The sequence below is a fragment of the Pseudorasbora parva genome, chromosome 2 (assembly GCF_024679245.1).
Source record: "Pseudorasbora parva isolate DD20220531a chromosome 2, ASM2467924v1, whole genome shotgun sequence".
Classification (NCBI taxonomy): Eukaryota; Metazoa; Chordata; class Actinopteri; order Cypriniformes; family Gobionidae; genus Pseudorasbora; species Pseudorasbora parva.
In genome coordinates this window covers 16,051,187-16,123,275 of record NC_090173.1, presented here as the reverse complement: position 1 = coordinate 16,123,275, position 72,089 = coordinate 16,051,187, and the positions used below count along the sequence as shown (strand labels likewise).

At 37.5% G+C, this 72,089-nt stretch overlaps 2 protein-coding genes and 2 gene segments (V, D, J or C); 2 read left to right on the top strand and 2 right to left on the bottom strand.

The window, feature by feature from the left end:
* The first annotated feature begins 34,278 nt into the window (after positions 1-34,278).
* rasd4 (rasd family member 4) lies at positions 34,279-35,271 on the top strand. The gene has a single exon (XM_067428791.1). The coding sequence runs from the start codon at positions 34,441-34,443 to the stop codon at positions 35,065-35,067; it is 627 nt and encodes a 208-aa protein (XP_067284892.1). The 5' UTR covers positions 34,279-34,440; the 3' UTR covers positions 35,068-35,271.
* Positions 35,272-39,403: 4,132 nt separating this feature from the next.
* prpsap1 (phosphoribosyl pyrophosphate synthetase-associated protein 1) lies at positions 39,404-60,693 on the bottom strand. Of its 2 annotated transcripts, XM_067457233.1 has the most exons (12): positions 60,407-60,693; positions 59,864-59,916; positions 56,810-56,876; positions 56,304-56,476; positions 56,024-56,139; positions 55,861-55,916; positions 53,766-53,911; positions 50,138-50,176; positions 43,938-44,008; positions 43,698-43,844; positions 42,747-42,935; positions 39,404-39,788 (listed from the first exon to the last, which is right to left on the bottom strand). In XM_067457233.1, exons 1-11 carry the CDS (start codon positions 60,487-60,489, stop codon positions 42,777-42,779), a joined length of 1,110 nt encoding a protein of 369 aa, XP_067313334.1. In that variant the 5' UTR covers positions 60,490-60,693; the 3' UTR covers positions 39,404-39,788; positions 42,747-42,776. The 2 variants fall into 2 exon arrangements, with proteins under 2 accessions (XP_067313334.1, XP_067313345.1); XM_067457244.1 differs by lacking the exon at positions 50,138-50,176.
* A 6,485-nt stretch (positions 60,694-67,178) lies between these two features.
* LOC137048763 (immunoglobulin kappa variable 1-39-like) lies at positions 67,179-67,638 on the bottom strand. The segment is given in 2 exon segments: positions 67,179-67,486; positions 67,590-67,638. Coding segments are annotated over 2 exon segments (357 nt in total).
* Positions 67,639-68,052: 414 nt separating this feature from the next.
* On the top strand, positions 68,053-69,895 carry LOC137048756 (Ig lambda chain C region-like). The segment is given in 3 exon segments: positions 68,053-68,057; positions 68,129-68,163; positions 69,461-69,895. Coding segments are annotated over 3 exon segments (357 nt in total).
* The last annotated feature ends 2,194 nt before the right edge of the window (positions 69,896-72,089 follow it).

The following is a 72,089-nucleotide window of genomic DNA, read 5'->3' as shown; positions in this document are numbered from 1 at the left end:
CAAACACTACTGTCTTAGTGTGTCTCAGTTGTTTAAAAAAAAATATGTTGTAATATTTTTTGAAAGATATCTTTGTATTTTCGGTCTTAATGCATTACAATACTCTTACTATAAAAATTAGCCGAAGTCAAGTTTCAAGAGCTGAACTAAATGAAACACTGATCACCATAATGGTGACTTCAAATAAAACATTCGGCCCACTTTACATTAAGTAATTATGAATTGCCTATGTACTAACATTTGAATTAATAATTTGATACAATGCATGTCTTGTGTACATACATGTTTTTACATTGTACTTACATTTAAAAAAAATACCTGCAAGTCATTACGTCTGTAATTAATTTCTGCAGTTACATTTGTACTTACACAGTTGGCACTTCCCTTACACCTCACCCTACCCTTAAACTTACACACATCACCACACCTTTCCCTATCTCTACCCGTATCTCACCTCAATATCAACAAAGGTGTTTTGCAATACAATTTGAACACAGTAAGTACATTGTACTTATTTTTTTGCCACCTAATATTAAGTGGAGCCAAACATTCGATAACACCTCCACATCTAAGCGTCTGTTAATCGTAATGAGAACTTCTGTATACTTATAAAAGTAATACGGTTTAGCATTTAGACTGAACCCATATAGTCATTCAGTAGTGTTCTTAAAGTGATAGTGAAATAAAAATTACCCCATGATTTAATCACCCTCAAGCCACCCTAGTTGTATATGACATTCTTCTTTCAAATGAATACAATCCAGGTTATATTAATAATGCCCTGATCATTCCAAGCATTATAATGGCAGTGAATGGCAGCCCAAATTTTGAAGCCCAAAAAAGTGCATTCATCTATTATAAAAGTGCTCTACACAGGTTCGGGGGGTTAATAAAGGTCTTCTGAAGCAAAGCAATGCGGGTTTGTGTAAGAAAAATATCCATATTGAACATGTTTAAAGTAAAATATCCAGCGAACTGAGTGGAACTGAGTCGCTTTCAAATATCAGTTAGGAGAGATGTATTAACTGTTTAGCTTTGAGACTTAATTGTTTCTCCTTGTTTCTGTATTTTGTTTTTTGAGTGACTGAGGTGGCCACATGCACTGATTTGTTCAGTTTTTAAACATTCTGTTAATAAAATTATATATATTTTTATGCTTTTGTCCATATATATTTTATAGTATTTTTTTGTTTAATGTTTGACTGGCTATCAACAGACCAAGGTCAATTTAAAATTGAACATTGGTCTGGGAGTCTGCTCTGTATTTCTACTGCACAAGAGGCGGGATCAACTGGCATTATTCAAATAACTGTACGCAATTGGATAGTCCTTCAACCAATCAGACCACAAGAGGCGTGATCAACCCGCAATGACCCATCGCTCTATCCGTCATCTTGTTAAACTCGCCCATAGCGTGCCAGGTGGATAAGCCAGTCTGTGATCGGTTCCCGCAAAAGTGTAACAGAAGCAGTAGAAATGAATGTATGGGTTTCCAGACCGATTTGCAGGGTAAAATCAAATTGCCGGCAGATCAGGGTGGGTTTACCAGTAAAGGTTAATGTTAGCCTAGAAATCTAGAAGCACCCTAGCGGCAGCAAATCTAATCTGCCGCGAGTGTCGTCTAGCAACTCTCAATACACTTCTGAGCTGTAAAAACCAAACTCTGGTCGGGCCAATCACATCGTGTATAGAGTCGGTGGGCGGGGCTTAACATAATGACGGCTGAGTTGCGTGCTACTTGAAAATAAAGAAGCTGGCAAACGGCGGTCTTTCGAATCGGCTTTGACCGTGACTCTGGAAGACTTGAAGTTAAGATTTTCTTAGAGAAAAGAACGGCACTGAAATCATTCTTAAGAAGGGAAGATGTGTTCAGAGTTTTGCCGACCAGATACGGCGAAAGTTTAATCTATCAACTAGCTCCGCTTCACCTTCTTCGTTGCTCTGGTTGGTTGTAGCTCTATACAATTGCGTGTAGAGGGAGTTAGAAGGACAACCGTTTATCCCGTCTCTAGGATTGAGCCCTGTCAATGGTGAGTTCCCAGACCAGTCTGGCTTGTCAGGCTAGTTTAATAGCTTCTGGATTATACCATTCTTTGTGTCGGACAAACCAATTTGACCCTTGTTTCTCAAAGTGAAAAGCTATTTTTTGTCAAACTGAATAAGTGCAGCACAGTAGTTCATATGATGTTATTGTAGAGTATTGTACCTATTGACAAATCATGATTTTGCATGACTTGTCTTACTGCTACTGCACTTTTCTAACACCATGGCCATACAGAGATCAAGGATGCCTTCTTTCCCCACTTCACAAGCCACCACAACATGTTTCATCTGAAATCCCATAAGCACTCAAACACCTTCATATAAGCTTCCTATGATTTTCACTAGTTTGTTCATGTATACAAAACATTCCTACTTATATAAGTTACATGCAGTTTTACAAAAGCCCCACTAGGAGGCAGACTCACACTTCACTAAATTTAACTCTGCCATTGTGCCTGTCAACTGGTTTTGCACCAGGATGCAGACTTTACATTGAATTTCAAATGATGAACCAACACAGTAACACAAATATGATTAATGTTTACAACAAAATATGAGAGGGTTTCTCCTCCTAAAACCAATGAAAGTTCATTGATGATTATTTGTTCATTTCAATAGGACTTTTAGGACTGTCATTTAACAAATAATCTTGTTTCTGAAATTGTGTTCTTGATTCTGCCCCATAGTTTTGCATATTTTAAGGAAAAACTTGCTTGAATTTGATTTTCCATAAAGCAAGAACAAATATCATATGTATAAGCACGTCTATTTTCTCCATGTACTTTAGGCAGCTCTGTTGTGTTCACCTTCCGAAGTGTGGTAACAATTTTGATGGTGTAATCTTTCTGCTTTATATTAAAGGTGCACTGTGTAGGATTTTTGCAGTAAAATATCCAAAAACCACTAGGCTAGTGTTATATATTTTGTTCAGTGTAGTTTAGGGTTGCCACCTTCAATACAGAAAAATAAGGTACGTCTGCTGCAGCGCTGGCCACACCCCTTGGGGCCACAATGACCACAGTCCCGATGGTGTGCCAGTGCAGTGGTCGTATATCATAACTTAAAACATGTTTTCATAATTTGTATATATATTAAGATTGATACCAATGGACATTATAATAGGATATCTGCTATTGAAATCAGTTTGAACAGATGCACTCAGTATAATACACAGCTATGACAATAAAAAACAAACTCAGCTGCTGTAACCTAGAGGGGAGTAGGATAAGAAATTGCTAATTAACTCGAGTAATTTTATAGTGTTGTGAACAAAGATTTTGACTAAAATATTTATCATTGTTTGCAGTAACACCATCCAAACAGTGAAACCACACCTAAATAACTGTAAATGATATAATATCTACAATCATTTCTTATTTTAATAAAACACTTAACAACATTTTTATTTTTGGTAAGTTAAGTAAATATATATATATGTATTATTCCGTTTTTATATAGTCTATTAATTCTATAGTATTGGATGATGCAATTATTTAAATTTGTTAAGCATAACAAATAGTTGTTTATTTTATTCCTAAAAAGTCCTATTTTGAATTAATATATTAATCTTAATCTATATATTAATCTTATTAAAGTAATGCTCATGTGACTGTACAACTTAACCTTAATAAACAAATCATACCATAACATCATTAATGTAGCCTACATTAATAACATTATTTCTTAATAGGCAGCATATGAAATCTAACGTTATATCAATCAAAAAATTATTTTGATATAGGGTATTTGGACCTGCCTCCGCAATCGTTTCAAATGGATTCTGCCCATATAGAAAAGAACCGGCGAGGCGGGGTCCCCTCCTCTTCTGACTCTGATTAGCCGTGATTCACGGCCCGTGAACCTGAAACAAACCAATCAAACAAACCAACGACGGCAGAGACCCAATTAGGGGCTTCTAATGTCTGTCTTCACACAATGCGGGTGGACCTATGTAAAATACGGGAAAAATCACGTCCCGTATTGCTTTGATACGGGACGCGTCGTTTTTCCTGAACATACAGGACGATTCCGTATTTCACGGGACGGATGGCAACCCTAGTGTAGTTTTTCCAATATTCCAAATGTTTCCAACTGTTTGTAAATTGCTATTTTAACCAATGAGCCGGGACGTCTGAGGGAGTCGCCTGTCAATGGCGTCATATCTGCGTTACTCTCGGTTTCCGGTTTTATTCAGCAGAAGCGCTTTACTCTTAGCAGTGTGAACAAGTGTCCCAGCAGACGCTGAGCGAACGCACAGAGTAACGTCATAACATCATTATAAACACACTGAAATGTGTTTAATATGATAAGCAGAGCTGCGTTACCTCATACTCATGACCAGAAAAACGGAAATAGCGCAGATGACTGTGTCTCGTCATAATAAATGTCCCGCTGCTCGCAAGGCGTGTTTGCATAACAATCGCTCAAGTGGCCTTGCTCAGCTCCTCAACACTCGGTCCTGCTCTGCTTCACACTACAGTAACAGTACAGTAATAATCACATTCATAAACATGAGTCCTATCCCGATTCTTCTCCACCGGCTGTGAGGTGAAGACCACATGTCCCAAGATTCTGAGCTCAAATTTGGCGTCATCAAACTACGCCTCTGTTTTAAATAGGCGCCCTCTAGTGGACGGAAAAACGACAGTGCAGCTTTGAGTCAAAACTAAAATTGAATTTTTCACTGTAGGAGGAAGGATCTTTTCTTTTGTTTTTTGTATCGCAGAAGACTCTCAGGGACCTTTTTATCTGGCCTGGAGCTCATGTCATGGATAGAAGACTTGTAAGAAGAAAAGGTCAGTCAGAGTAAGTCTGCACCTAGAGCTACATTAAACAGATATAAAGATTACACTGTATGTACAGTAAACTAAGTATCTTTGTATTGCATTTTATCTTTGTATTGCATTTTGTTGTGATTGATCTACTCTGCTCTGATTGGTCAGATCGATCTACTCTGCACTGATTGGTCAAATTACCCAGTTTGTTGTGATTGCTCTACTCTGCTCTGATTGGTCAAATTACCCAGTCTGTTGTGATTGCGCTACTCTGCTCTGATTGGACAGTTGGCTCAGTCTGTTGTGATTGGTCTACTCTGCTCTGATCAGATGGTCCACAGTTGGTGTGCTGGAGACCATACAGCCATTGCCATATCTGTATCTCTGCTCCAGATCCTCCTCAGCGCTTGTATGCACAGTAATATGAACAGTAACGATGGCGACCTAACCCTAACCCTAACCCTAACCCTAACCCTAACCCAGCCCTCATCCCGTTTAGCCCTTTAACATTCACAAACACACTACAGGTAAGTTAATATTCGAAAAAGCATAGAGGCAAATTAAATACAAATTAAATAATAAATCGACCAATTAAACAATACAAAATACTAGCATCTCTTGTAAATGTATCTTCCTTTTGGAATATTTTGATATTTTTACTGAACATTACTGATCTTAAGTTGAGTCAAATATATCCTTATTCATTAAACAAGTAAAATATGTCAATAATGTGAAAATATGTACACTCTAAAAAATGTTGGGTTGTTTTAACCCAATGTTGGGTCAATTATGGACTAACCCAGCGATTGGGTTGTTTTAACCCTGTGGTTGGGTTAAATATTTGCATAAGACAACCCAATCGCTGGGTTAGTCCATATTTGACCCAACATTGGGTTGTTTTTTACCCAGAATTTTTTAGAGTGTATTGTATAAAAAAGTGACTATTGCCTTGTTTGTCAGTAGGTGAGAGGTTTAGCTCCTCTTTAGCGGGTTTCATTGATTGGTGCTCTCAACGCACAGTCACACACCTGAGCTTCTGCCGGCAGAGCCAGGTTGCCATGGTGAACGCAGGTTTATAATGCTTCTCGCTCCTAAGGAAACATTTCTGAATGCCTGCAACACAACAACAGCTGATTAGCTCCATATTTTATTCTCTCCGAATGCACTCAAATTAGCCAAAGATGGGTTTGAAAAACAGCACAGAAATCTAGCATGGATTGTTCTCTATGAAATGCTATTTAACCAGAACAACCAACACTGTCTCATGAATATTAAAAAAATATCTTACAATTGTACACACCTTTGTACAATGTTAAGGGGGTGGACCTTGATGATGAAAGTTTATCTACACTCGCAGATCTTACAAATTTATATTAAATTATGTTTCTACAGCCAGGGACAAGGAGAAACCTGAGAAAAAAGGCTGATGGGCTTCTCACTCCTTCTCTTCAATAGCTTTTATTCCATCCAGGGGACAACGAGTAACTCACACATATGTTTTAGTCCAGATGTGGTCTTCTTATAGCAGTCCACTTGTGTTGTATACGTGATAACATATTATTTCAGCATCGCATAACAAAATGCATATAAATGCCTTGCCAGTTAAAAGCAGAGTAAAAAAAAAAATGCAGTCTGCCCAAAGGCTTTGCCTCTGTCATTCAATTCCAAGAAATACAGAGTCTCTCTGCAATGCAGATAGTGTTTGATAGTTGAAATGCTAAGAGCTGCATCCATAATGTCTTAGGATATTTGAGAGGTACCATTTACATTTGGTAGTTTAAGGAAATCAGATTAATTTCAGCATAAGAAAACATGGCCATTAAAGCTTGTGAGTTACCATGATATCATTTTCCCGTCCTCTAAAACCATAAGCAGTACTACGCAAGGTAAAAGAAACAAAGACAGCCCACATTATATTTAAATCAAGGTTACTTGCAGTGGGTTTGGTGTGGAGAAATATTGGCTGCAGAGAGGAGGAAGGCATCAAAATGCGAGAAACACTCAAAATCTAAACAGATCAATGTTGTAACTCGGTTACAGCAGCCAGAAAAAAAATAGTTTTAATGTCAAGGGTCAAGAGCCCAACTAAAGCAAACACTGATCACCATAATGGTGACCTAAGGATGACTCTTACCTTTGGTGACTCTGCTTTATATTATATAAAAAATACAACCCGATCTCACGGCAATTCGTACTAATTTTACGAGGTGGCTAATTTGTACGAATTGATACGACCTCACTCGTACGAATTCATACGATTTTTGCTAATTCGTACATATTTTACGAGTTACCAAATTCGTATGAATTCATACGAATGACCTACCCCTGACCCCGCCCCTAAACCTACCCATCACGTGGGTTTAGACAAATCGTACAAATTCGTACGAGTGAGGTCGTACAAATTTGTACGACTTAGACACCTTTTATTCACTCGTATGAATTAGTACGAATTGGTCGTGAGATAGCGTTGAAAAAATACTAGGGCCGGGACTTTAACACGTTAATTAAGATTAATTAATTGCGGGACTTTAACGCGTTAATTAATTACGCAAAAAAATAAATAACAATTTTAACCACACTTATTTTTGCACCGCGGAACGTTTTTCAATGAATGAGTTTCGACGGACCGATTATACTGGAACACCAACTAGCGCTCACGAGTCACGACAACAACAAACCATAGTGAACATGAACGAAGAAGCTGATGAGAGCGATTTGCTTGGCCCCGTGGATGGGAAACTTGTTTTAAAAAACGAAAGGATGGAAGCATCGACAAGAGCATGGTTGTGTGCAAGCTATACAACAAGGAATTTGCGTATCACCGCAGCACATCGAGACTCAAATATCACAAATATGCTTTTGCTACACTTAATGGCAAACATTGCACTGGTCTTGCTGGACTGAAATAAATAAACAATATTTTGTTGATTAAGCTTATGTATTCAGTCATTATTCAATGGTATACTAAAAATCCATGTGAAAAATTACTTCTCATTGTTCTCAGGTCAATATTTAAATGCAATTAAAATGCGATTAATTTTGATTAATTAATTACAAAGCCTCTATTTAATTAGATTAATTTTTTTAATCGAGTCCCGGCCCTAAAAAAAAACCATTAGCGTGTCTTCCCTAATTATCAATAATCATTCAGTTAATCACTTAATTATCTCATTAACTTTAACACCGCTTCAGAGTTATTTAAACACTCTTGATTGTGGACTCAAACTCTGAGGAGAGTTCATTTTACACGGTTTTGCTGTGTAGGCTGCATATATTTGATCAAATACTAAGTAAAACAGAAATATTGTAAAATATTCTTTACATTTTTAAATAACTGCTTAGTAATACATTTAAAATTGAATGTATTACTATGATCAAGGCTGATTTGTCGGCATCAATAGAGACAACATATGAAAACCAAACTGGAGGTTTGATTCTGGCAATTCGTGGAAAGAGAGTATGATTGCATTCAGAAAGGCTGTAAAAACTAAGGCTGTAATAGATTCTCTTCTTAATATTATTAATTCATCCTTGACATTAGGATATGTAGCGAAAACTTTTAAGTTGGCCATTATAAAACCACTTAATAAAAAACACAACTTGATCCTAACGAATTAGTCAATTGCAGGCCAATCTCAAAACTACCCTTTCTGTCAAAAATACTAGAAAAGGCGGTGTCCTCACAGTTATGTTCCTTTTTAGAAATAAATGGTATCTGTGAGGATTTCCAGTCAGGATTTAGACCATATCATAGTACTGAGACTGCTTTCATCAGAGTTACAAATTATTTCATCTGATCGTGGTTGTATCTCTATTAGTGTTACTCGATCTTAGCGCTGCATTCGATGCTATCGATCACAATATTCTATTGAATAGAATCAAAAATAATGTTGGCATTAGTGGAATTGAATTGGCATGGTTTAAATTATACTTATATGACCATTATCAGTTTGTAGCAATAAATGAAGAGATGTCACACCGATCTCAATTGAAGTATGGAGTACCGCAAGGCTCAGTGTTAGGACCATTGCTTTTTACCCTGTATATGCTACCAACGGGAGATATCATTATGAAGAATGGTGTTTATTTTTATTCTGACGAAACTAAGCTCTAATTATTGGACAAAAACTCCACAAGTAGTAACCTGTCTAACACTTGATGACTGCTCTGTGAATCTCTCGACTCGGAACCTGGGTGTGCTCATTGACACCGATATTTCATCTGAAAGCCACATTTCTAGCATCAATAAAACTGCATTCTACCATGTTAAAAATCTAAATTATGGCTCATGATTACAATGACAAATTCTGAACAGTTAATTATCATGCGTTCATGAGCTCAAGATTAGATTATTGTAATGCTCTACTGGGTGCTCTATTGTAATACTCTAATTGCTCTACTCTAATTGACTAAAAATGCATTTCTTTATTATGACATACACATAGAACATTATCAATTTATTGTATGAAAATCAATTACCTGATTGTTGGCTGCATTAACTAGGTCATCCGGAACCGGGAACACTTCCCATAACACCTGATGTACTCGTTTACATCATAAGAAGAGTGGCATCTATGCTAATGTTAGTCTCTCTGTTTATCACGAGCTTTACTGCAGTCGGCCGGATCCAGGCCGTGTCCGGATCGAATGGTGGACCTGCGTCTGGACATGACCAACGCAAGTGTCTGCAGGGACCTTGTCAATGAGTCTCCCCTCTGGAATTGTCTCATCAACACGCCATCCTCAATGAACCATCTCCGGCATGATGACCCCGATCCTTCGAATAGTCCTATTTAATAATTGTTTAATGGACATGTCATCCTCAAATACCCGGCTGCGGCGTGATGCTTAACATATTTGTGGAAACTTTGATATTTTTTTTGGTCAGCATTCTTTTAAAAGAATAAAAGTATAACTTTCTTTATAAAAAAAGATATGTACACAGACAAACCTTAGATATCGGGATAATATTTAACCCACTATGGTCTTTTGGGGATTCAATTACCTGTATTTACATTAAAATCCAAGGTGTGTAAACAGAAAGCTGTTTAACCAATTGCATAAGGTGGCAAATGTCAACACCTGCAATGGCGCTGAAAATCCTTCTTTGACGGTCTGTCCTCTCGTTGTAGGGGATTGTGTAATCATTAAAACCATCTCTAATTATTCCTGAGGAAACATCCCATCCGTCCTCTCTGTAAGAGCCCAGATGAATAGCGTCGTGAGAAGTTCAGTGGGTTAGCCCTGTATAATTCACAACACATTTAGCGGGAACAATGCAAGATGCACTGATTGAACATGCGTGAGACTAGAAGTGTTTGGGCCGGAGAAATTAAACAAAAGCCCCTGTCTAATAATCTTGGAGACCACAAGAATGGACATGTGCTCAACATGTAATGGGCTTGTCTTGGTATATATTTTGAAATATTGTTTTGTAACAAGCACTCAGTAGAGAGAGCATTGCATTATTCTTTTGATATAAAGATCTTTCTCCTAATCTAAGCTCTGATCTTTTATTGAAGATCACGAATCTTACTTGGAATATAAAGCACTGTAGAAAATCTAACATATGCACTCCTAATAATTGTCAGGAGTCTGATTTCCCCCATTCTTCTAAATTGCATTATTGAGTCATGACCCTGTAAAATCACACTCAGCAAATTAATTCACTTGTACTTATAGCAGAACGTGTAATAAAGCTCTTAAAAACACCATATAGGAGATTTGGTGATATTGATCTTCTGGCCGTTTTTGATTTAACACTTTGCGGTAGACAAACCAATAATTAAAAAATGTATATTTACAAGACAAGAGAATTAACATGAGTTATATCTACAGTATCAATAGTATGATTCAATTAAGCTCAAAGGTCACAGCAAGTAACATGGACGACAGTAAATATCCACGCCAAGCAAAATGTGCCAAAAATATGAGATTTCTAATATTAAAATGCAGGATGATTTTTCCATCCAAGCTTCTACATCAGCAAAAAGTATAAATTGTACCTGTGCTTTTTGTACCAAATTAGTGGCCTGTGGAGGACACGCTGACCTCTAAATCAGTCACAATAATGTGCTGTTTCTCCAGACCTTTCTAATCCGGTTATGTCCACTTTCCTTCCATTTATAGAAGCGTCAACCATCACTACAATACCTCCCAAATGCAATACAGCAATTACCCGTGCGATGGATCGTGGGGGCTGAGGTAACCCTTTGTGATGGATATCACTGTCCTTCTGTTCTGGGAACATGGAAACTCTATACAAAAGAGTTTAAATCTTTCAGCTGTGCCAGGTTTATTTGCACATTTATAGACATTCAGATCCATGTTCTCCGGCATGATCAGACAAAGATGCAAAAAGTTTCTTGCACTTCAAAGGAAGCAAATAAATAAATAAATCTGACGACATAAATAGTTTAGAAACTTCAATGTTCTCCATAATGTAGTTTTTCACTGTTTTATTTATGTATATATTTATTTTCAAAATTCTAAAATATATTTTTTATTTAAGTGAAAATGTTACACATTTTCAATGTTTAAAAATTATGTTATGACGTTACTCTGTGCGTTCGCTCAGCGGCTGCGGTGACACCGAGGCTGCATTAACCGAGGTTAATGGAAGAAGGAAACCGAGGGTAACGCAGATATGACGCAATTGACAGGCGACTCCCTCAGACGTCCCGGCTCCTTGGTAAAATGTTCTCGCAATTTACAAATAGTTGGAATATTGTAAGAGCGCAACTGAACAAAATATGTAACACCATATGTTTTGTTGGCCATGTGTTTTTTAGATATTTTAAATAAAATACTACATAGTAGTATGTAGTTAAACAATGTTTTTTTTCACCTGTTTTTGGTGGCTTCAAATTTGTCTTGATATTTATTTATTTATTTATTTTACATATAAGAGGTCTATGTATGAAAAAAATCTTAACATTTCAAAACGTACCACTTTCAAGACCTAGAAAGGCAGTAAAAACATTGTTAAAATAGTCCATGTTACTCCAGTGGTTCAAACTTAATTTTATAAAGAGACGAACATATTTTTTACGTGCAAAAATCAAACAAAAAATAACTTTAAGGCCCTTTCACACTGGACGCGTAACAAAAAGGCGAAGCGAAAAAGCGAACATTTCACCATCCACATCAGCTGCTACACGAATTTGCGATGTCTGTGACGTTTCAGAGCTCCAACATTCCATAACATTTGCGGCGACAGGTGAGAAAACACAGACGCTTCCTCATTCAGTGAAGACGGGCTATTACAATTTATTCTAGTCTGTTGCTGCGTTCCAGTTCGTTTTTATCACGCCCTTCACTCGCAAACTTCCCTCCGTCTCCTTCACTCAGATGTGTGCCATTGCTTTCGCTGCAGAAGTGCCCACTACTGGCGGAAACTTTGCAATGGACTGAACTGGAACACCACTTGGAATCCACTATGGAGTGTATTTATTTTTATTTTTTTCCTTTACGAAATTGTTTAATGCAGCATACTATATGTATATGGATGTGTTTGGGTTGTTTTAAATGTTTTTAAAAATATCATAGAGTTGTTTGTGGTGGGGTAAATTAAACGCGATGTGGTGACGTCACAATCGCGTTGCATTGTGGTATATGAAGCTGCCTGAAGTGTACATATGAAGTAGACTCGCTCACTCGGTCAAAATCGAGGGAGGAAGGGTCTGTCCATATAAACTTCCCTTGTCCAATTCACGAAGTGGAATGCACTTCGTGGAACGTGTCAGACTCTTGCTGAATTACACTCACCTAAAGGATTATTAGGAACACCTGTTCAATTTCTCATTAATGCAATTATCCAATCAACCAATCACATGGCAGTTGCTTTAATGCATTTAGGGATGTGGTCCTGGTCAAGACAATCTCCTGAACTCCAAACTGAATGTCAGGACGGTCTGAGAATTTTACAATCTGTTTAGTTACTGGTATTTTCACACACAACCAGGAGTTATATCTAGGGTTTACAAAGAATGGTGTTAAAAGGGAAAAAGATCCAGTATGCGGCAGTCCTGTGGGTGAAAATGCTAGGTTAGAGGAGAATAGGCCGACTGATTCAAGCTGAATCAGCACACACAACCCACACAACCTTTTTGAGTCAGAATTTGGCATAAACAGAATGAGAACATGGATCCATCATGCCTTGTTACCACTGTGCAGGCTGGTGGTGGTGGTGTAATGGTGTGGGGGATGTTTTCTTGGCACACTTTAGGCCCCTTAGTGCCAATTGGGCATTGTTTAAATTCCACGCCCTTCCTGAGCATTGTCTCTGGCCATGTCCATCCCTTTATGACCACCATGTACCCATCCTCTGATGGCTACTTCCAGCAGGAAAATGCACCATGTCACAAAGCTCGAATCATTTCAAATTGGTTTCTTGAAAATGACAATGAGTTCACTGTACTAAAATGGCCCCCACAGCTGTTCATGTGAGCACCATGATGCATGCGCATGAGTCGTTCTGCCATTGAAATAAGTGCTGCAACAAGAGACTGTAAAAGAGATACTTGTCCTAGAATGGCATTATTTTGTTTCAGAGAATTTCTCCATTGTCCTGTTTGATCAAACAATCGATGAGAACTGATTACTCTGTCTGCCTGAAATAGACCCGAGATCTAGATTTGGCACTCGGTTATTAAATATTAATTCTTCTAGAACAAAGCTTTGTCTTTGTTTGCTTCCCATATTTCCTCTTCATTCTATCAAGACGAGGCAGCAAATATTGTCTGTCTGGTGAACAGGTTTACTTTTCCCTCATATATTGAACGGCACACATCGGATACACTTCAACTGACAAGGCCACTCTCCGCCTTACTATGTTCATTTAGCGCTTTCATGCGGCTCTTAAACTTAGTCGTGTGACCCTCTCTTGGTTTAGTGGTTAACGTCACCGCTCGCATTGTAGGCCATTAATACGCCACATTAAACCTGCAAACACATCAAGACCACATGGCCGCTCAAACCCAAACACAGAGTCCTTATGGTTGACTACGCAGTGTTGACAGTGGACAAATCTTAGACATTCAGTCATTCAAGGGAAGGACTTGTCATGATGTTATTAAATCACACTGTATGTAGGTGAGTTTATCGTGTTTAGTAGTGAGGGCATGCTATATGGAGGTTTATGGGGAGTAATGAAATCTTACTGACCTGTATTATGTATTCTCAATGGACACACGGACATTTACTATTAAAGTTTGATAGCAGTGGTCACTCTGCCAAGAGCCATGCTTTTATTTACAACAGCGAGACCATGAGAACTGTTCTTTTGAAATACATTAAACATCGAAATGTTATATGCTTTCATGAGTTTCCTGCCCTAAAATACCCCTTGGCCTCCCTTCCCTGTATTAAAATAAAATGGCAAGATGAAAAGTCAGTCCTTTCGCACCAATCCTGCTGAATATAAAAGAATAGAAGAGTTCTCACCACTATAACGATAACAGAGGAATGATATTTGTTGTAATCACTTTTGAAATGTTATGAACAATAAAAACATTGACAGCCAGTCAGAATCTATCCTGCTCTAAAAGGTTCGAGCAATTAAAGCGACAGATGACAAAACTGAATAAACAGACCGGCCCTGGTACTTTGGGCCTGAGGACGGGAAATGTTTTCTTGAACATCCTGTGAAATGATATAAAACATCACAATAATAATGAAAAACGTCCTCACTTTTTTCCTCATAATGACCCTTTGATTCCATTCTGTGTGTTTACCGTCGTGTTGTTACTTATGTTTGCCTTACACTGCGATATAAATATATCCCACGGGGTCACCATAGAGAGGGAACTAAACAAAGTCATTAAGACAGATAGAGGCCAAATGTGGCAATTCACTGGAACTGGATCATTGCACTCACCTCTAACCCAAATCAAAGAAAGAACACATCATAATCCATAGGCCTGGGTTAGATAATACTATTCCTGTCAAAAAGACAAGTGCTTTGTCTCAGGAGTGAGAGGTAAACTAAGCCACAGTAAGTGTGGAAATGTGTGTGAAATGGAATGGAAGCCTTCTTTAAAATCCATTACAGTCAACATGAAATCAAAATACACCGTTTTCTTAAAGGGGTCATATGACAGCCCTAAAGTAGGGCCGGGACTTTAACGCGTTAATTAAGATTAATTACGCAAAAAAATAAATAACATAATTTTAACCACACTTATTTTTGCACCCCGGAACGTTTTTCAATGAATGAGTTTCGACGGACCGATTATACTGGAACACCAGCTAGCGTTCACGAGTCACGACAACAACAAACCACAGTGAACATGAACGAAGAAGCTGATGAGAGCACTTTGCTTGACCCCGTGGATGGGAAATTTTGTTTTTCGAAATTTTGAAAGGATGGAAGCATCGACAAGAGCATGGTTGTGTGCAAGCTATACAACAAGGAATTTGCATATCACCGCAGCACATCGAGACTCAAATATCACAAATATGCTTTTGCTACACTTAATGGCAAACATTGCGCTGGTCTGCTGGACTGAAATAAATAAACAATATTTTGTTGATTAAGCTTATGTAATAAGTCATTATTCAATGGTATAGTAAAAATCCATGTGAAAAATTACTTCTCACTGGTCTCAGGTCAAATATTTATATGCAATTTAAATGCGATTAATTTCGATTAATTCATTACAAAGCTTCTAATTAATTAGATTAAAAAAATTAATCGAGTCCCGGCCCTACTCTAAAGAACATTATTTTGTGTATTTGGTTTAATGCAATGTGTTTACATGGTTTTGGGTTTACGCCTGTTGCGATTGGTCAATACAATCGACTGCGTCGACGCTGATAATTAGTCGACGTCAATATTTTTACTCGACCGGGTAAGTTGGGTAGGATGTGAAATTTTATTAGTACCGGTACTTAAAAAATCTTATAAGAGCAGTATTTCTTAATTTGCGTATATATATATATATATATATATATATATATATATATATATATATATATATATATATATATATATATATATATATATAGACGCAAATTAAGAAATACTGCTCTTATAAGATTTATATATATATATATATATATATATATATATATATATATATATATATATATATATATATATGAGAGAGAGAGAGAATCAGTATATAGTTAATTTACAGAGTGACTTTCTTTTTTTTTTAAGACTAATTGATTATAAAAATAGTCGTTAGTGGCATCCCTATTTAGGTTCAAAAAAGTATTTTTTTTACACATACCGTGCATTATTGTTGGTCATCTATGCACAGCCTTTCTGAAACGCGCCGATTTTTACAAAACTCATCGTTCTGAAAACCGCATTGTGCTCTGATTGACCAGAGATCCAGTGCCCTGTGATTGGCTCAAAAACCTTAAGCGTCACACCCATTACCATATTTGGAACATCAGCTCCCAAAGAAATATTGCAACACGATCTCATGGTCATGCGTATAAATAGTACGATTTTGTAATCTCGTAGAATGTATACGCCAAAATGAGTTTTGGCGTGCGTATGGTACGCGGTTTTTCGCGTGCATATGAGACGCACTTTATGGCGTGCATATGACACGCGCTTGGGTAGGTTTAGGGTGGTGGGGTGGGGGGTTCGTATGTATAATACGACTGGACCAGAATGTATCAGACTGGTAAGTTTGCATTTGTGATCGTAGAAATGACAAACAAGCGCTACTCTATACTGCTCAGCTTGCATTTGAATAGTCAGTAGCAAATTCTTAAAAAATCTGTGAGTCAAAAGCGCCAGACTGTACTCGCAAAGAAGGAATTGCCCCTGTGTTTAGAATCAGGCTTTGAGACCTATTTTGGAAAGCCAAACAAAGTTTTTTGGCCTTCGCAATTCTGCCTTCTTTCTTTGCTTATATGTATTTGGGCGGTGTTAAGAAACTCTGCTCCCATAGACTGAGTTGTTGGGGGTGTGTTTGAACAAAGAGTTTTAGGAGAGCATAGCTGAGCTTTAACTTTTACAAAGAATATCTCTTTGGGTTTGAGACTTTGTAACTCTGTAGATCTTATACATGTACAAACAGCAACATGACATACTCAAGCGAAAGGAAAACAAGACATCGCATCCTATGAGCCTTAATGCCTGATGTTATTGTTTGATTCATCAGTGCATGTTATCCAAAGAAAACATACGTTTATCTAAGTAATCTTTCTTCAAACTCTACTAACTTGCTGCACCTCTGATAAAACATTTATTTTCTTTATTTGAGACATCACCAGGTCTTTTCTGCCACAGAATAAGATATAAAAAAAGATAGCTATTTCTAAAAAAAAAAAATCCCAATTCCGAGTTTATATCTTGCAATTAGTCAGATATACACTCAAAATTGCAAAATATTTGTGAGATAAAACCGCGGAATTACCTTCATTTATTTATACATTTTTACAGAAACAAGCTTTCGTACTTCCAGATCTGTCTCTCAAACAACTTGCCATCATTCTGCGACGAATACCTAATTTATATATATTTTTAAATATTAATTTTTTTAAAAGCTATCCTGCTCACTGAATATCTGTTTCGTAAAAATGTCCGAATATAGCAGAAGGACGCAAACACTGTTTCATGCAGACTTGTCCTGTTTTCAGTTTGTATTATAGGCATCTGAATGAGTATAGTTTGCAGTAAAACATATACTGTAATCAATATAGAGCAAGTATTTACTTACATAAGCATGCTTTATAGCATGATGACACATCCTTAGTCTTTGAAAGGTGATACTGTAGGAGAAAGCATATTTAAAAGAAACCCTGTACGAAATGATTCAACCACCCCTGAAACACAATCTTCTAAAGTTGCATAACTTTTTCATGATATTCACATAATAGGCTGCATAATATTTACTAGATTAGTCTGCACATATGAGAAGACATCTCCTGTTTGACCTCCAGAAGCAAAGGTTGCTCTGAAATATCCAGCACAAACAACACGGAGAAGGCTGTAAACTTCAAGAGTCAAAACCAACATTGCAGCCGCTATCTCTGTTGCCAAGGGGAGTGTGATAGCATCTCATGGATATTCATGCGGAGAAGAAGGAGATAACACTGACAGATTTACAGTGCAACCAGTGTTGTACACTCATTTGAGTTGAGAGCAAAATCCATCCAAGGGGTTGGTTGCTATTCCTGTAGCATTCATCTGTGCTAATCCATACATCTACAGGCTATGTTCTCAAACCTTGGCATATCTGCAGTGCTAATAGCAGTCCTGCTGTCTCTGAGCCTTTCGTGATTACAGACAAGCTGACGAGTCCAGGTTTGTGATGATCCCCGAAATCCGATTTAAGCCCCAAAACAAAACTGGAAACTGGTACTTTCAAACTCATGTTTGATTCATGAATTGAGATTCTCCCAGAATATCAAGTGACTGCGGCTACGTCCACGCTAATCTTGAAAACCGCTTTTTCTCTACATTTTGTTCTTCGGTCCATACTGAGATGGCTTTTTTGTCCAGCGTTTTATTTTTGTAAATAAATGTGGCGGGTCTCCGAGGGCAGGGTTGAAGGTCTGATCCATGGTGATTCGTTACCAAAGTGAATTCCAACCATAAAATATTGTGTGAGTAAGCATAATGCAACTCTTGTGCTAATCTCAGCACATGACGAACCAATGAATCAATCCAAGAATGCCACAACAATTGCTCATTTACATTTATGCATTTGGCAGACGCTTTTATCAAAAGCGACTTACATTGCATTTTTTAAGGTAAATGTTTGTCCGTTCTTGCTCTCCCTGGGCATCGAACCCATGACCTTGGTGTTGCTAGCGCCATGCTCTACTGTTCGAGCTACAGGAAAGCTAAATGATCAATTCCTCCGAGAAGTCCCTGATGGGTAATCCAATACTATGCAAGTTAGAAGATTTTGAAAGGTCTCTAACGAGGTCTGTGAATGAATTAAATGCCACCGGGTGAACTTTCTAGGCTGCAAAAGCCAGGCATTATTTTCTAGAGGTTAATTCAAATATGCAGATTGTTGGTGTTTGTTTTCATCGATTGACCATGTTTAATCATGGTTGTTCGGTCATGAAATGTTTGAGCAATCTGGGATGACTTCGCCATATCAATGAGGTAAGCACTAGGGCCGTCACTTAAATTCACATTGAAATTCACCTTTACTTATTTATTTTTTATTGCAATAGAGACAAAATAGGAAAATATTGTCTGGAAAAAAAAAACTACAGTATTGTTCAAAATAATAGCAGTACAATGTGACTAACCAGAATAATCAAGGTTTTTCGTATATTTTTTTATTGCTACGTGGCAAACAAGTTACCAGTAGGTTCAGTTTGAGACCCAGCATTCATGATATGCACGCTCTTAAGGCTGTGCAATTGGGCAATTAGTTGAAAGGGGTGTGTTCAAAAAAATAGCAGTGTGGCATTCAATCACTGAGGTCATCAATTTTGTGAAGAAACAGGTGTGAATCAGGTGGCCTCTATTTAAGGATGAAGCCAACACTTGTTGAACATGCATTTGAAAGCTGAGGAAAATGGGTCGTTCAAGACATTGTTCAGAAGAACAGCGTACTTTGATTAAAAAGTTGATTAGAGAGGGGAAAACCTATAAAGAGGTGCAAAAAATGATAGGCTGTTCAGCTAAAATGATCTCCAATGCTTTAAAATGGAGAGCAAAACCAGAGAGACGTGGAAGAAAACGGAAGACAACCATCAAAATGGATAGAAGAATAACCAGAATGGCAAAGGCTCAGCCAATGATCACCTCCAGGATGATCAAAGACAGTCTGGAGTTACCTGTAAGTACTGTGACAGTTAGAAGACGTCTGTGTGAAGCTAATCTATTTTCAAGAATGCCCCGCAAAGTCCCTCTGTTTAAAAAAAGGCATGTGCAGAAGAGGTTACAATTTGCCAAAGAACACATCAACTGGTCTAAAGAGAAATGGAGGAACATTTTGTGGACTGATGAGAGTAAAACTGTTCTTTTTGGGTCCAAGGGCCACAGGCAGTTTGTGAGACTACCCCCAAACTCTGAAATCAAGCCACAGTACACAGTGAAGACAGTGAAGCATGGAGGTGCAAGCATCATGATATGGGCATGTTTCTCCTACTATGGTGTTGGGCCTATTTATCGCATACCAGGGATCATGGATCAGTTTGCATATGTTAAAATACTTGAAGAGGTCATGTTGCCCTATGCTGAAGAGGACATGCCCTTGAAACGGTTGTTTCAACAAGACAATGACCCAAAACACACTAGTAAACGGGCAAAGTCTTGGTTCCAAACCAACAAAATTAATGTTATGGAGTGGCCAGCCCAATCTCCAGACCTTAATCCAATTGAGAACTTGTGGGGTGATATCAAAAATGCTGTTTCTGAAGCAAAACCAAGAAATGTGAATGAATTGTGGAATGTTGTTAAAGAATCATGGAGTGGAATAACAGCTGAGAGGTGCCACAAGTTGGTTGACTCCATGCCACACAGATGTCAAGCAGTTTTAAAAAACTGTGGTCATACAACTAAATATTAGTTTAGTGATTCACAGGATTGCTAAATCCCAGAAAAAAAAAATGTTTGTACAAAATAGTTTTGAGTTTGTACAGTCAAAGGTAGACACTGCTATTTTTTTGAACACACCCCTTTCAACTAATTGCCCAATTGCACAGCCTTAAGAGCGTGCATATCATGAATGCTGGGTCTTGTTTGTTTTCTGACAATCTACTGAACCTACTGGTAACTTGTTTGCCACGTAGCAATAAAAAATATACTAAAAACCTTGATTATTCTGGTTAGTCACATTGTACTGATATTATTTTGAACAATACTGTATATGGTTGAAATTGAACAGTTTATTGAACCGTTGGACAAAATATTTATTAATATTTACTTTTTGTTGACTAGAATATTTGATGTATCAAGCTTTGGAGAATATGCAGCTCATACTTGAAGAGGAATTTTTTGTGTCTTCTTATTTTTACAAAAAAATTGATCACAATAAAGGGATAGATCACCCCAAAATGAAAATAAGCCGATGATTTACTTACTCCCAAGCTATCCTAGGTGTGACTTTCTTCTTTCAGATGAATACAATCGGAGTTATATTAAAAATAAATCCTGGCGAATCCAAGCTTTATAATGGGAGTGAATGGCAGCCCAAAATTTGATGATCATGGAGATGAAATCTTACATTACTCTCAATATGGTGAACTGTAAAAAAAAAAAATGTTTAAAACATAAGTTACCTGGTTGCCTTAAATTTTTGACTTCATTTAAATAAAATGAAATAAAAATTAGTACAATGAACATTTTTGAACACATTCAAATATTATTCAAATATTTTGTAAGCATATTGGGTAATTGTGTTTTATTTGTGATGGCACAGTGAAACATGCCATATTGTGCTAATTTCATGATTTATCACACTTTTATGTGGTTCAGATACAATAATATTTTGAGTTTTATATTTACTAAACCAATTTTCTTAATTTTTTTCAACTAAAATTTTTCATTTCAATAAACTCAACATTTTAAGGCAACCAGGTTACTTACTTTATGTTAAGCCAACAAAACATTTTTACAGTGTGCTCAATATGGTGGAACTGAACATGAATCACTCCCATGTTTTCCCAAAGGTTTTACATTACAAATCTAAAATTTCTAAAACTACATTACACATTAAGCCAAACAAATTATACCCTGTTGAGCCAAGACACATCAAGACCAGTCACATGTGAAGCAATATATCACTGATCATCTAACAAAGGCCTCATATTAAGGTCCGAGGAGTTTTAGATGGTAAGCAATCTATTAGTGTTCATAATCAATGTGTTGGATGCAGGAGAAAGATCAATCAATGTGCCTATGATGAGCTACTCCAATGCATATGTGAGCATCTGAACTGGACCTTGGAAAGTCACCTAGGCCGATGAGTCCCGGTTTGTTTTACAGCACATGGACGGCCGTGTACATGTCGACCTGGGATAGTGAAAGCACCAGGATGCAATGTGGGTGAGCTGGTGGAGGCAATGTGATGCTCTGGGACAAGTTCTGCTGGGAAACCTTGGGTCTGGACATTCATGTAGATGTCAATTTGACACGTGCCACCTACCTAAGAATTGTTGCAGAGCATGTACAGCCCTTCGTGACAATCGTGTTCCCTGGGGGAAGTGGTCTATTTCAGGATAACGCACCCTCAGCCTCTGTGGGATGGGCTGGACCAACAAGTTTGATTTACTGCTTCTCCACTTAACAACCTACAGGACTTGAAGGATCTACTGCTAACATCTTGGTGCCAGATGCCACAGCACATAATTATAAAGTATTTACATTGTGATCCCAGGTTTTTTTTTTTTAAATCAGCAGTTATAATACTGTAATTTCAAGGTTATAATCCTCAAGGATGATCAATAAACTGATTCATAACCTTTCAAAACTGAACGGTTTTGAAATCTGCCCATCACAGAAATCTGCACATGCAAGTCATTATTTAGTGTTTTTTTGCGCACAAAAACTATTCTCGTTGCTTCATAAAATAATTGTAGAGCCGCTGTAGTGAGATGGGCTTTGTATTGATGTCTTTAGTGCCTTTATGGGTCTTGAGAGAGGAAATGACATTGGTGTCGATGGAGGCCTTTCTGAGCCATCGGGTTTCAACAAAAATACCTTCATCTGTGTTCCGAAGATGAACGGAGGTCTTACGGGTGTCGAACGACATTAGGCTAAGTAATTAATGACAGCATTTTCATTTTTGGGTGGACCAACCCTTTAAAAAAGAAATATAATTGTAACCACAAAGAAGAAACAACATGTAAGAGGAATTGTTCAATGTGATCTAAACATGATTAAGTCTGTCCTTAACATATGATCCAAAATTACAGTAAAAGGAGGAAATGTCACAGCAGAAAATGGTTAAACAGAAACAGATGATTAAAAAATCAGCAAAACTACCCAGATTTTAAGATCAATCAACTAATAATTTCTGTATTTAAATATATCAACAGTTCATATTTACAGTAGGTCAACATGGACACAAATGCAGCACAAATGGCACTGTTTCCTGAGAATGACCCAAATATGAAATCATTTCAACGTTATTATTTGTATTCAAAGAAAAACACTTTGAAAGATATTATTTCTTAATGAATTCTAGATTTCCCGAGGAAAATGAGCCCATAGTAGAAGTCCTAATACTCCTGCATAAAGAATGAGTCAGCAAAGTCTATCTTCCCTCCACACTTCTATTTTAGGCTCAGAAACGTCAATGGAAGGCCTTTCAAGTCCATATACCACTCCAGCTTTCTTATCATTTGTGGTTTCAGGCCAAAAACTCCTGAATGTCCAAATCAAACAAATCCAATTAAGCCGCATGCCTTCAGAGCTTCTTAAACTAGGTCATCGGTAAAGAGGGTTTTGTGTGCAAATAAAAAATACTCGCGTTAACATTTTTGGATGAGTCATATAGGTCAGTGCCCGGCAGGCTGTGTTCTAAAACAAGCTCCGTCGTCTTTGAGTGTTTCTGCCCATGAGGCAGATGAGAAAAGTGTGGCCGCAGCCGACTGCTTCATCACAGTGAGAACGACGAGAACAGTGAGAACAGTGTTCTCATTACGACAAATAATCGTCAGCTTGATCTGCTTCTCTGCAACCGCAGTTGTAGGTCATCATAAAATGGCTCTGATGGCGGATTACATGGTTTACTGATTTGTGCAGTAGGGCAATAAAATATATATCGCGATAGTCAATTTTCACACGAGGCTTTGATTAAACCCTTAAATGCATGAAAAACTCACTAATAATTATTACATATTCGGGTCTTTAGCGACCCGGATCAATATCTAACACGGATTGATCTCTACCTCTTGTTATAATATAAAACTTTCCTGATATCAGAATAAAAAATTCAAAAGAATTAAATAAAAAATATTTTGTTATCTTGTGGAGCTTGTAAGAGTTCAGTTTGAGCAGATGTTTTCCACCATCATCACTGTCCTCATCAGAGCTCATTTCAGTACATTCAGCATCTGCCTCATATTCACCATCTCAAACATATTCTCAAAACTATCATTTTCAACATCTTCAAAATCAATATTTAGATCTCTGACAGCTTCTTCAGCAGATCCACCATCAGTGACAGTGACAGTAATATCTGATTGTGTTCAGTTCTTGCTCTGCAGTAAATCTCTGAGCCATCTCAAGTTTTGCTGATGATTCTTCCTATTCTTTTGTTTTCTGCCTGCGGTGACTGTGAGTGAAACGTCACTTCATCATTGTGTATTTTAGACATTTCCACCTTGAGGAGGAGTAGGGGTGAATTGCACTTATTCAGTCATTAGAGATTCAATTATTGTTGTGCAGAAAAAATATACTTACACTGATACACACCTCGGGTCATTATTGACCCTATCCAATTAAAAAAAAAAGAAGGGTAGTGTATGATGTCCAGGGTTTGACATCCTGGGTCGTGTCATTTACATATGTGTAGATCATGAAGGTTTCAGAGTCTCAATTAATGTAGCTGCTTTCCCACTGTCGGCAAGCAATGGTTCCAGTTATATTTCCACTTAAAGGTGCAGTGTGTGATTTTTTTAGCGGCATCTAGCAGTGAGGTTGTGAATGGCAAAGACCACCCCTGCCCAGAGCAGTTTGTCCGTTTAGGGCTACTGTAGATTTGTGTATTTGTGGTGCAAATTGCAGATTTCACTGTAAGGGGACCCGTGGTGTATGAAGATAGAAATGGCTCATTCTAAAGGAAAAAAAAAATAATACAAAATAACGCTTCATTATGCATGTTGAAAGCATGGTTATGTATATTACACTGCATTTTTGTCAAGTATTACACACTGCCGGGGCCGGTTCCGGTCCGAGTCCACCCAATCATCAGCCTTGTCCACCCAATCAGAATTTAGGAACTGATAGAGCTCATTTGTTTTTGTGAATTGTGCATTGATTAAAACAATCTGAGGTCGTCTAGGTGTTAAAAGTTTTTATTAAGGGCTGTAGAATGGCCCAAAAAAAATCACATTTGCAGTACTTTTTTCCCCCTTTATTAACTAAAAGGAATGATGCGGCGCATTATGGCTACTCACACGCTTCAGTCTGTAGCAGAAAAGCAAAGACTGCAAACGGCAGAAATATTTGTGTGCTATAAGGTGTGAATTAAGATGAGTTGTATTTGTGAAAATGTATCTTGTAAATATTAATATACAGCCCTGATTTGATTTGTGATTCATGATAAGTTGAAAGTAGCTATAAAAAACTAGCTCATTTAAGAAAGTTTATTTCATTGACAGAGCTTGAATAATGTAGCTAAGTGTTTAAAATGCAAATGCATTTTGAAAGTTGAAACCTTACCCTCGTTGGCTTGCTGTTAAAGCTGTTAACTGTATATGAGGCAAACTGATTGTTTGAATAACAGCACTGAAATAAAAATGCACTGTTTATCTTTTAATCAGGCCATTCACACAGGACGTGTTTTTGCGGTTAAAAATCCTACCTACCTTACCTACCTACCTACCTACCTACCTACCTACCAACCAACCAACCAACCACACCCACCCCCCCACTCCCTATAGGTGCCTAGAACCGGGCCTGCACACTCCACCTTTATGCTTGGTACGGCTAATATTTAAAACCATTCGCAGCCTGGAATACTCATCACAGTGTTTATGTAATTCACTTTTGAGCTCGTTGGCTGGGTTATTGACCATTTTTTGAAAGGCCCTTTGGAAAAAAGATGAAAGGGAAAATATACGTCTGCCACCAAGGCTGCAATAATAGTAGACGGTCACTGTGCTCTTGATATATAAATGAACATTCAGAATAAGGACTATTGAACTGAATTTGCCTCTGCTGCAGCGGAAACACTTTGCACAACTGTTCTGTCATTGTCGTAATAAAATGCAGATGCAAGAGGCTGACACATCACAGTGATCCGCCTGGGTCGGATGTGTCATTTCAGCTGAAGCTGGTCTTTCAGATACATCCACAGTCAGCACTGGAGACGGTAAATGTAAAAGATGTCGAGCAGGAATAGGATCTTTTGATGAATTTTGTCCGGTCAACACATGCCTGGTCTGGTCTTGCTTATCACACTTTGAAACATTAAACTACTTATATTTGACCCGACAATCAGGAACCGCATGGATAGAAACACTGCTTATCTTATGTCACTGTCTCTTTAAACCATTATGTATGAAATGTATTAGGTGTCATTAACTGGCTTTTTTATTTTTTATATATTTTTTGTCTGAGGTTAACTAATGTTCATGTGGTTTTTACATTCAGAAACATCATAATGAATTAGTAATAGGACATTTTCTACACTGGTTTTGAGGCTCTCTCCTGAACGCTTGGTTTCGATGGGTGTGCCGCACTGAAGACCTGGAACTAAACCACTAAACTAAATATTTGCATATTTAATGAGCTTCTGCTCCCATCACAGTCAGTTTATGTGAGGGAGGGGTTGTTTTAAAAGCGGAAACCGGAATGATTCTCTCACAGGGCTCGTAAAACATCTTTTATCAAACAAACACAATGATTTATTTCTCATCCACCCGTGATTGATTGGAATATTATTTTTTTATTACTTGGCCCGCTCGATCAGTGGATATAAGCACGAACCGTGTGCGTACACACACACACACACACACACACACACACACACACACACACACACAAGAAATATTATTTCCTTATTTAAGATTCACCGGCCTGGTGACAGGCTTATGTTTTTGTAGCCCATCTGGAAAACACAGTCCCCCCGAGACGTTAGGTTTTGCGAGCCCTGGCCCATACATGTCCGAGTCTGACTTGTAACATTATGGTTTCATTGTGATTCGGGGTCAGAGTCTGCACCAACAAATAAGGGACTCTCCAGTCTGTGACAGCGTGCTAAGGTATGTTCTGTTAAACACTTACACACAATCAAAACGATCTGTAACAATGCAATACTATCACATATAAAAAAACATGTTTTACTCACATAAGTGTGTTGCACCATTCCTGTCAGCAAGGTTATTATAGTTTTGCTTTTTGAAATTAGTTTTTATTTTAGTATCGTTTTCAATTTTGCTACAAATTTCAGTTTAGTTTTAGTTAGTTTTACAAATGGTTTTGCTAGTTTTAGTTTAGTTTTTATTTTGCAAATACATTTCTATTTAGTTTTTATTTATTTAGTTTCAGTTTTAGTTTTAGTAATTATAGTTTAGCAGAGTTACCATAATGAAGTGTAGAGACCAAATCAAGGTTTTTAATTTCAGCAAAGTTTAATGTTTGCACAGATTAGAGTTTATTCTTACTAAACATCCTTAAGTGAAATAACTTGATAAACAAGCATTATTGTTTATACCCAGGGAGGTCTTACAAAACATGCATAAAGTTGGGTCTTCACCTTTGAGCAAAAAAGCTTGAGTCAAACTATGACCTATACAAACAACGATCTGGAGATTAAAAATGAAATAAATTATATTTTGATATTAAAAAAATATATTTGATATTTTTGACATAGATCCTCTGAATATTAGCCTATCTTAAAGAATAAAATAAATGCAACGTAAAAAATATAAAAGTAAAAATTATAAATTCCAGACAAACTCATTCATAACAAAGATGAAATATTGTTAAACAATTAAAAGCTTATTTTCATTTCTTCAGTAGTACAATGTAGACTAGCAGTGTAAGACCACAGCTATAGTCATCTGAATACAGCCAACACACACTGTTGTGCTCTGTGTGTGTGTGTTGTGCTATAATTGTAAAGGGGACCAATGTCCTTACTTATCTAGTAAAATATTATGATAACTGACTAGTGAGGACATTTGACTGGTCCTCACTAGCTAAAAAGGCTTATAAATCGGCCAAAACATGTTTTTATTTAAATCTATTGTTTTGCACGTTCTTGGGATGGGTAGGTTTAGGGATAGGGATTGGGTTAGGGGATATAAAATATCATTAACCTGATATAAAATCAATGGAAGTCCATGCAATGTCCTCACTTATATATAGTGAAACAAACACGTGTGTGTGTGTGTGTGTGTGTGTGTCCTGGTATTCCCTACTTTGTGGGGAAATGTCTCCACACAGATAATAATATTAGTAGTAGTAAATGATTATGAAAACACCTTTGAGCCTGTCAATATTATGCAAACATGAAATCTCAAACGGACAGTAGGCTAGTACTTGCTATTAGTTGCTGACTTTTGTGCCTGCGTCTCTCGTCGCGTAAGAAACGGCATTCTAAAACAGTGAGCTTAAGTTAAAAGAAGTTCAACGTGCATCTCATTACCTTGTGTTATTTCCCATTTCACTGCCACGGACGCATTGATTCTTTGTGAACTGCCGTTTAGCGATGTGTTGCCTCTCTGCACGTGTCCGTCACTCAGATCACTTCACGCGCCGTAGCGCATATATACAGACACTCCCTCAACCGCCACTGTCAGATTCTCCACCACATTAAAGAGAGCTTATTAATAACGAAAACGAATATTTATTTTTGCTAATTATTATTTTATTTCAGTTAGTTTTTTAGTAAGAGTAGTTAGTTTCGTTTAGTTTTAGTTTTTTATTTATTCAGATTTTTTAATTTTATTTCAGTTTACGAAAATGTTTTTTGACCAATAGTTTTAGTCTTAGTTTCAGTTTTCGTTTACGAAAATAACCTTGCCTGTCAGATCCAATATAGAAGGCACAGCATTGTGTTTTAATCTCAATATGTCTGTAAATCCAGTGTCGACCTGTGTTTTATTTACAAATGATTCCGCGGTGAAATGAAGCAAAAAAAAAAAAAAAAAAACGTCCACACATTCCTAACATTAGAATCGAGTCGGTGGGTGGGGCTACAGAAGCAGGAGTACATATTTATCTGTAGAGGCGACGTTTTCCCCTTCTAATACGTCATTGATTTGAGAGCTCTCGATTTCTGGGCCTGGGGTCAATAAAAGCTTTTCTTTGACTGACAAGGAAGTTTTCAGCTCTGAAACTTACAGGATATTCTTATATCACAATGAACTTTTATATATCAAAGGCTCAAGGGAAAACTTGGTAAACCAATTAAAATTGGACTGACCATAGGGTTGGCCAACCAGTAAATTGAATGTTCATGATATAATAACGATGGGATTCCTGAAATCAAGCACAAATTCGTATTGAATTGTTTTTTATTTATATATTTATTTAAATTTTTTGCCACTAAGTTTCCTTAAGACTAGAGCATGTCATACATTAGACTAGTTTTGTCATCCGTTTGTGTTGAAAATGTTAAAAATATTTTACGCTTACTGTACAATTTTTGGTACAATAATTAGCAAGTAAATCTATTTAGTACATTTTTTTAAAAGCGCCCCCTTCAGGTTCTAGTCATTTTGCTGAGAATTCTGTAATGTGTTTTATATAGTAAATATAGAGAATTACTATAAACCACTTATACTTATCAAATTTACTTGATTATCCATTCATAATTTCTATATATATATATTTGTATGGGCCTCTGAATAATATTGAGGCGTTTGAGCTCCATATTCTAACTATTTTATTTGAGCCATAAAAGCCTGATGATAATATGATATAATATGATACTTAACAAAAACACATAGGCCTATGCACACTTCCATTAAAGACTTTTATATTTAACCGGTTTCATTTTTAAAGAAAAGTATTTCTCTAACTTTTACAGGCTTTACAGGTTCAATAGCTTCTCTGGCAAAAACGCATTAGAGCATATCATCTCAATTAATTTCCATGAACCAGGTCAAACTACCTATTTCAATGAATTTATTCAAAACTTCTATCATGTATTATAACTTTTCATATATTAAAATGTAAAGTACCTATATATATATATATATATATATATATATATATATATATATATATATATATATATATATATATATATATATATATTTTTTTTTTTTTTTTTTTTTTTAATTAATTAATTTATTTTTTTTACGTTTACTGCCATGTATTGATATATTGGTGCATAGAAATTTGTTGCATGCATAAAATGGTTAAATCAATCAATTCATTGATGGAAAAACTATATTTTTTATCTATATAACATTGACTTTTTTGCATTCTCCATCTCTCATTGGCTAGACATTAAAATAAATCAAGCTCAAACTCTACAAACCCATACTTCACTTCCTTTGTGATCTAATCAGTAAACTAATGTTCACAAACCGATGAGAGGACATCTAAAAAAAATAATCCAATCAGTTGTTGCTGAAATCTCTGAGCATCGTATCTATACAGACCTCCAAACTCCAGAACGTATTTCCATTTTTATTTAAAAGCATCATTAAAATGCAAATTATGTAAGAATGTAGATTTAATCTGCAAGATCACTTACATTGCACATTTGCTTTTTGAACAGATATGCTCGACTTGAACAGAAAATGAAAGGTTTCTAAGTAGAAACAATATAGAGAAAAGGATGAATTTTAACACAATGAGTGTGTGTCATATTCACACATGCTCTGAACTGAGCCTTAATGAAGGATTTTCAGTGGTGCTTTAACACAAGAGGTCGTGAGACATGAAAGAACAGCTTCTTGAGTGTCAGATGAGCCAAACATTCGAGCACACCAGACTCGGGGGAGGGAGGAGAGAAACTAAAGCAGTAAACCATGAATTACAGTCCTTTTACCACAGCTAAGGCCCATGGGCTGCTCTTAAACTAATCATCAAAGATAAAATGGGTCATTCTTTTTTTATGGAATATTGAAAATATTGACAACCCATCACTCATGAGATCGATCAATAGCAAACCACAACCATCCAATCAATTCCCCATGGACAAAACCATTTATTAGGTATTCTCTTTATTCCAGCAGACACCCCTCTTTTCTCCGTTTGTTTGAAACGGGTGATTCCCTGGAGGTCTGAGGTTTAACTGCTCCATGCCAACCTTTCTCACTCATTGTTGACAGCTAACCTAAGCCACTCCAACATCAGGCGCACACAAAGTAGATGAAGCATTTTTTTTTATTATTATTTATGGACATGGCAAGACACGCACAGGTGAGTGAAGTATGTATGCAAAGTCATCCGGACAGGTCTAAAATATAAACACTTATCATAAAAGGCTTAACAAAAGACAAAAACACATATTGGAAGAAGGATTAATGATATTTTGACATAAGTTCAACATATTGAAAAAACAGTTGCAGTGTATTATTCATTTTACTAATCTGAAATGCTATTAAACCTGACTTTTGTGTGTATTGTATTTATATTGCTTGTGCGAAGCATTTTAAATGGCCATTTTTTAAATGCGCTATATACAACAAACAGGGATAACGTTATGACAGGTGAAGTGAATAACACTGATTATCTCTTCATCACGGCACCTGTTAGTGGGTGGGATATGTTAGGCAGCAAATTAACATTTTGTCCTCAAAGTTGACGAGTTAGAACCAGAAATAAATAGGCAGGCGTAAGGATTTAAGTGAGTTTGACAAGGGCCAAATTGTGATGGCTAGACGACAGGGTCAGAGCATCTCCAAAACTGCAGCTCTTGTGAGGTGTTCCCGTTAGCAGTGGTCAGTGTCTATCAAAAGTGCTCCAAGGAAGGAACAGTGGATGAACCGGTGACAGGGTCATGGGCGGCCAAGGCTCATTGATGCATGTGGTGAGCGAAGGCTACCCGTGCAGTCTGATCAAACAGACGAGCTACTGGAGCTCAAATTGCTCAAGAAGTTAATGCTGGTTCTGATAGAAAGGTGTTAGAATACACAGTGCATCACAGTGTGCAATCGAACGCGGCAACAGTGCGCACGTGACCACCAAAACTGGAACACAGCATTGCCTTATCCAATGAATCACGTTTTCTTTTACATCATGTGGAATCACTTACCTGGGGAACACATGGCACCAGGATGCACTATGGGAAGAAGGCAAGCCAGCAGAGGCAGTGTGATGCTTTGGATAATGTTCTGCTGGTGGGACATCTTGGGTCCTGCCATCCATGTGGATATTACTTTGACACGTACCACCAAAGCATTGTTGCAGACCATGTACTCCCTTTCTTGGAAACGGTATTCCCATGTGGCCTCTTTCAGCAGGACAATGTGCCCTGACACACTTGGCTGCTAACATCTTGGTGCCAGATAACACAGCACACCTTCAGAGGTCTAGAGTCCATGCCTCGAAGGGACAGGAATGTTTTGGGAGGAAAAAAGGGACCAACACAATATTAAGTCAAAATGTCATGCCTGATGAGTGTAAATATGCGTAGTCTTGCCTAAATAAAAACTAGGGCCCAATGTACTGTGCTATATGAAGGAATTTTCTGTGTTGATCTTTTTTTTTCTTTTCTTTTTTTTTACAGGTTTTGTTTTGTGAACTGAATTAGGGTTTTAGGGAAATGTCCGTAAACCTAACGGATAATATCCTTGTTTTTTTGTTTTGTTTTTTTCTTACAGTGATGTGGTTTGTTAAATCAGTGTTTCACAGATTTTTGATCAAGTTGTAAAATTGTAGCCTGACAAGCCAGAGCCACATCAAGATGTTTGGTCTGGAAACTCCCCATTGGCAGGGCTCAATCCGAGGGGCGGGATAAACGGTTGTCTTTCAAACAGCTTGTTGATAGATTAAACTTTCTCCGTATCCGGTCAGCAAAACTCTGAACACATCTTCCCTTCTTAAGAATGACTTCAGTGCCGTTCTTTTCTCAGAGAAAAGCTTAACTCCAAGTCTTCCAGAGTCGTGATCAAAGTTGATTCGAAAGACCGCCGTTCGCCACTTTCTGAGTTTACTAGAAGCCATAGACAGTAAAAGAAAGCTAGAAGCACGCAAGCGCAACTCTGCCGTCATTATGTTAAGCCCCGCCCACCGATTCGGTACACGATGTGATTGGCCTGACCAGAGTTTGGCGTTTACAGCTCAGAAGTGTATTGAGAGTTGCTAGACGATACTCGCGGACAGATTAGATTTGCTGCCGCTAGGGTGCGTCTAGATTTCTAGGCTAGTAAAATTTTGCAATTTTAATCTAATCTTTGAGGACAAAATGTCTCTCTAAAGCCCCTTTCACACTGCGATTCCGGCAAATACACGGATAATGCGACCCGGCATTTGTTCCCGGGCCGCTAGATTTGGTCCATTCACACTGCTTGCGAAATACCGTAAAATGTGCGCTTTCACACACAACCCATAACGGTCCCGGGTCGAGTTGACACGTGACATCCTGATGTGACGTATAATAGCGAGCGATCTCAGCTTCAGCGCAGATAGTAAGGAGCTCCGTGGTCTCGACTTGTGTCCAGTTTGCGCACATTTCTGCTTGTTTAATTTTAGTTTCTTTTGTATACGAACACTCTCTGCATTTAAAACACTGACTAGCACTTCTGGCACTGCAGGGTTGTATTATTGAAAAAACAAGCTCTAGGAGTCGCACAATAACTACGTACACGTTGCGGCATTAGTTTCGGCTTTTGTTCACACAGCGCTCGTCCCGGATTGAACACCGCAATGTTACTAGGTCCCCGACCCGGGTTCAATTCGGTAATCAATTCCGGGACGTGGTTGCTTTCACACAGAAGGCGACCCGGCAATGTTTCGGGAATATTGCGGGTCCGACGTGCAGTGTGAAAGAGGCTTCACGCACACACACACATTAACGTCTGGAATCTTTGTGGGTACTCTCAATAGACGTAATGGTTTTTATACTGTACAAACTGTATATTCTCTTCCCTTAATGAAAATGTTTACATTTTCACACACAACAAATAGATATTTTATAAGATTTATAAGCTTGTTTCCCTTATGGGATTGAATTATCCTTGAAGGACGCATGTAACACAAACAAACAAGGTATCATCAATCTTGGAAGCCAACACATTAAGAATAAAGCTCACTGAGTTTTGTAACAGAGCTAGGGTGCAGTATAGATAAGCCTTCTGCTTTAATGACTGCTGCTGTTTTGGTTACTTGACTTTCAAACCTTCCGCAATAATTAAATCACATAAAATAATAACCAACCAGCATTTATCATGCAGCCTTCTCACAGGACTCAGATAATTCACTCTTAAAAACAAAGATTATTTATTGGTTTCTATGGTTCTATGAAGAACCTGTAACATCCACAGAATATTCACATTCCAAAAAAAGGTGTCTTTATAGTGGAAAAGGGTGAAAAATGTTTATTTTAAGAGACATTCACTGAAAGATTCTTATGAACCAAATATGATTCTCCTACTGCATGGTGATACACATACTAGGCTACACAGTGTGCATGCAAATGTATAAACTGCCAAGACGCTCTAGGCAAATTAAATTCACACATTTCAAACCTGACAACCGCTGTATCCAAGGCGCACACATCTGACAGCTCTCCACTACATCACCTCTCCTTCAACAGCAAGAGCTTGTATCTCATCTGCATGGAGTCTTGTCATTGGCCAGAGGTTTAACAACAGGAGATGCTTCCACATGCTGATTGGGTGAGCTCTGCAGAGGGCTTGGAATCCCTGCGATCGAGAGGCCATAAATAGGGCACGAGAACACGCAAAACACAGATGCAGCTGAAACCATTTGACATCTCACACGCTCTGAGACTGCCACAATCAAAAGATCCACGAGTTTGAAGTCTTCACAGGGAGCTGCAGGGGAAACGGGCAAATCCGAACTCTCAGACTTACATAGAGAGCTTGTGTACTGGGAATCATGTCTCTGGAAGTCAAGGAAAAGACAGAGGTGCGATTGGTGTTCATGGGAGCCGCAGGTGTCGGAAAGACAGCCCTGATTAAGCGCTTCCTACAAGACAGCTTTGAGCCCAAACACCGGCGCACAGTAGAGGAGCTCCACAGCAAGGAGTACGAGGTGGCTGGAGTCAAAGTGACCATTAACATCATGGACACGAGCGGAAGCTACTCCTTCCCAGCCATGAGGAAGCTCTCCATCCAAAACGGAGATGCCTTCGCCCTTGTCTACTCCGTGGATGACCCCGAGTCGCTAGAAGCCGTCAAGAGCCTCCGCGAGGAAATCCTGGAGGTCAAGGAGGACAAGTTCACGCCCATCGTAGTGGTGGGCAACAAGAAAGACCGACTGCATGAACGAAGGGTGTCTGCGGACGACGTGCTGGCGAAGGTGGAGATGGACTGGAACAACTGCTTCCTGGAGGCCTCGGCCAAAGAAAACGAAAACGTGATGGAGGTGTTCAAGGAGCTGCTCCAGCAAGCCAACCTCCCGAGCCGCCTCAGCCCGGCTTTGCGTCGTCGCAGAGAGACCTTTCCCAAGGACACGGGTCTACGGCCACCCATGAACAAGACCAACAGCTGTTCCGTCTCCTAGAGCCACAAAGAAAAAGACAATTGAGAACGGAAAGGGGTTGCGTTGCTTCTCAGCGCCGATGTTGAAGCGAAGCGGTGATGTGGAAGGCTTTTTGAAGGCACCTAAAGATGCTTTTGTTACATAGCAAAACTTCCCATAATCCTGCTCCAAAATCAACATCCACCAAAGTGATGAAAAGAAAAAGGATAAAGATCACAGACAAAGGGGAGAATGATCAAAAGACAATGTGCAAAGAATCTGTTGAATGTTTTGAGTGATATTGAGTTCCTGAAGTTCAGTTGTGTGATCTGTGTAAGCTACGTCAACATTCAAACCATATATGTTAAAATATTCAGACTTTATTTGTACAGCATTGCAATATTGCAATGTCATAAATGTTTTTTGTAAACATAATTTGACTGTAACACATTCATTGGTTTACAAATCATTGCACCAAGTATTCAAGTCACCGTGTTCAGTTGCATACACCATCAGAATATGTGCTTGGCGCTGTGCACATGCACTTTTACTCTGTCAAAAACTCATATGATGCACTGATGTCTTTGTTTTGTTTTTCTATTTCTAACTTGTAAAAGAAAAATAAATAACTAATTGCACCTCAAAGGCTTTCTGTCAGCAGTTATGTTGAAAATTGGAAATGTGTCGAAGTACAATCTTGTCTTAATGTCTTTAAGTGTATATATTTATGTATTTATTTTGTGTGTATTTTTATTTATTTATTCTGACATCTTTCTATCAAAACCAGCATTAACTTTTTGAGCAATTTGAGCTATAGTAGCTCGTCTGTTTGATCGGACCACACGGGTCAGCCTTCGCTTCCCACGTGCATCAATGAGCCTTGGCCGCCCATGACCCTGCCGCCGGTTCACCACTGCTCCTTCTATTCACTTCATCTGTCAGTGGTCATAATTTTATGCCTAAATATTTGTACTGGGAAACAAGTATCCTGTACAGTGCTTTAAAAAATAATGTACCAATAAAATACTTTTGGAGTTTGCATATGCATCATATGTATTAATGTATTGTATATTTGTCCTCAAACTAATTTAAAGTATCTAAGTAGAAGTTATTAGATGAGTTTTAATATAATGAGAAATTAATTCAGCCAAGTGTACCCAAAACTGGTTCCAGTCTGCTAGCATTATCACATTTTTCATGCAAACTGTATTTCAATCAGTCCTAAAATCCAGAAGGCAACCATAAACCCTATAAAACCAACCATAAAATAGTGGATACTACAGCACAAATTCCATGTTTGTGAGTATGCCGTGCACGTCCTACAGGAATTGCTAAATATTGCCACCTTGTGGTGCATCGACTGACTTTAAGCTTCTCACTTCACCCGCTTTGGGTATAATATGATATGAATGCAGTGAACAATAAAAGCAACGAGGAAATGTGTGCGGCGTAAAACAAAGGCCTATTGTAGCTTAGACACCCAACAGGATGTAAGGTAGTTCCTAAAACATTCAATGAATGACCTATTGAATGAAAGTCTAGAGCCTGTTTTTACATGTTGCATCTGCAGCACATCATAAACTTTTACAGTGACCCACTTCTGTATAACAATGAAGTGCTACAGAAAATAAAGTGGGTTACCACATTAAGTATTTCCTTTAATATAAGCCATAAAATAAACGGTTATCCAGAGTGACACTGAGAAGTATTAAAAACTTAATTGTCATGAAGTCTAGATTTACATAAGGGGGCCTTGTAGAACTCACACACTGGAATATGTTTTAGTTTTTTTCAGGTTTGTGTGTCTGTAGGTAAGTAGGTATTATATAGATGGGTGTGTGGCTTTCCTAATCAAGTCCATTCAGTATAATCAAACACAGCAGGACTCAAATGAACGTGTAGAACCATCTAAAAGATGATCAGAAGAAATGGACAGCACCTGAGTTAAATACATGAGTATTACACCAAAGGGTCTGAATACTAAGGAACATGTGATATTTCAGGTTTTTTTAATAAATCTGCAAAAATGTCAACAATTGTTTTTCTGTCAACATGGGGTGCTGGGTGTACATTAATGAGAAAAAATTACCTTAAATGTTTCACTTTTTGTTATATTGCAGCCATTTGCTAAAATAATTATAGGGGTGTCTACTTTCTGTACCCTGTGTGTGTGTGTGTGTGTGTGTGTGTGTGTGTGTGTGTGTGTGTGTGTGTGTGTGTATACATATGCGTGTACACTGTCCACACATTCATATATATATATATATATATATATATACATACATACATACATACATACATACATACATACATACATACATACATACACACACACACACACACACACACACACACACTGTATACATACTGAAAACATTTATTACATGCAATTTTATGTTGGATACAGACACACACACAGACATGTCAATGAAGTAAGTAAAAATGTTGAAATGATTTTATTTTGGTATGTTCCTCATACGCCAATAGACTTATATAACACACGTCACATGAAGTATATTGTGGGGTTTTATGTCCATTTTGAAAATCAAGAATTTTGCTTATATGGAAACAAGCAGATCATCTCTTTTTGCATTCCATTTCCATAGAAGTCGGTCAGTCATGCAGGGTTGGAACGACTTTTCTAAGTAAGGTTTCCCAAAATGTCTATGCACTAAAACACAGTTGCCCTTATACACACGAACTGTGAGTATTTCCCCTTTCATATGAACATTAGGTACAAGGTGTATTGTTTCCTGAGGCCAAAAGTGGGAAGTGACCTCTAAACGCTGCATGTCTAGTTCCTCTTTGATTCGAGTTTAAACGCACAGCTGTCTGATCATCAGCCATCCACACTGAGAGAAGTGCCGCTCACTCACCAGATCTGTTTCACAGACAACGGGTTAAACCTGCCCAACAATTGGAGGTATGTTTGGTTTTTTTGTATGTTTGATACATGTTTATACAACTATAATAATTTTTTTGAGATGTAAAGATCCTTGAGAATGCTGTGTACATTTTTTGTACCGTTTTAAAAAGTTCACTATTATGTATTCACTTTGTGTGGGTAAAACATTTTAAAGGGATAGTTCACCAAAAAAAAATTAGTTTCATTATTTAGTCACTCATGTTGTGACTTTCTCCTGTGAAACTATTAAGAAAAGACTTTTTGGTAAAATGTCAGTAGGCATTTAAGTAAAAACTATATATATATATACAGGCATAACATTATGACCACTGAAAGAAAACATGATCAGACCAGGCCAGCTTCTTCCATTGCTCTGTGTTCCTGTCTGATGGTGTCCACTGTTGCCACTTACGCTTGCAAACTTGCACTGTGTATTCTGACACATTTAAGCTCCAGTAGCTTGTCTGTTTTATCAGACCACACGGGCCAGCCTTCGCTCCCCATGTGCATCATTGAGCCTTAGCCACCCATGACCCTGTCACCGCCGGTTCATCCACTGATCTTTCCTTGGAGCACTTTTGATAGACACTGACCACTGCAGACGGGAACACCCCACAAGAGCTGCAGTGTTGGAGATGCTCTGATCCAGTCGTCTAGCCATCACAAATTGGCTCTTGTCAAACTCGCTCAAATCCTTACACTTGCCCATTTTTCCTGCTTCTAACATCAACTTTGAGGACAATATTCACTTGCTGCCTAATATATCCCCTAACAGGTGCCGTGATGAAGAGATAATCAGTGTTACGCACTTCACCCGTCATAATGTTATGCCTGATATACATGTATACATGCCAATGACAGAATTGTTCACGTCTCATGAAAATGTAGGTTAAGACCGTTAAGATGTTTTCCATTAAGCACAGGGCAAAATAAAAAAATATGTTATACATTTATATATTGTAGTTTAATGTTTACGTATACCGTTTTTTTATTTATGCAGATACAATTCTGTATAATATTTTATAAATATTGCAAATGATTGCCAAAAGGAAATCAACAGTAAAAAAGTACGGATGAATTACGGTTAACAACTATGTTCTCTTAATTGTGTATTTGTCCTCAAAATAGGCTATTATTTTTAACATTTGTAACTTTTTCTTTTGATTTCGAGGCGAAATGTGCCCCCGAAATGTTTTCATGGGTTACTTCTGTTAGGGTCCCTTGACTTGGTCTAAGCTCCTCAGTGTCGTGTGAAAAACCTGAGGAGTTTAGAGCAAGTAAAGGGTCCTTCACAAACTCGTCCTCTAATACTGAAGACCACTGATATCACATCCCGACAGGAGCTTGATGGACATGTTTATACATCATGTCCCCATGTACAGAATCTAATTGCACCTAAATAAACTTTTGTGTGCTTTCCTATGCTTTTATGTTTCCTATGTTTTAGTTCAATAAAGATTCAACAGGGCGGCATGAAGCAAATCTGTGTTTATTTACAAAAATAAGATTGCAAAGCAACAGCAGATACAGTACATTGTAGCAAAAAAAATGTATGTTCTCTGTAAGGTTGGACCATATTTGCACAACAGCAAAAATAATCGCTAGAACAGCTTTGAATAAGGTTGCCATAGCAACCACTGTCACTCTCACAGAGTGAGGCACTGGGAAACCGCTAGTTGACACAATTGAGGAACACAGAGAGGTGGAAGACAAGGTTAAAAGAAAGAAGTGATGCTGTGCTTCAAACAAACCCCGACCGACAGCTCAATGGCAGAGACAGGCGCACACAGAGGAAGTATGGGGACGTGCGGGGCAGTGCTGGTGCATGTGTTCTCCGTCCGTCAGTAACCCCGATCATCTAAGATTCAATCAGGAAGTAAAAGCTAAATGCTGTTATCTGTTTGAGTGAATGTACAAGCTAACTAGCCAAGCGTTCACAGTATACTGCATTTAGTTGAAGCTCAAAATACCTGCAGTATATAATTGGCCTAGTTTTGCTAATAGGGTTTCAAATGCCTTCGAGATAACACGCACCCTGCGTCCCAATTCGCATACTATCCATCCTAAATAGTATTCGAAAATAGAATTAGTATGTCCCAAATCGTAGTATGTTGAAAAGAGTACTCCAAAGATTCCCGGATGGTTTACTATTTCCGGTCCGAATTCGTAGTATGGATCGATGTGCACTCTAACGGCTGATATTGCCCACAACCCATTGCGAGTTGGACGAGGATTCGATTAGAACTACAAACGCGGATAAAAAGCGTTAATAAACTACAAACATGACGGATGTGCGAGTTCGACGGTTAAGTAGAGAAGTTTAGATAAAGGGGTTTGAGTGACCAACTATCAATATTTAACATGACAAAAATATATTTATTCAGTGTTGTCCGCATTATATTTCACCTGCAGCAGCATTGTGAACTTTTGTAATGACACGTTTGAAGTTTAAATATAATGATGCATTTAAAAGTTAATGGCCAAACACATGAGGAGAGTCTCTGCATTAAAGATCCACAAATGGCAGATCAACGAGCGGCTACATTTCTCTCCGATACGGTAGGAGATTAAACTGAATGTGAAGGATTTGAACTGTGACGAATCTGACGATGATTGACAGAGCAGATAAACGGTGACGGGATGCATGTAACTAAGCGACAGTAGTGGCGAAGTAGTATGTCCCGAAACTTGCATACTTTTCTGCTACACACTCAAAAGTATATACTTTTTCTCCACAAAAAGAGTACATACTTTTAGGACGTAGTATAAGTAGGCGAATTGGGACGCAGCAACAGTCTTGTCTTCTACACCAGGGGTCCCCAAACTCGGTCCTGGAGGGCTGCTGTCCTGCAGAGTTTAGCTCCAACCCCAATCAAACACACCTGAAACAGCTAATCAATGCCTTTATAGGACCTAGTAAGACATTGATTAGCTGTTTCAGGTGTTTGATTGGGGTTGGAGCTAAACTCTGCAGGACAGCAGCCCTCCAGGACCAAGTCTGGGGACCCCTGTTCTACACCATATCTTGACACAAGCACACAAATGTAATTCACTGAAACCGTGGACTAGACAGAGACGAGTTTTACATGCCATTTTCACTCCCTCGGTTATGCTGTGTAGGAGTATATGGAGAAGTATTCACAGTACTGGCTTCCTACAGAGGTCATTGATAATAATTACCAGTTGGATCTGATAACATTAGTTGATGCACTGTGAACAAACATGAACCAACAATGCACAACTATTTTTAAACTAACATTAGCAATGGTTTATACATGCTGTAAAAATATATTTTTCATAGTTAGTTCATGTTAACTAATGCATTAACTAAAGTTAAACATGAAAGACTTTATTGTGAAGTGTTACTGTTTTGTCCTATGAAGCAAAAACATCCTCTGGTTTCACAGAGAGGGCTTAGATTAAGCCAGGATTAGGCTTTAGTTTAATTAGACATTTGAGTACTTTTTATAAATGTGGTTATAAATGTACTGGCAGACAAAAATGAAGTTGCTTTCAAGTAAAACAGCTCAAGCATGCATTTTAATCTGGGACTAGTTTAAGACTCGTCTGTGAAATCGGGGGAATATATTTTGGTTCCTTAAACCCAAAGTATACTTCCAACATCCGCGTCGTCAATGGTCCGTGCACTGTCCACGTGAAGTAATTTCTGTCATCAGGAGGGGTCAGCGCTCACCCCGATTATTTTGTCCACGTACTGTCCGCGAGCAAACCCAATTTTTGTGGTCCTCGCTCTGCCCAATTTTTTCTGTTTCCGCACAACCCAATTTTTCTGGTCCGCACTTAGCCCAATTTTTCTGTTAGCGCACAGCCCAATTTTTTTCTGTTCATACACTCTCTGCATGTAATGCCGGAGCCGCTACTTTTCTTCTATCCTTCCGGGCAAATGTCCTGTAAGTGACGACTCAGCACTGACCTCTAACATCTGGTAGAATATATATAAGAGCAATTTTACTGCAAATTTGTCCTTTGAAGGTTCTGTGCACGACGGTGCACGGGACGGAGCAGATCGCAGATAAAGAAGTATAACTGGGCCTTAATGTGCACTACAGATATCAAGTGTAAAAGAAAAACATTCACCCAAAAAAGAAATGCAACATTTACTCACCATCACATTAATCAAAACCTGTATGAATTTCACTCATTCATTTTTCTTTGGAACACCAAGAATATTTTACTTTTTGAATATTTATTTTTTGAAGAAGATTTTGATCCTGGACGCTCTCATTAAAATAATATTGGCAAATAGATACTCTTTATTTTTTGGTCTTGTGTGTTCCACAGACAAAGAAAGTCATATGGGTTTACAAAAACATTAAATGTGCAAACATGAAAGAGTTTTCATTTTTTGGATGAACTTTCTCTTTTATTTTGAAGCAACTTCATTAGGTGAAATTAAACCAAAATAAACCAAAAACCACCATTTTTCTTTCAGGAAAGTAGATCTAAACCTAACGCTTTTATTGCAGAATATCACTTAAAAACAGATGTACAGGTAAGTGAGCACTTGCATAATTTGATGTTCTTTGCACTGGAATATAACTTCATATCTTGTTTAGAAAAAAATAAAATAGGCTTTGTGAGTAAATTTACAGGTCAGAGTAATTATTCATTTATTTTAGAATTCATGTCATTTGGCACTGGGAGTTTGTTTAGATTGTTTTTCAGAACAAAAAGATTTAATTTGAGAAATGAAGGTGATTGTATAGCGTTTAGTTCTGCTGGGAATGGGGAGCTGCATTGGCACACCTCTCAACTGCGCAAGAGGGGAAATACTTCCCTAAACTCTACACCTCACCTTTGTCTCTAACCCAAATGTGTGTGTTGGCTAGTCGTCTACTGTGATATTTCGGAACAGGTAGGCCATGGATTCCCCGTTGTGAATGCGTCGGATAGCCTCGGCCAGGATCATACTGACATCCACAGTCTTGATCTTAGGACACTGCAGCTTTTGCACCTCATGAGGGACAGTGTTGGTCACCACCACCTGAAAGATATCCCAAACATTTAGTCACGCAACATCATTTTTAATATCTGTTATAATCAATAATGATGATGAACGTCTTTAGCATCTATGTACATGAAGGCAAGTAACTGCTGATGGACATCTAGCCCATTCTCAGGAAATAGTGCCACTTGTGAACTTTTTTTTTTTTATTCCATTTGAAAGAGTTATCGCTGAACTTTTTTTTTGAAGAAAAAAAAAGTCATCTTATTTTCCCAATTCACACAAAGTATCAGGGCCATATTTTCCAAAGACACTGAGGGACCACCACAGACATCTCCCTCAGTATTCAAAGCAGTGGTCAATTACATCTTTTAATGGTAGTTTCTTAATAGGTTAGTTCACCCTAAAATAAAGACCTTCATTTCTCTTCGGAACACAAATTAAGATATTTCTGATGAAATTACTGTCTATGAAGGGGTAAGAGAGCTCTTGGATTTCATCAAAAATATCAATTTGTGTTCGAAAGATAAACGAAGGTCTTACGAGTTTTAAACAACACAAGGGTGAGGAATTGATGCCAGATTTTTACATTTTGGGTGAACTATCCCTTTAAGGTTCCTCCAATCCTAAATGGTAAGGGTTGGTTAGAGCATTTTAAAATATACCCATTACTTGAGCACTGAAACGAGTCATGGTAAATATGAATATAATAGTGAATAGCTTAGCTTAGTTTTAATGTGCTATTTTTTGGAGAACCAGAATGAGCTACCCACATCTCACAAAATTGGCTGGAAATCTCACCTCGTCTATAGCGGACTCCTCGATGAGGCGCGGGGCGTCCGCAGACAAGAGCCCGTGGGTGGCCATGATGTAGATCTTATAAGCTCCTCTCTCTTTCAGAATCTCAGCTGCCGCAACAAAGTCCTCCACATCATCTATAATGTCATCCTACATGATGGAAACCACATGCATTGCTCAACCTCTCATTCAAAAAAAATTACTGTCATACCGCCAACTAGTCCAAAAATCTGCATTTCTTACGACAATGATGGCGATGCGACCTCCAACATCTCCGACGACAGTGATGGGTGGTTTCTCCTTGGCCATCATTACTATAAAGAAAAATACCAAATAGTGTTACACGTGATTTCAGGAAATCGCTTTCACACCAAGAATCCAACCAATCACATTCCATCATCAAAGTAGATTGGGTAAGATGGGGTAAGAAGTGTATGAATTGGCCTAGAAATTTATGTAATGGCCCAACCAACCCATATTATCAAATGGCAAAACTAAAATTTAAAGAGTGACCCAATAGCATAGCACAGCATAACATTTGTTGGAGAACGCTTCCCATTTTACCCCACCTACAATTGAATTCAATCCAAATAGCAATGAAAAAGTCATCGCGGCACATGCCATGCAGAAATCAAAAATGATCTCTTGGTCCCCAATGTACCCAATCATAGAGGCAAATGTCTAGAGGTGTACACTAAGTCAGTGCAGGAAACTACACATCGAATCAATCAGTCAGTCCTCGAGTCAGCATGACAGACTCCAGGACATTGCTGTAATTTAGGAGAGGTCAAGAAGGGCTAATGTCATTCATCCAGAGGAAAGACACTGGAACACAGCCAAAACACACCGACCCAAGTAAACACGAGAGGAAGACTGGCGGGTCGATTTAAGAATACATAGGGTTAAAGGAGTTATGCATGCCTTCAACACATGCCTTTCATCAACAGCAAGACCCACAAAGCTTTTCGTTATTTATACCGTCAGATTAACAAGGTTTACAGACCTTATAGACTACTATTGCAAATAGCCGATGTGCTATAAAAGGCACACTTGAAAGACGTCGTTCACAGAGGACGAGATCTTGACTTAAAAAGAGCTACAGCTGATGGGGCGCAATGGAGGCACAGATGAACCAATCTTTCTTCACTGATGATGAAACACAGACGGCAATAAAATCACTAACTGGCTTTTCTTGGTCTTTTGGTAACTTTATTTTTTTGGAACATCACAGAAACGCCATCATGCGTTTTGTTTTCTTTTGCTACAGAAAAGCAAAAGTTATACCTGTCAGTTTCCATTTACCACTATAGGATTTTGCCTGACTATAACGACTTTGCTTCTGAGAACACCGGAAATGTGAAAAGTGGCCATTTTTATATTTTTTTGCACTAATAAACACTACAAGTCGAAATGTTAAAGTTTGGACACTTTCCCATCAAAGACAATGGGAAAGCGTGTCTAAACTTTGACTGGTAGTGTATGTCATGGTAGATGTTTTCCTTGTCTGAAGTTTAAGACTGTGCATTCTTGCAGTGTCATCAGCTAATCAGTCACATGGCAGAGATTATCTATGAGCAGTGATTTTCAAGTCAAGTAATCTACTAGAAACCAGCAGCAAATAGACTCCAGTAGAACTCCAGTTTTAATCAGTGTGAACTGTACTTTACATAACACTATCTTGAAAATAGTGATGCATCGAATCTGGAAACTTTATTTGGAAAGTTGACAAATAAGCAGTAATTGTGTGTGTGTGTGTGTGTGTGTGTGTGTGTGTGTGTGTGTGTGTGTGTGTGTGTGTGTGTGTGTGTGTGTGTGTGTGTGTGTGTGTAAAACACAACTTTAAAAAAATACATATTGTTATGTAGTGTGAAGTCTGATGTTTGAGAAAATACAAGGGGTCACTAACTTTGGCAATTCTTTCACTATTTTTTAAATATTTTTATTGAAATATGTCCTATCGTGTGACAGGAAGAAAAAAAAATGTAGGGGTGTCGCACCAAAGGACAACAGAAATGAACACGTTTATAGTGGTTACAAAAAAAGTTACATTTTGGAGCAATTCTGAATCTTACAATGTGCACATGCCATGCTATTCACAGTAACATGAGCTTGAATGGGGTCCTTTAACTAATTAACCTTCAGTGGAATTGTCTGATTTAAAATCAGGAAATGGTGTCACACCGGAAGACGACAAAACGTATCAAGTTCCTACGCACTTAGGCATATTTTACAAGTGTCTATTTTAGTAAATGACAATCGTTTTTGAGATCCATATATTTCTGAGGCATTTATTAACATTTGAATGCTTTTCTTTCATTTATTGAACCATGCTTGCTTAAGATTTGACTCAATTTAAAAAAATCTAAAGACAAATCAACAGGTCCATTTAAGCCACGGAGCTGCATTTCCTGCATTTTAACAATACTAATTATGATCTTATGAGACAGTGAAAAAGGCAATGTCATGTCAACAACCCATTCATATTTTTCCTACTTTGACACCATCTAGTGGTGTTCTTGAAGACTTTACCTAGTGTTTTTTTTTTTTTCTTTTCTTCTGATGTTTATTATATTTGTGTGCTACTTCTTAGAGCAGGCGTGTCCAATTTGGCTGCTCTGGGTGAAAGCCCTTTTCTAAAGGTGTTGACGCGTTTCTAGTTTACAAACTGAAGAAGGCATTTGGTGCCAAACCTGTGGGTTTTAGCCATGCATTTTTAAAAGTTTGCATTTAACTGGCCAGTGAATTAAAGCTTTTTCAATTACTTGAATCTAACGTGCCTTGGACTATTTTTATTTGTTACTGTAATTATATATATATATATATATATATATATATATATATATATATATATATATATATATATATATATATATATATATATATAATATATATATAATATATATATATATATATATATATATATATATATATATATATATATATTTGGAGGGCTGAAAACAGGACTAAAGCAGTGACATTTAATTGACGTTTCTCCAGTGACACATTTGACACATTTCTATTTTCGGCACACAATGTAGATAAACAAGAAAACATGTCATTGTGTAAATCAACATGTAAAATCTCTTTAGCTGAAATAGAGAGGTGACATTGCAGAAGAACTATGCAATGTTAAATTTACTTTATTTTCGTTTTTTTGGCTAAATGAAATCTTTAATTGTGCTTTCAGTATTTTAGAAACAGCTGTAACGGTGTAGTGTTAATTCTGTCAGCTAGTTTATTTTATTTAGTCTTAGTCTGATGTGCTTTTTAGATATTATATCTAAATCAACCTTGTCAAGTTTTTTAGTCATGTTTTAGTCATCTAAATATCTGGCCATTTTAGTCTAGCTTTAGTCAATGAAAACTTCACTTTTCCTTCATGCTGCATGATAGTTAAATTGATAAGCATTGTCTTCTATAGTAAGGGGGAAAAAATAGTATGGAAATCAATGGGGTCTGTTTGGTTTACGACATTCTTTAAAATATATTTTGTGTTCCGCAGGAGAAAGGCAGGTTTGGAGCAACTTATAAAATTAATTTTCATTTTTGGGTGAACTATCCCATTAAACATGGGTGCCAGTTGGTGGATTTAAATTCCTAACATTTGGCAACCACAAGCATGACAGTTCGTAGCCAGTGTTGAAAAGTCCAGGGTTTTAAACTGTTTTCAGATTAAAGGGAGTTTTTGTAGTCCATGGGTTAAAGCGAAGGTAATGCAGCTCTGCTTATCATATTAGATACATTTAAGTGTGTTTAAAATGATGTTGTGACATGTTCACACTGCTAAGAGAAAAGCGCTTATTCTGCAGAATAAAAACCGTGGGTAGCGCAGATATGACGCAAATGACAGGTGACTCCCTCAAACGCTATGCTGAAACGTCCCTGGTCCTTAGTTAAAATAGCAATTTTCTCACAATTTACAAATAGTTGGAAACATCTGGGATATTGTAAGTACAAAATATATAACGGTGGCCTAGTGGTTATTATGGTTATTATGGATATTTTAATGCAAAAATACTACATAGTGCACCTTTAAGTTGTCTCTTAATTTTTTCCAGAGCTGTATACGTTTTTGTTAACGAAATCCAAACTGTTAAGGTGCATCACCACGAAAATATGGTATCCACAGGGCTAGACACTAAATATACAAATTGCTGATATGGATCCATGGTCACTGTAATTTTGCCTAAGACAGAAATGTTCCTGGATCAACACATTTTGTTGATCCTGGAACATTCCGGTCCAACAATCAAGTCTTAACCCTATCCCTACCACTTAACCTAACCCTACCCATAACTAAAATCATAAAGAGGAAATGATGGTGAATAACTCTGATGTACAAGCAAATAACTCTGGTGGTAAGCCTAATCTTGACAAACTGTAAACTTGTCCCTCAAATCTCAAAATCAGGAGTATGTTATACTTGGTGAAATCATGTTCAACATGGATGGACACAGCAGACTAACTATAATATTTTGTTTTTAAATGATGGCGATGGAATCCAAGATGAAGTCCTGTGTGAACGACCCCAACAAGTGCAGATAGACAACGGCAATTTTGAGGTCTGGTAGTAGATTTACAAGTTTTCCATTGCACAAGTAATATGAATCAATGGTGCCATTAAACGGTTTTGAGAACACAAAGCATATGTTGACTTCACATATGCTGGCTTGCTTTTAAATTGGCCCTGTATCAAAAACTCTAACCATTCATAGGAATTTTAAGCAAACACCTTCCTCTATTAATCAAGGTCATGTGTTTCCAAGACGATGCAAGGGCCTTGGTTACAAGCAGCTAAAAAACTACCATTTAAAAACTCCAGTCTAGGGGTTTTCATAAGCAGGCATGGTGTGTTGATTGGCAAGATGAGCCTGGATCATAAATAAAGGCATATCTCTCGGACAGACATTCAATTGTTCCATTTCTATGGAACAAACGATGGTAATTACATGGAAATTGAAAAAAGCACTTAATTTGAGGTTTCTGAGTTCTGTTTGAGTGAAGCACCCTGAAGCGTAAACATCCATTTTACCAATATTTGGTATAAAAAAATTGTTTTAATTAAAAATATAGATATATATTTTAAGGCTGGGCGGTATAGCAGTATGTATTGTGGATGTATTTGTGCAGCTTCAAGAATACCTCATTTGTAATAGTTAATTAACTAGATTATGCAAAAATAGACAGTAGAATATGTTTATTCAAATATAAACTTTTATAATTAAATTTATATTTAAAATAAATAAATTGTGATGCATAGTTTGCAATTACTTGTATTGATATTTTAAAAATACCGCCCAACCCTACTCTTCATAATAGCTTACTACTTCTAATATTACAATAATATAGTAATTTTAACTGCTCGTGCATATAATAATGGTGAAAACATAAAGGGTAAGTTCACCCAAAAATAATTGTCACCAATGAATCACCCTCATGTTGTTACAAACCCATAAGTGGATTATTCCAAAAATGAAGATATTTTAAATTAATTCAAACAATGAGGTTCGTTCTCGTGTTACGTAGCACATTTGAGCTTCAGCAAGAACCAATGAGGTTCGTTCTCGTGTTACACAGCACGTTTGAGCTTCAGCAAGAACCAATGAGGTTCATTCTCGTGTTACGCAGCACGTTTGAGCTTCAGCAAGAACCAATGAGGTTCATTCTCATTTTATGCAGCACGTTTAAAGTTAGCCTAGAAATCTAGACGCACTCTAGCGGCAGCAAATTTAATCTGCCCGCAAGTGTCTTCTAGGAACTCTCAATACCCTTCTGAACTGTATTTCTCACAATCTGGACGGGCCAATCACATCGTGTATAGAGTCGGTGGGCGGGGCCATAATGACGACGGCCGAGTTGCGTTTGCGTGCTTCTAGTAAACACAGAAACTGGCGAACAGCGGTCTTTTGAATCAGCTTTGACCACGACTCTGGAAGACTTGGAGTTAAGCTTTTCTCTGAGAAAAGAACAAAGAACGGCACTGAAGTCATTCTTAAAAAGGGAAGATGTGTTCAGAGTTTTGCCGACCAGATACGGTGAATGTTTAATCAATCAACAAGCTCTGCTTCACCTTCGTTGCTCTGGTTGGTGTAGCGCTATCCTATCGCGTGCAGAGGGAGTTTGAAAGACAACCGTTTCTCCGCCCCTCGGATTGAGCCCTGTCTATGGTGAGTTTCCAGACCAAACAACAGTTTGACGGCTTGCGTTTTAAATTGCGTTCTGGTGATGAAAGGAAATCTTAAAGGTTTGGAACAACACAAGGTTGAGTAACAGTTGACAATATTTTGGCTGAAATTATAAAGACCTTAAGGTGAATAGAGTAAGTACTTCAGAGTGCTGGGATCACAGACACTAAGAGACCTCAGCCACTGCACGCATGCAATAGGAACCATTTCAGCGTGTTCACTGCTGTGATCGGTAGCAAATAGAGTTAACCATCATACTTGGGAGCTCTATGCCTGGGAACGGAGCTTGTTGTTTGCCTATTACCAATAAATAAACATCACGTTAAACAAAAATCCACACACAAATGATAGAACATACAGACAAGAAACTATGACTTCAACAATCCTTATTAAACCCGAAAACATTTTTTTAAAAGCTTTCAAATATACTTTTTTACATTTCAAGTCGAATTAAGTGCCTAGAAATTGAGACCAAAGGCATGAGAGGGTATTTTGAGGATTGTTAAAGTCCATACAAAAACCATAAATGTACACAGAGCTACTTGGTGTGAACTCCTCTCAGGCAACGTGAGTATACAAAGGCCAAAACGCATACCACAAGACCTGCTCATACGCGAATATGCTGAATATCAGTGTGTTGATGAACTTCTTAATTAAGTGACTGTGTGCTCGAGGTAAGACACAAGTATCATAAAATCTAAAACAAACAGCACATGGAAAATAATGGCTGTCTCTCAAAACCTTGACGATGACTGACTTGTCTAAAAATCATTTATTGGTAAATCTACTAATTAACACAGTCAACCATATTCTATGAGTTTTTGCACTGCTTTCATTGTTGGTTTATATGTGCACATGCTTCAAAGAGATCTATTTTTCAAGGTTTGTTTTAATATCTCAGGACCATACAGTTTTGGGCACTGTTTATTTTTGGAATTAGGGGTGTAACGATATATCGTTAATCGATATATTGTGTTATAAAAATGCGATTCTTGATGGGGATGCACCAATATGAAAACGGATAATTCTTTATATTTGAAAGCCGATAACCGATATACTGGCCGATAAACCTAAATAGAGCGAGCCTGAATACAAAAACAAAAGGCTCACCATTAAAAGCCATGTCCCAAACACTGCAACATAAATCAAACCTATTCAGTACAGGAGCCTATTTGAACCAGTGTATGGGTGCGCTCACACTTGTCGTTCGGTTAGTTAGTGCCACGTTTTATGTCATCATACTTGATCGTTCAACTATATGTGAAACTGTATTTAAATAGGGAAAACGTGGAGGTGTTTGGTCGCTTCTAACTTGATCTCTGTTTGGTACCATAGTGAATGAACTGGGCTTAGTGGGCTAAGCTAAATGCTATCAGATCGTCACCGCGCGTCAGAGCGATTAAGTGCACGCACTGAGACGAGAGAGGGATGTATCAACTCGGCTTAGTTAAGGGAATAGCAGTTTAATATGAAAAAGAGGTAAAGTATCCCTTTAACTTTTGTAAGCACTAGATAGCCAACAATGAATTAACAAGTAGTATGATTATTCAAAGCATTTTTGACGGTTTGTTCTTATATGTATAGTGCATTAATAGTGGGAGAGGCATTGCGAGAACCAGATGCATGCAGCTTTAAGAGATCCAATGTCTGCATTGAAAGTGTGAGGACTGCACAGGAGTTTCATATATACACACAGTATCGCGATTTGTATCGAATCATGATAAGCGTTTCGTTACACTCCTAATTGGAACAAAAGTCACCAAGCAATTAGCCGACCCCCTCTAACCAACTGAACCGCTAGTAGGTTCCACCTAAAATTTTAAGAGTTAAAAAGAGTCTCCAATTTTGGAATATTTAGCCCCCCCAACATTTGTTCTTGTTCCAAAAGCCATTTCACTAAGATATACAACACAACAGGGAAGAAAAGACTATCGCAACTTCTGTTTCATGACAAACATTCATTTCATCAACTTGAGGACATCCCTAATCAAGTTACAAATATTGGATAAAATGTGTTTTTTTTAGTTTGGTGGCTCGCTAGGCTTTGGAACAGAACAGAGCACCATCTAGGTAGCTCGCTTACTGACTAGGTTTTGAGACAAAGCCTCTGTAAACATTAAGAGACAGATCTAAATAAACGAGGGAGGGTTGAAAACGTCCTGACCTATCTTGAACTACTTTAAAAATCTCCAGAATCAGCTGCTCTGCAAGCTGAATGCTGCAATCGACCTCTTAACAGGATCACGGTATAAATCTCACAAAAACATGTTCAGGTTACATTTCACCCTAAAATAAAAAGGGAATGTTTGTTTTTGTAAATTAAATTGCATAAATAAAATGAACCAATTTGTTTCCCCACCAAGTTTAATTGCACTGTGGCCTTATTTTCATGTGTACATTCATTTGTTTGTTGGTTTAATACTGAAAGCTGAAATACTGAAAACTCATTTTAGTTTTTGTTTTTTATTACAGTAATGAGAATTAGATTTTTTGCTGGGAAATTATGTCTCAATTTAGAAATATTAAAGGTCCCATGACATGAAAATTTCACTTTATGAGGTTTTTTAACATTAATATGAGTTCCCTTGCCTGTCTATGGCCCCCCAGGGGACTAGAAATGGCAATATGTGTAAACCAAACCCTGGGTATCCTGCTCTGTCTTTGAGAAAATGACAGACAAAGTGGGCCAATCTGGAATATTCCCGTATGCCGTCATACAGGGAAAGGTTACCCCCCCTTTATCTGCTTGCCCACCCAGAGAATTTGGAGAAAATGGATACAGTTTATTTTAGCTGCAATGTCGGCGCAGGCTTTACAAACAGACTTTTAAGATATGTATTTGTAAGTGTTCATTAATGCCTATCATTAATAATCTGTGATCAGTGATTTCTGATGTGTAGCTATTATTCAAGATCACACAGACTTACTTTCTAAATCGTTGAATACTTTGTTTTGCATCAGTGAATCAAGCCAGTCGCTAAACAATCAACTTCACATTGTTTCTTAGTTAGTAGCATGAAACTAATCAAACTAGAGAGCGATCAAAAAACACACTTTATAATGTTCGGAGCTGTCAATCACATGTCGCGAGTACATCTGGACACTTGCCCAATGAATTATAATGAATGACGCTGTTATGCTGCACAACGAAGCTCTTACTGTATTCATATTGATGTTCGTGTTTGCTGTTAGTTGGGTCGAAAGTAATTTGTGAGAGAAATAGTGGTGCAATGACGAGATCACTGCCTTCACGCGATCAACACATTGCCTGTGTACTCAATGCTCATCCCTGCAGCCTTTCATGTGATGGGAAAGATCTCATAATAATCCTAGAATCAACACTTTCACAATTTGTTAATCTCGAAAGCTGTAATAGCAACCAAAAAAAACCTTAGTAGTAAAAGTATTCGAGAGGGGTTCCACATGTAATACGCATTTCAAATGCAAAGATGTCAGCCAATCACAGCAGTGGGTGTTTACACTGAAGTCTCACAGCAGACACGCCCCTTCAAACTGAGCATTCAAGCCAAAGGGCTAAAATCAGGATAGAAAAATGTCTTTTATTTCTAAAATATGACATTTTATGATGAAAAAAATCATACTTACAATATGAGTACACCTCAGGAAACATTATAAAATAATAATAAAAATCCATGTCAAAGGACCTTTAACATTAATTTTGTTTTTGAACAAGAACCATTTCTTTCTCTCTTTTAATTATAGGGTCAAATAGAAGCAGGACGTGTTTTTGACTGGTTTTGTGAGAGTTTGGAGTAGCCCAATCAGCTGTTTTGCCGGTCTAGTTTGTGTTTATAACCTGGTTAAAACTTTTAATAACACTTAGTCACAGGGTTCAAGCGCAGATCTACAGTATATTGGCTCTTACATGGCAACTCCAAGCCGGGGTGTCCAAAGGAGTTGCGGACACACGGAGGAGAATGCCGCCCATCTGCCATGTCTGACTCCGAGCACTGAGCTTCTCCGTGCATGACGGCCAGACCGAGACGCAAACGCTCCGCATACGACTGAGCCCTGAAGAGACAACGACAATAGAGGGGAGATGTACAGAGATGATGCTTATGAGCCTCTTATCTAAATGTTCATGAGTGTCAAGTTTTGATTCAATAATAATTCTTAATTCTTAATAAACTTCTTGAATAATTCAAGAAGTTATAACATTTCTGAAAACTTTTCCATGACAATGACAGTTCATAGAGACAGTGTCTTTGAAGCTGAGGGGAACAGACTGATGCTTTTTTGTTAGAACTAGTTAAAGGGAAAATGCTGTCATCCTTTACTCAAGTTGTTCCAAACCTGTATGAGTTTATTTCTTCTGCTGAACACAAAAGATGATATTTTGAAGGATGTTTGTAACCAAGCAGATAGAGCAACCATTGACTGCCACAGCAGGGGAAGAAATAGTATGGAAGTCAATGGCTGCTTGGTTACAAACATTCTCCAAAATATCTTCTAAATGATGACAATTTTCATTTTTGGGTAAGCTATCCTTTTAATGGAATTGTTAAACTGTTAGGTGGACTGAAGAACCTTATAATTGTAGCATGATATCCACTCCTTAAATTAAAATCCCCCATTGTGCTATTTTAAAGGTTCCTTACAATAGGTTTACATCCAAGGTCAAAAAAGCACTTTAATTTTCTCATTCATTGGAGCATCAGATCTATTCTCACAGTGTCTGAAATGGTAAGCCCCGATAAAAATGTTGCTAAACGTTTTTTAAACGGAAACTATGGTGCATTGAACATCCTCTTCCACTACAGCAGCTCCGAAGGTCATTCTTTGTGTTATTTCTGAAGAATCATCTGACCCTGATGAAATCAGTATAAATACGTGTTTAAAGGGTTAGCAGATCTAAGCTACCATTGACTACCATAGAAGGGGAAAAAACACGATGGTAGTCAATGGTTGCTTGGATAGGTTTGGTTACAAACATTCTTTCAATTATCTTCTTTTGTGTTCAGAAGAACAAAGAAATATACACAAGTTTGGAACAACTTGAGGGTGAGTAAATGATGACAATTTTCATTTTGGGGGTGAACTATCCCTTTAATACTACAAAATATGCTCGATGTTACATTCACTGCCCTCGTCGTCTAGAATAAAAAAGAATGTCCCAATCGAGTGAAGGGATGGACGCCTTCTAATATCTTCAGTTGTTGTGTATACCGAGAAGCCGCGGACACATTTGTAGTCTCTTTAAAACTGTGTGGTTTATACACATGTTGCTGCTGATTGGGCGTTTTTGACACATCCACCAATCAAGAGAAAACGTATCTCAAACCCTGTCGATCAACCCGGAAAACGCCTAGTCTGTTGTGATTGGTCTACTCTGCTCTGATTGTCACATGGCCCAGTCTGTTGTGATCGGTTACAGTGCATGTTGGAAATCAAATGTGCATTACCACATCTGAATTGCAGGTCCATATCTTCCTCAGCACTTGATACACAGTGATATGAACTGTATACTTTTTTTTTTACTGGAAGCAATACTGGAATTATTGAAGACTTGTTTCAGGCAGTTCTTTTAAGAGTCAATAACTCAATTTATCTGCACTTTGCTTTTCTACATTTTGAATACCTTAAACATTCACATACAGACACTAATATTACACACTACATGAAATGAAATATCAGAAAAAGCACAATGGGGCACTTTAAGGAACCTGAATGTTTGGTTTCCAAAATACTGTACACAAGCAGACCCACATGCAATCTGGACTAACAAATCTCTGCAAATGTGCAGTCATCCACAAAAATCTACCCTTTATCTGCCCTTTGCATGTTATTTAACTGGATAATGCTTTGGGCTAAAAGCAGTGTTCTCAGCTCTGTTTCACACATTTCACCATGTTTAAACACACTCCCTCAAAATCAGCAAATGGAAAAAAAAGTAAGCAAACTCCATCTAGGCCTGCTTTCACCCACACATACAAATAAAGCACAAATCCAGGAGCGGTTACCGTTTTGCAGCAGATGGGGACTTGGCTACAATGATAGCATTTCTATAATCAGGAACCTATGCACAAAAGAAACAAAGATATTATTGATAATATTGATTATTACAGCATGTTTGTTTTCTTTGAAATTAAAAAGCTGAAGTTTCTGGCTGTAAATGCTGCCAACCTCCTCCTGAATGTACTGCAGCAGGAACGGAGAAGCCCGCAGGTTGTCCACGGGGAATGTAAAGAAGCCCTGGATCTCTTTCTGGTGCAGATCCATGGTGATTATATGAGTCAGACCTAGTTAACAATGCAAATCATTTTAAAATTAATGGTTTTCAATTGGAGCAGACAATGAAGGAATGCACATATAATAATAAAGACTGTGTTGGGTTCAAACTGTTGATGACTTTTGGTAGTGTAAAAACAGAAGTAGAAACATCACGGACGTTTTAAGGCATTACCTGCTTTAGCTAACATGGAAGCGAGCAGCTTGCACACTATAGATCCCCTCTTCCTCATCTTACACTGTTTACTGTAGGGGAAGTACGGGATAACGCCGATGATGTTCTTGGCACAGGAGGTCTTCAGTGCATAGGCCATAATCAGCAGCTCCATAATAGCCGTGTTGACATCTCTGACAGACAGAAAAATTGATTTTAGCTATTTGTTCTTAAGCGCCTTTGGGCCTACAACACGACTGCATGCAGTTCAGCAACAAAGGTAAGATGGCATGCAAATATATACTAAATAGCATGGCTTTTGAGTTCCATGAAAAAGGGCGAGTTAAAGATTTTTTGGGTGAACTAACTTTCAACTGGCAATTACAACTGCAAGCACATTAAAACTAGCATCTTGTGTACATGTATGCATTATAAATGATTTTAGATTGCAAAATGCAAAGGCACATATTCATGTAAACGTTCTGAATTGAATCAAGTGTGTTGATTTCCTATTCCTACACTCTTACCTGGGAATGGTTTGGATGATGAAGATTGTTTGTCCTCTCACAGACTCTTTGATCTCAACTCTCGTTTCTGTAAGATAAAAAGCAAACACAACACAAAGGCAACAGTAAATTGATTATTTTGTTTGATTTGGGTGAACCTCAAAGAAAATGTAGTCTTTTACCTCAAACAGAAATAAGAAAAATACATAAAATAAATCAGTTATGACATGTATCATAGAAACAATTATTCTCCTCATTAATTGTAATGCTTCCATATTTACTAAATTAAACAAACTTAAAGACACAATGTCATTTTTGGCAGCTAGAGGTCGCTTACTCAAAACAAAGGTGTAGTCGCAGTAAATCACAATGTGATTTAAACAATAATACTAACTGTGTTGTTGAGCTATATAACAAGGATTAGTTTTCTGGCGATGAATGCCTCCAAATAGTTGCACACCTGTCTAATAAAAGACGTTATTTATTAAAGTGACTTTGGTGTTTCCATGGTTTCTACAAAATAAAACAAACCGGAAATCCAGGGTAACGTGGGTATGATGTCATTGATAATCGACACTATCAATGGTTAAAATTTCTCTAGATTTAAACATTATTGGAAACATTTGGGATAATGTAAGTACAAGAGTCAACAAAATCTAGTATAACTTTATAATGGTTTTTGGATATTTTATTCCAAACATCTCGTTTTGTGCCTAGAAGTTCCCCTGTGTGAAAATCAAGTTTTTAAATGTTGTCTACGTGGTGCTTTTAATATGCTTCGAGATAAACTATGTGCAAATTCATAAGTCAAAATCACTCTTAGTATTTTCTCCTTAAAAAACTGCAGTGAATGCCCTCAAAAACGTGGTTTGAAATTGCAGGCGTTTCTGACATCACAAACGAGCTTGCAACCACCCAATCACATCAACATGTGGCTGCCTACGAGTGGATCTCTATCTCATCTGCAAGGTTTCTCTGAATAACAGCACTGATATAAACATCTGTCTAAGGAGAAGTCAGTAACCTGGGTAAAAAGTGTGTTTAAAGATGGCACATCTTGCTAACATGTTCTCTGCGATGCGTCATTAAATGGAAGGCTGTAAAGGAACGGTTGCACAGAAAGCCCTTATTTAAAGATGGCTTGGGTGTGTTTTATGCAAACAAATATAACCTCGGCCATGCGGTCGCTCATTTAGAACAATCCAGATTCATTAACATTAGAACGAGGTTAAGAAGAACTTCATGTGTTGTGAATTAGGCAGAACCGTTTTCTGAGAGGAGTGCGTACAGATATGATAATCCTTTGAGTTTTGTGTGATGTATTGAGCATTATTGTTGTTAGAAATGGTGCAGACTTTGAAACAGATCCTGATGAAGCTTGAATATGCAAAAATGCATTGATGGCCTGGAAGCCTCAGAAAGAAACATTGTTAAAATAGTCAGTTTAAAAAAGTCCAAAAAGTATTCACTTAATAGCATTAAGGTTGAAGCACTGGAGTCACATGGATGACTTTAAAGGGTTAGTTCACCCAAAAATTACATTTATGTCATTAATGACTTTAAGCGATTATTCCTTTTTTGGACATGGACAGTATAGTGTGCATACACTTGCATACGCTGTCAGACTAAATATAAAATATCTTAAACTGTGTCTGAAGATGAACGGAGGTCTTACGGGTGTGGAACGACATTAGGGTCATTAATGACATACATTTCATTTTTGGGTGAACTAACCCTTTAACAATAACTTTACTACCTATCTGGATCTTTCTGTTTATTAAATTGCTGTCTATGGAGGGGTCCGAAAGCTCACAAATGTTATCAGAAATATCTTCATTTGTGTTCTAAAGAACAGCGAAGGTCTTACAGGTTTCTGGAACGACATAAGGGCAAAGAATAAATGACAGAAATTACATTTTTGGGTGAACTAACCCTTTAAGTAACAAGTAATATTAATTTAAAACATGTACGTAATATATAATTAGTATTAGATGCTTGTAATTATGCATGATTTAATGTTATTACTTTAGTAATTACATGTAACAAAGACATTATAAACCAATTTTTAAAAGGATAGTTCAGCCAACAATGAAAATAGTCATCATTCATACTTTACGGTTTGCACAATATATGACTTATTCAGTAGGGTTGTTTTTTTTTTACACCTGGTTCACGACATCGGGTGAGTCGCAAGACTTAAAAAATTAGTCGCCTGCCCTGCCAGGATGTCCTACGGAAAATGGAGTTACATAAAAAATGTAAAGAATCAATAAAGAAGTCTTTAGGCCTTTATAAAAGGAATAAAGACATTAAATATATTTGATTCAAATAACTAGCAGATTAACAAAAGAAAGAAAAAAAATGAAACCTAGATCACAGAAAGCACATCTTGTTTTCTTTACTTTACAAATGCACAATGTAAGTAAACACCCTGCAATTTGGAACGATGCCTTACTCTCATTATATGTTTGACCAAAATGATGGAGCATTTTATGTTTCCACTGTTCAATCGCGCCGGCACATAACACACACACACACACACACACACACACACACACACACACACACACACACACACACACACACACACACAGCATGGCAAACTTGACATCACAGCCTGTTCATTATCAACCTAACATATAAAAATAAAATAGTTTTAGTTTATAGGTCAATAGTTTAAATAGTCAGTCGTGGGCTACGATTTATGCCATTCATTGTGAGCGCCACCTCTCCACTGTGGTGTTCCCAAGAACATTTTTGATCATGTGAAGAGCATGTTTTTTTCCATCAAAATTGGGATGGGAGTGAAGTGCAAAGGCTATAATAAATAATGGTTTAGCATTCAAATACATAGCAAATATGGAAACATACTGGCTTGACTTGTTTGAATGGTTGTAGGCCTAATGGGTCGTGACAATTAAAAAACAAAAAAGAGGATTGCTCTTTACAAAAAGTTTGAAAAACATTGAAGTACAGAAATAAAAAAGTGAGTTTAGTCATGAGAATACTGGCACGGTGTCAAGGGTCGCCCTGTCAGCAACAGAGCATTTGAACAAACAAAGCATTATTGATCACCTCTATTTGACTCCTGGTAAACAACTGATTTCCCCAGCTCAACTCCAAGACGCCTGCAGACACAAGCAGAAAATCAAGACAGGTTTGCAAACAGTTTCTGATCATCAAAGCAAGTTTGAAGCAGAGCTGCATGACAATGCAATTAAATAGATTGTAGTGCGATGAATGCAGACTATTTTCAGTCAGTCACATGCACAGCTTATGTGATGAATAGCCCACTGTTCCTGCTCTCTTCACGTGGGAAATATTACATTTACTTCCCACGCAGTGTCTTAAAGTGAGTACACTTATTACAGCTCTAGTTATCCTGGAGTAAACTTATGTTCAAGAGCACAATGCATATGCTTTATAGATCAGTTATCAATTCAATCCTACAATTAGCATACGTGACATGATCAAAGTGATGCTGTGAAGAAACAGGCCAGGTTCATCTGTCAAGAGTTCTGCTGATCTACAGGCCAAAATCACAACAACATCGCATTCGTACATCAAGATCAGCCTCTGTGTTCAATCTCGAGCAGTTAGTGACGATGGGATACTTACTCGGTAATCTTCTTAGAGAGTTCCGTGCAGGCGGGAGTAGAGTTGGCCGAGAAAACACGATAACCACTTTTAGCGACGTTCATGATCAACTAGCTAATGACCAACAACAAACCCGAGCCGTTTAACTGTCACAGGACTACTGCTAGAGTCTCGCGGTTTTATCTCCGGATTTACAAAGGAAATCCTGTGAACGGTGTTATAGCTATTGAAAAAGACGACATGCGTTTATTGTGGTTTCCAAACCACCGTCCGGGTTCTTCTGCGCGAACTCCACTGTTGTCTATAAACGGAGGACGACTCTCCACAGCCGCCTAGTGGCGGGCGCGTTCAAATAACTGATTTGAATCATTTGTGAATCATTTGGTGGTTCAAACTAATGATTCAGAGTGGCTATCAAACCCTGCGTCTCAATCAGCTCCCTAGTTCACTAGTCAGGGCACTGATTAGGACATAAGTCATTGGGCTGACTCCCTGATCAGTGCCCTGATAACTGAACTAGGGAGCAGATTGAGACGCACCCAAACTTACGGTAGTTTACTTCATAACTGTTTCGAAATTTCAGCCCATGAACCAGTGTCTATTAATATAGTTTTACCTGATCTCTGTAGACTTTATAATGCCACATAAAAGGAACACTTCAAGCAGCCCTCAAAATAAATCAGGACTAGCCTACAATTTAACAAAATAACTTTATTCTAAAGTATTCAGACACTTTAGATGTAATATTGTATTGGATTATTTGTTAATAACATTTCAATATATTACACTTTCGGCAAAACATTTACATTCGGTTTGTAAAAGGTGTTAACATGTTTGGGCTGTTTTCGTAGCACGTTACACGATTTTGACCAGCAGGGGACAGCAGCGTTAGGCGTTTCGGCTTCGAAACTGAATCATTATTCGAATCAATTGATTCAAAGTTTCGAAAAGCTTTGTTTATCTATGGTTTCACTTCACCGCTGGCATGAAGGGCACAGCACCTCGTCAACAACCACTGGTTCCTTTATCCACATCACAACTTTTGAGGTAGCCTATTGTTAAATCCATAATACTGAAATTGACTTTGACTCGAACAATTTTGAAGTCTATCATGACATGTAGAGCTCCTAAAACTTCTGACAAGGGAAATGGCAACAATGTTGTAAAAATTACTGAACTGTACAACTAAGTTAAGTGGAAACAAGCCATTAGAATTAGCTTTTCGGTCCTCAGCTAAAAACTTTAAAACCTTTGATCCAGACACTTTTTACATTTTTTCTTAAGTCCAAAAACACTAAAACCCATTGGCTGAACAAAGTTCTCAGTTGCCTGAACTCATTTAGCTAATTGTGCAGTCTGTTGTCAATAACTTAAACCATTTCACATGGTAAAACACAATTTGCAGATCTCACTTAGACTTTTTAGCAAAATTTTAGAGAGAGAGAGAGAGAGAGAGAGAGAGAGAGAGAGAGAGAGAGAGAGAGAGAGAGAGTACTTGTTTATATTACATTGTAGGGACCAACTGCAGCTAACAATTTTAGGTTATAAGAATGTTTTCCTAACGTTCCCATTAAGTTATAAAAAGGTTTTCTGAATGTTACAGTTTTTTTTCAGTCGCTAACAAGCGTTTTTCCAATCAGTTGTCACATTTCCACAATTAGCACAGCATCAGGCTTTTGTGGTCATACCTTTCACACATTTCATGTCGTTTTCACACAATATGCAGTGAGTGAACACATTTTCCCAATTCTTACATTTCCTTAACAGACAAGCTATACCTCCCAACAAAATTATGGATTATTTTTGTATACAGCATTTACCAGGGGTGGTAAGTACTCAAGTAAAAATACTTTGATACTTTACTTAAGTATTTTTTTCGGGGATCTGTACTTTACTTGAGTATATTTTATTTGCATCTACTTTTACTCTTACTCCACTACAATATTAAAGGCAAAGTGTACTTTTTACTCCAATACATTTCCCCATGCCCGCTCCAAGTATTAAGTATTTATTACACTTGATTTCCAAACCGGTCTGGTCGGTCATGGATGATCCAGTCGGGTATAGACTTGGAAAAAAGCTGACAAGTCAGGTTTGCCACACTAACGTTAGCTCAGTGTTTCCCCAACTTTTTTATTTTGCGGCACACAATTTACTATGAAAACATCGGTAACATTTTACAATACAGGTGCACTATTATTATTCATGCCTAACTAATGCACAGATAATCATGAGTTAATGTTTTACTAATGGTGAACTAACCCATTTATTAATGATTACTGCATCAGCAACTAATGAACATTCTATATGATTAATAGATTAAGTAATACATGAATTGCTATTAATTAAATATGACATCATTAATTCCCTAATAACATATTACATGAACTAATAATGTAAATTCATGTATTCAAAGCCATGCATTCCAACTCTCAGTTGTCTGTTTAATTAATCATTAATCATAACAATTGGCAAAATTATATCATAACTTTTTTGTTGAGGCACATGACTATTAACTAATTGTTACGTAATATGTCATTGTGGTTATGGCTTTTGAATTAATTTTGAATTAGTTAATAGTATCTTGCTCCTCATCTGTTTTATGCTGCTAATGTTATGGAACATGTCTATTTTAAGTTTAACCCCTATACTGCGTTAAGGTGCTTCATTGTCTCCTATTAATTGCAAATCTAACAAATTCTTATTGGCAGTATCTAATCTTAACATTTGTTCAATTAAAGCATTGCATATCAGTCCCAAAAGATTTTATCTGCTTATTGATATTTACAGTTAATTTGAATATTTACTTTTTACTTTCGGTACTTGAGTACCTTTTAAATCAGATACTTTTGTACTTTTACTCAAGTGATGTTTGAATGGAGGACTTTCTACTTTTACTGGAGTATTTTTTCATTAAGGTATATATACTTTCACTCGAGTATAACTTTTGAGTACTTTTACCACCTCTGGCATTTACGAATGTTAACACACAACATCCCACAATAGTAAAAACAATATCCCAAACCTTAGATATAAAAAACCCTGGTTCTGCAAAGATATCAGTTTAAAAACAATATATCAGCTGATAATAAACCAACAATTGAATAATTAAAAACACAGCTGATTCCAGTCTGGCTTAGACTCAGTGACAGGGTTTTTTTATATTACATTGACACTTATACAGTAACAGGAGGACTTTGAGGAGTAATGTTTTTGGAAACAGAAAAAGACAAACACTGTAATGTCTGGATGAGGAAGAGTAAGAGTAAAGGGCCGAGGAGAAGAGCAGGGCCAGTGAGAGATGCAGTGAGAGGTGCAGGATCCAAGGGTGGACATACCAAGCAGTTTTATCCCAGGTGCATAAAACCCTTGGATAAAATCAGATGTGATGTTGATGAAAACATGTGGCCTAATCCTGAAGATCATAGAGATTGGATACAGTACATTTCTGTAAAACTTTTTCTGTTCTATCATAGCTTGTTTCTACTTTACCTCCTGTAGTAAATAGTAAAGGGGGAAAAAACTAATGCGTTGTTTTTTTTTACTGTAATGCTTTTGAATTTGAACATTACTGTACATGTGGACATACAGTTCCCAACCAAGAAATGTAGTGTAAAAATGATGGACTGCATGTTTTTCATGCAAATACCTGTAAAACTGAAACATGAAAGTCTATGCAATTTTTGTAATGTTAACAATAGCCAGTATTTTGAAGCCTGGTATACTTTGATTGACTGCATGTACCTTGTGAAGTGAAAAGAAGTGTTATTCTTTGACAGAATAATTTCATTTTGAGTCAGAATTCCAGTGTTTTGTTAAAATTAGTGTGTGCAGAGAAAGATGTGTTCTATTTTGAAATGAAGAGTTAGTGTATATTTAACAAAATGTGCTTTTGAGAAGAAAATTATCCATTTGGCCAATTGTGTTTTGTAGGTGTGAGTCTGTGTTAAGAGTTTAGAAAAATTATCTGAAGTATAGCTAAGCGCTTGTTAGCGATTGAAAAAAACTGTAAAAGGTCCAGTTTTTTAAACATTGTATTAACATTCTTATTAGGTTATAAGAAAGTTATTTAAAACATTATTATAACATTTTATTCTCTTGTTATATAAACGTTATACTAACATTTTAAATAACGTTCTTATAAGGGTGTGGAGTATGAGCAAATACAATATTTCTGTTTTCTCCTTTAATGTTGCTTTTGTTTATTGACATCTTATTCTTTATAAAAAAAAAAAAGGTAAAACCACTTTTATAATTGACTTTTATCATTATATATTAGCCTACATTTATATCTAATACATAATTAGTTTACAATCTGGGATTTTTCGTCTGATTGTAAAAAATATATACATTTTAACGAAAAATATAATTTAAGCGTCATTAAGTTGTCACTGGATATACAAAATGATGTATCTGAAGTTTAAGAAAAAATCTGTATGACTAATTTGTAATGACTAATAGTTTTTAATGTAGTAACGTTTTTAAAACATTTCACTAACAATGTAAGAATAACATTTTAAAACTAACTAGAACGTTAATCAATAGCAAATAACGTTGGCACAACCTTCTAATAACGTTACTGCAAGAACATTTTTTGATAATTTTGAGAGAACATTCAGAGAATGTTAGCCAATTTTCTGAGAACGTTCCCTGTTAGCTGGGAAATGTCCCCACAATGTAATATAAACCTGAGATCGCATTACATTATATACAATACATTATGGGGACCACTTGACTTGACTTGCCCAGAAAAAAGAAAAAAAACTTGGGACTTACTTGACACATGTGTGACTTGGTCCCATCTCTGCTTTGATCTAATGCAGGGGTGGCCAACGTTGGTCCTGGAAAGCAACAATCCTGGAGAGTTTTGATCCAACCACGATGAAAACAGCTTTTAGTAACTCTTAAAGGAGCACTATGCAACTTTCCATCCACTGGAGGGCGCCTATTCAAAACAAAGGCATAGTTTGATGACGCCAAGTGTGAGCGCAGCATCTTGGGACATGCAGTCTTCACCTCACAGACGGTGGAAAATAGGACACGGGCAGAAATCACGTTCATGCATGCGGTTATTAACGTTACTGTAGTGTAAAGCAGGGCAGGACCGAGTTTTGTGGAGCTGAGCACCGCCGCTGGAGTGATTGTTATACAAACACACGGCTCACGAACACCGGGACTTTTATTATGACGGGACAGGACACAGTCGCCAGGCGACCGCACTTCTGCTTTTTCCGGTCATGAAGGTAAAGCAGCTGTTTATCATATTAGATAAGTGTGTTTAAGGGTGCTTTCACATCTCTAGTTCGTTTCATTTGGTCCGAACCAAGGGCAAACAATTATACATTGTTGCATTTTTCAGCTTTTTTGGTTCCTTTTCACACCACACTGATTGCTTTGGTCCGAACCCGTTGAAACGAACCAAAATGCAGGCACGTGACAACATCCACATCACTCATTGGCCATGGCGTATTTCCTAAATTGCTTTTCGATTGGTCAGAATTTGCGTGTGGTTTTACGGCAGCTGGTTTAGTCCAAAAATGATCAGTACTTTTGCGGTTGGTTCTGTTCGAGGCCGGATCACGTTCTCACCACATACTAACTGCTCCAGAGTTCGTTTGAAAGCGTACCGAGACCACCTCTTCAAGGAGGTCTCGGTACGCTTGTTTGGTCCGCTTTTGGTGCGCACCCGAGTGCGATTGCTGCTTTCAGACCTTTTGGGACATAGACTCGCTCCCTCGGTCAAAATCAAGGGAGCAAGGGTCTGTCCATAGAAACTTCCAGCTGCGGGGCATTCCCCCAAGTGTAAGGCAGTCCCTCCAGGATTTTGCGATGTCGCGATTGCAATTATTAATGCAACTTCAACAAATCCCTGTGAAATCAGTGCGACTCGCAATTTTGATCAATCACCGCAACTTTTCGGGTGTTCCATGCTAGCAGCTAGGAGAGCATTATAATGTGTGTTACAAAGTGAATACATTTGTCTCTGAAGTAGGCTAAAGGCTGGACTACAATAGAGCAGATGGTGAACGGTGTTTTCTGTGGGACATGGTAAGTCCCTTTGGGGTGCTTTTTGGGCTTTTTCACTTCCATAAATAAACTCACAACATAAACAAAAAAGATATAATAAGATATTATTAACACAATAAAGAACAGGGAAAAGCAAAAAAAGAATATGAGCACTTTAAGAAAAAATATATCTTTGCCGTTTTAACCTAGAAAAACAAATGCTGAAAAACATGGCAACTTTCTTCGCAACTTTTAAGAAAATTGGCCGCAGCATCAGGCATTTTAGGCCGCAACAATCACAAAAAGGCCTGTGAAATCCTGGAGGGACTGGGAAGGGCTTAGGGAAGTTCGCAAGTGTGTGTCTTAAAGTGAAGTGGAACGCAGAACTGCTCTAAGATCGAGGGAGTGAGGGTCTGTCCATTTCCCCGTCCTCTTCATAAAGTGGAACGCACTTTAAAATGGCATTTTGAAGTCCAGCATGCCATTGCATGTTCACTGTGTGCTACTTGAAAACAGTATTCATGATAAAGGTTATAATAACCTATAAAAGTATTTTAATGACTGTCATTGTTCAGTGCATTGGTTCAGTATCTTTGTTTATGTGCATACATGTTGATGACACTCACAAGTGAATGTTGGGAAATGTTTGAATGTGTGTGCTTGCGTGTGTATGTTCAGAACTTTAAAATCTGGGTCTAATCATAGTGTACAAAATTTCTATGTGTGTGTGTGTGTGTCTAAATCAGCAGTTCCTCTTTCACTGAAGGGGTTTTTGTACGGCTCTGTATCACTGTGTAAATGGTAAGCTATAATGCTGCTGACAGTAATAATCTCCTGCATCTTCAGGCTGGACATTTCTAATATTGAGCATGAAGTTTGTTCCTGATCCCCCATCAGTGAATCTCTCAGAAACTCCAGACATTTTGCTACCGACACTAGAGAACAGGAGTTTGGGTGTTTGTCCAGGTTTCTTGTGATACCAGGCTAAATAGGCTGATACACTAGAACTGGACCTGCAGTTAAGAGTGACGCTGCTTCCCACAGACGCCAGATTCACGGATGGACTCTGAGTCAGAATGATCTCAGCAAAACAACCTGCATCAAAGAACCATCAGTCAGTGTTACAGTCAAACACACCACACATGAGAAGAATCTCACAACATTTATAAAGCACTTCTAGATTCAGCATTAATCTCACCAGCAAGAGAAAGCAGTAGAGAGCAGATAATCAGAGCGTTTGCAGTCATCTTTGCTAAGAACGAGTGAGAACAGACGAGAGCTGCTGTTTACAGTCCTGACCGGCGGACAGTCCGTCTTAAATAAAGGAGTGGCGCACATATTCAAAGCTGCTTCCTTTCAGAGGAAAATCTGTCACACTGATTTAAAAATAAATAAATACAGTTTAAAAAGATATCAAATGTCATTTATCCACTTATTCAGATTCCATGTCACTGTCAGCTGATATTCCTCAGTTTCCTATCCTGATGATTTCTAAAACATTCATTAGTTGATCATCAGTGAATCAACTGGAGTTTAGATTGTAATGTTTAAACATAAAATCATGTATTACAACATTTTTACTTTTGTAAAAAATGAAATGTGTAATGTTTTTTATGAATTGTAATTGAGCACAATATCAAACTAAAGCTGTTGTTTTGGAGATGCAGTGAACTGCAGCCACTGAAGCGTTCAGGAGGTTTTTGTTCATCTGCTCTATTAGTTTGTATCACTGTGAAGAACTTTCGGCGGCGGCACCAGACTGGATGTTGGCAGTAAGTAAATAATCAAACCATTTTAATTCAGTACAGCGCTGTCATATTTAGTCATATTTTATTACATTATACATTGAATTTGTTACTGTCTTGTGGATCAAAAACATACCATTTGATAATCTTAAATATAGTGTAGGTTTATATGGGAGAGTAAAACTACAGACACATACTACACAAGTCTTAACTACAAAAAGATTTATGTTCTTAATTTTAAACATTTTCCTCATAATTGTCCAGGAAACGAGATATATTGACATACTATAGAAATATGAGAAGAATGTTTTTGTGAAATACTACTAGTTAATAAGTATAAGTAAGTTAATAAATAAATAAAAACTCATTACATACCTAAAAAAATTAAAAATGTACTACAGTTTATTATTGATTTTCATCCTACTTTGAACAAACCCATTGTAAAACTCATACATGATAAAGCAACAATGTCAAAGGGAACATTAATATGTCAAACTGTTGTTTTGAAAAACAGATCTTGTGATAATTTGTATAAAATGTACAAAATATATTTTTCACCTCCCTTGTGAAAAAAGTTACATTTAGGATATGATTAGGAGGACTTATTAAAAATAAAATTTACTTTAACAGAACATACTTAAGTGTGAACTAAATGTAATGTTGTCGGACAGTTACTTGCATTTGTTTTATATATATATATATAAAGACAATATAAATTGTGTTTTTAAACCAGTTAAGCAGAACTTAAATATGTCCTTATATGTAATTCCATAACTATTTCTATTGTCTTTGAATTATGGATAAAGTTACTGCTGAATGTACTGATGAGCCTTCTTTGTAAGCTAAAAGATAATTTAATGTAATTTATTAAATTGTGCCCATCATGTATTTAAATATACCTGTGATTACACATTAATATAGTATATTTAATATAGAAACTAATATAGTATATTTAAAATATATTAACTTGTAATGTTATATTGAATAGCACACTAGAGTTAAAATTATAATAAAGTACTTTACATGGGCTTTAGTATGTTATTTAACACATTAAAATTAGTGCACTTCTTTAAAGCATGACAACATATTAAAACATAATCATTGGCACTTTAGTGTAAGTCTTTTAATTTGACATAACTACAAGGTGAACTTTTGTTAAGAAACAGTCATGAAAGTGTATTTGCTTTAAGTGGCCTTTTAATACATTATATTCTCTGTTTAAACTGATGGTGGGAATGTTTTCTGTCACACTCATCTGTAATAAAATGTGTTAAGATGTCTGTTAAGAGAGTTGTCTGTTGTCCCGCTGCTCTTCTTCTCTCAGGCACCACTCCTCCTAAAGTGACCATCCTGCGCCCGTCCAGTGCAGAGATCTCCTCTCTGAACTCGGCGACACTGCTGTGTGTGGCCAGCGAGGGCTTCCCGTCAGACTGGAGCCTGAGCTGGAAGGTGGACGGGAGCAGCAGGTCTCAGGAGAGCAGCGCTGGGCTCCTGCAGAAGGACGCTCTGTACAGCTGGAGCAGCAGCCTGACTCTCTCTGAGCAGGAGTGGATGAAGAGCGTCTCAGTGAGCTGTGAGGCCACACGGAGCGGCCAGCCTGCAGTCACTGCACGACTGAGGAGAGATCAGTGTTCAGAGTAGATCCGCTCAGTCTCTCCTCTGGCTGAGGTCTCGCTTCTGCTTCTCTGATCTCATTCACACAAGAGCCTGCTATGATTTTCTGTTACAACTGAAATTAAATAAACAATATTGTGCCTGTCTTTGAGTCCTTTTGTATGATTTGAGAAAATAATAGCATTTGTTTTTCATCATTTATTATTTTATATAGTCCTGTATGGAGCCAGAATGGTGACTTTAAAATTTGGCATCACAAATTAAATTTGTCTTGTAATATAATGTAGCTTCTCAAATCTTTTGGTGTAATCTGCATCAAACAAACAATAAAAAAATAAAAATAAATGGAGTCACATTGTAAGACATGTTGACTTCCCTATAAAGTATTTCAACTCAAATACATTTCAGTCAGTGAAGCATGACAACACCTGCACAGTGAATTAAGAAACGAGAAAGTCATCTTGAAACAACATTTGCAAGTGTTGCTATTTTTAACAAAAACTAAAACATCTCAGTAATTTAAAACAATTGAATGAATATTGACTGAAATCATTGCACTGTAAAACCTAACAGTTACATGTATTAAATAAAAATGAGTTCATTGCACTTAAATATTACTGAAAGTTATATGGACACAATGACTGAAACTGAATGAGTTATAGGAAATGTAAACTTCCTAGCATGATTATTTCCTAATAATTCTGCAAATTTACGTGATTATGTGATAATTTGATAAAAAAGGGTCATTAAACCTCAAAACACATTTTTTGGCCAAGACCAAAGAGCTGTCCAAAGACACAAGAGACAAAATTGTACACCTCCACAAGGCTGGAAAGGGCTATGGGGAAATTGCAAGCAGCTTGGTGAAAAAAGGTCCACTGTTGGAGCAATCATTAGAAAATAGAAGAAGCTAAACATGACTGTCAATCTCCCTCAGACTGGGGCTCCATGTAAGAGACATCAAGAATCAGCACATGGATCAATAAAACGGAGACACGCTTCTTGCCGTAATGCATTCTAGGAGCCACCATAGTATAAAACGTCATGACTCCCAGCATGCATTGGGGCATGAAGCATGTCATCATTGTTGAGATTCATGTGCTTATTTTTGATTTCTGCTTGTGTCTAATTTCCTACAATACATTTAAAAATCAAAATAATGTCCATTTCCATTAGTCTATTTGTCTATTGATAACAAATAACCACTTTTCTTCAGGGATAAGATTAGTGAATTATTCTACTTCAGTCAGGACCACTTAAGTCCAAAAATACCATAGACAAACCTTTTAGTCACCTTTTATTGGTGTGTCTTGCTAAAGTTACATTTGACAATATTGCAATTTTCTGTCCTTATAATGAGCTCCATGAAAAGCTAATGGCCGTTTCACACCGCAAGCGTGAGCAGCATATATTTTTTTCGGCGCTCATGTTAATCAATGAGTGCATTCACACCGGTGCTGCGTTCCACTCCACTTAAAGACATGCAGTTGCGAACTTCCCTAAGCACTTCCCCTCGGGGGAATCCCTGCCGAAGTTTATATGGATAGACCCTTGCTCCCTCGATTTTGACCGATAGAGCGAGTCTACTTTATATGTACACTTCAGGCAGCTTCATATACCACAATGCAACGTGATTGTGACATCACCATAGGCGCTGATACCGTGAAAATACAGAGCACCCACGGAGCACCCACGTGTGCCAGACTGCCAGTAGGCTACATTCATTTAAAATTAAACATTGAAGTTGGTGGTGCTATGTGTCGCTGTCAGTCGTGTAGCGACTCAGGCGAATCAAACACACAATCGCCAGTTACATTTAACAAATATGTTTTGAAAGTTGTGCTCACTAGCAGACCTTCCCCCAACACAGCAGAGGGAGATTCTTCAGTCACCCTGGAAACCATCTGATAAGGTGTTTTTATGGCCCCGAAAGGAATTTGGCCACATGAAGTTTCAGACACAAAGACACAGAGCTTTTGCCTCAAATTATAGACAAACCATCTATAAATGAACATGCACCCCAGGACATTATATGTAAACACATAACTGTCTTGTAAAATGTTTATTCTGTATGGTATTTTGCATCTTTTTATCTTTGTCTTAACAAATTACTAGTTCAGATAACCTCATATATGTCATGTCTCCTATCAAATTAATGCTCACTTCACGACTTACACTTCCATGTATATCACTTATTCAGAAAATGCAGTGTGTGTTTGTTGCATTAATTATAGTATGAAGACTCAGAGACCCACTGAGTCGAACTTTCAAACAAAGGGCAATAAAGTCTGCTGAGGAATTTCCCGCCGGGAAATCCCAACACTCTCATTGGTTAAGTC

Bases quoted from the DNA above. Each gene is read 5' to 3' on its own strand.
- rasd4 (XM_067428791.1), top strand. From the start codon at position 34,441: ATGTCTCTGGAAGTCAAGGAAAAGACAGAGGTGCGATTGGTGTTCATG.
- prpsap1 (XM_067457233.1), bottom strand. From the start codon at position 60,489: ATGAACGTCGCTAAAAGTGGTTATCGTGTTTTCTCGGCCAACTCTACT. The intron at 55,917-56,023 runs GTTGGCAGCATT...TTTTGTGCATAG, and splicing joins TGCAGTACATTCAGGAGGAG to GTTCCTGATTATAGAAATGC. The intron at 43,845-43,937 runs GTAAGAAATGCA...TCCATCATGTAG, and splicing joins GTCGCATCGCCATCATTGTC to GATGACATTATAGATGATGT.